Raw genomic sequence first — 57,031 nt, forward strand, 5'->3', positions numbered from 1 at the left:
AGGAGCACTAACGAACCAAGTGGTACCAATGACCTTGATAATGACTCCACACAGGTTAAATACCTGGGACTCCCCACCAGCCAGTTAGAACTGAAGAAGCCCCTTGGATGAGAGGCAAAACATCTTCAAGTATCTTCAACCAAGTCCATTTGTCCTCGATTCAACCCTCCTTGAAAACCATGATGACTGAGAATCTTCACAGACAAAGGAGAGAACAATTTGAAGTGTATCACAATATTTACCGAGGTTAGAAACAGACTTTGGTGATTACACACCATGGATGTGAAGCATCTTCATTAAGTGTAGACACTGGTGGACAACCTGGTGGTGATGGGGAGCTGGTGGGTTGTGCAATAATAGGTGTGAAACTAAGAATGACAGAATTGCAATAATATTTAAAGAACAGCATCCAGGGGCTGACTGGCTCACTGAACACAGGCAGATTTTGGATCAGATTTCAGTTCGAACATGTATACACATGTATCTGAGAAGTTGACATTTTGAGTAAAGAATGAAACAAATAGACTACTACTACTATAGTTTGTTTCATGGTTTGTTAACTTAGCCTCCGCAGCTGGTGGAAGTCTGCCGAGTGGCAGCTTCTGTGAGCTGCTGGCCAATCAGAACAGATTGGGGTCATTGGGAAGGGGGCCTTAAGGAGACAGGACCTAAAACGGCAGACAGAGGCTGAACTGAGGGGCTGCAAAAAGGGTCAGTATGAGTTAAAGTTTTCTGAAAAACAACCTGTATATGTGTTAGGGATGTGCAGAGAGCCCAGTATCTGTATTTGTATCTATATTTGTTTAGGCAGCAAAATTATTTGTACTTGTATTTGTATTTGAATAAAAGTGGAGAGAGGCTTAAAAATCCTGTTTTTGTTTTTATTACGCTTTTAATTTTAGAAAATTAAAGTATTACAATAAGTGTTCATGAATAAACAACCTTACGAGGGAGGTCCCTACACCGGGTCTCAAACTGGAGCCCCAGATCATAGACAACTGTGCTGACTACTGATCTAAAACTTAACTCATCACCTCATTGCAGACAGACTTCTACCTATTTATACACCCAGAACACAGAGACAGCACAGCGTTTATTGCCTATTTTTTACAACCTAACTTTGTTGAAAGGGAAGGGGAACGACAGGTTATGGAGAGTCCCTCGGGAGCACTTCTGTCAGTAGCTCAGTTTTATCTCTGGGGAACACCCCCAATTCCGGGAGTGATGTCCAAATTAGAAAATGTGCGTCATGTAGCAGGTGGATGTGACTCCCTTCATTGAGACCTGCTGATAGACGTAACAGCGGAGCAGAGGAGAGAGACTGAGATAGTGATGTAACCAACCTGCATGCTGGTATTTGACTTTTTTTTTCCTTCCCAAAAACAAATAATTTTTAAAATATTTGGATAAAACAAATATTTGTGTAAAACCCACTATTTGTGCTTTGCCGAATAATGTATTTGTATTCGGGCACATCCCTAATATGTGCATGATGTGTCCCTTTTAAACTTAAAGCTTACAGTTAAAGTTGTAATAAACCATATTTTCCTTTAAAATCCAACAGTAAACCAATGATAACAGAGGTTGTGGCAAAATCAGATTAGTTGAAGTGAATAGCAATAACCACACTGAGTCAACGATGCAGGAAACATGTATAAATAGGAAATGATTAGTGAATTGCATGGCACCTTTGGGACACCTGCCACGGCATGTCTGACATATACTCAAGGAAATATGTGCTGGTGCGCTGGTGGTGTTTCAAGAGAGCAGATACGTTACCAGCATCAGTAGAACCTTTTGGCGAAGCATTGGTATTTGGACGAACATTCCTTTGTGCTTGCAGTTTTATGCGGTGTCCACCTCCAAAATAATATATTTTTTTGTCAAAATACACATAAAAAAACAAAAACTACCCATTTTATGTGTACCGAAGAATATTTCTGTTTGAACCGTTGTGCTTCTGTGTTGGTTCAGGAGACCTTGGGAAAAAGGGTTCCAGTGGAAAAGTGCAGAGCTCTGTTGTGCAGGGCATGGAGAGTTAACTATGCATGCAGGGATAAACAAATGGTACTGGAGTCACAGCAGACCATGTCAAAAAACATCTGGGGGCAGTGTGTGTGTCTGTGTGTGTGTGTGTGTGTGTGTGTGTGTGTGTGTGTGTGTGCGTGTGTGTATATATGTATTTGTTCTGGCATATTTGTGTGTGTGTGTGCATTTGTGTGTAGGAGCCAATAGACCACATCCTCCTGATGATCACAAGATAAAGCTCAGCCGATTAATCCCGTTATATGTTTGAATATAAAACGTCATTCACCAAAGATAAAAATAAGAGCGATAAGGTTACAGTGTGGAGTTTTTAGATTTGAGGCGTGTTACCGCTGAAAGCATTCTCTGTGTTATGGCCACCGTTACTGAAACGGCAACTTGAGCTCAGTTGGATTTTAAATGCCAAAAGATACCCTGCAACAAGAAAGAGCCTAAAGTAGCCTCCCTAAATTAGCCTGTCTGTCAAAACAAGATGTAGTGCCTCTGAGGACGCAGCATCCAGAGAGAGCATGCTAGTGAGCGTGTATGAGACAGTGTTTTCCATCTGGGAACTGACATTATTAATCATTTTTTCTGCTCATTAGGATGAAAAATGTTTTGACTAGTATTTAATTAGACTACAATATTTTATGTTGAAGCTACACAGCAAAGTTATGGCAGCATATCCTCATTATATGAACCTGGAAAAACAGCATCCATCCATCCATATTTCCAACAACCTTTTCCTCTTTGACCAGCTCCTCATGATCAGATGCTCTTGAATCACCCTGATCTCATTCTTTTGGTCACTCCCAGGTCTTATTTGATTGAAGCAGATGTTCTCTCTCCAGTCACCTGTTGATGAGGTAACTCTAGCTCTCGGTTAGGATCAGATGTCATCAGATGATGCACAACTTTAATTGGGTGTTTTGACCCTCAACCATTACGGCTCCCAGCTGGTGGGTCAGCAGAGCTGGCCAATATGCCCCCTACTCTGGACTCATCTACTTCACATCCAGCTGAGATGCTCTCCCTACTTTTGCAGAGATACATCCCTCTTCCTCCTTGCAGTGATACCCAGAACAGTCACGAAGCACCGAACTGATGCTGCATCTGACCTCAACAGGGAACAACCAAGCGGGCCACTGTTTGTCTCTGCCAGTGGTGGAGGAAGTATGAGGATCCTTTAAAAGTAGCAAAGCTGCAATGAAAAAATACTCCATTACAAGTAAAAGTCCTGCATTTAAAATCCTACTTAAGTGGAAGTACTGCAGTATTATCAGCTAAATTTACTTAATGTATTACAAGTAAAAGTACTCGTTTTGTAGAAAATCTGCCCCTGTGGCTAATATATGAAATATGTTTAATAAAGTAATACTGATGAATCAATGTGTAAGCATTTGACTGATGTAGCTGGTCTAACTACTTTATATACAGTCAGCAGGTTTAGTCCAATGGTTCCCAATAGAGTTGCAATGATTAATCGATTACACAGGAAATTAATCAACAACTATTTTTATAATCAAGTAATCATTTTGAGTCATTTTTTAAGAAATATTCTCAAATTCTTCTGTTACACCATCTCAAATGTGAATATGTTTTGGTTTCTTTAGTCCACTATGATAATAAACTGAATATCTTTGGGTTGTGGGAAACAGGGATCAACACTTTTCTCAAACGGCTATTTGATAATTCAAAAAAACAACAAAAATAAGCATCAGCCGCAGCCCTAGTTCCTAAAGGGTCTTCTTGTGAATAAAGCAAAGAATTAAAAACAAAGGTCTGATACAATAATTTGGATTCATTTTCAAACTTTTCTCTAATCTTTCATTTCTTTACTGTGAAGTATTGGAGAGTTTTACTTCTTTGGGCCTTAAACAGTTATTTATTTGACAGTTTAAAGGGGAAAATGTCTTTTTGGTGGAACTGCTAAGAACTCATTGACGTCTGAAACACAAGGAGCCACAACTACACACTGATTTTTATAAGGGGTCAAAAGCCAACAAAGTTACAAGAAAAGTTACTACTATTTTATTGTAATTCACAACTGTATCATATGTTATTTTATGTAAACTATTAATCTGAACAGCAACTAGTAACTAAAGCTGTCAAATTAATGGAGTAGTAGTGGAGTAAAAAGTACAATATATCCCTCTGAATTGTAGTGGAGTGGGAGTATTAAGTAGCATAAAATGGAAATACTCAAGTAAATTGCAAATACCTCAAAATTTTCCACCACTGGTCTCAGCAATCCTGAGCTAAAGGTTCATATTTTGAGGCTTTCCTTTCATGTGCCTCTTGCTCCTGTTATTAGCGCTGTGAGTTGCACTACAGTTTTCCTTGTTTCTTCTGTGGACAAAAGCACAATTTCAGTACATGGATAACATAAAATGATGTGAAGGACAGCATGAAGGCTGTAAATTGAAAGTTTTGCTTAGGCTCCCTTTTTAAACCGATGCACCTAACCATTGGTCAGTCTCCTTCTAACCTTAATTACTCCTAAGATTATGTTCCTAAACTCTTCCAGCTGCATCTAGGGCAATTTGTACTGCATGAAACGTGACATCATCTGAAAACAGCCGGGATGCCAGCCTGCTGTCACCAACGTGGACGCAGAACTCGGCTGACATCCTGTCCATAATGAACGAGAAACAGGGACAAGGTGCATCCTTTTAGGAGTCTAAACATTTTGCCAAGAATCTGAATATACCTCTTCCTCCTCTTCCTGTTAGCATACAGGGACCAAATGAGTCATGGTATGAAGAGTACCTGTGAGGAAATACCACATCATCTGCTCATAGTATGAGGCATAGTTTGTCTCTTTTTAGTGTTGAGCAGACCTGCTAGTATATACACATCCTACACTTCTTTGTCGGTAAGATTTGATCCATTAGCAGCTGTGTATCAGCACACCCCAGATGTCCGAGGATGATGTGATAGAAGTGAATTTAGTGACACACACACACACACACACGCACATACACACACACACACAGTGATACTGCAAGTTTGAACCAAAGTGACAGACTGGGAGAGGCAGGTTACAGAGTCTGGGAGCGCACACTAACCGCAGAGATGGACTTGGATTCAGTCCAGACTGCCTGCCACGCCAACTGTCAGTCATATTACACCGCTAACAAAGTATGCAATAAGTACCAGCTAATTAAGTCAAACTGGATGCAGTCTTAGAAACCAATACCACCTCACAGCTTACATTTCTGTTTTCGTGTCACTGTCATCCAACACTGTAGAATCGATTGCTTTTATACCTGTCACTGAGACATAAACACACACACACACACAGGCGGGCAGAGACGTCAACACGAACACAGATGCCAAAACCTTCTCGGTCAGTGACCCCCGGAGGCAGCATGTTGTACTGTAATTAAAGTATATTAACACATGCACCATGACTGTTTTTTTCTTTCACAGTCCAGGAAGAGGGGTTGTAAAGTGTTTCCCTGATACAGTATTCTGTATCATTATATCCCCCCTCCCTGCGTTTGATGTGCTGATCTTCAATCAGCCTGCAGTGGAGGGGTGAGGAACATCAGAAAGCTTTATACTGCCGCCAACTCGGGTTTCAGGATGCTGTAACTTTTTGAACTTTAAGCTGTTTCCTTGGGATTTTCTACTTGTGGGAGAGAATTTTATTCCTTGTGACAGGTGACCAGAGAGCAGAGTGATGGGAAAGGGTAAACTGTGAAAGTTAAGAAGTAGGATAAAAAGTTTGGTTTAGGCCTAGCCTAATAACCAGACTGAATCAATGAAGAATTTAGGTCCATACACTGTATATTGTATATTATATAGTATATATACTGTGCATATACATCTGCTTTGCTAAGTGTTACTGCTTTAGCAGATACTTGATACTGTGAGACTTTGGTTGGACACCCAGAAACCAACCAGTACTCTCACGCTCGAAAAATATTATGTGGCCCTCGGTTTTACTGTGTGTCAAGTACTTTGAAGCAATTTCACAAAACACAGGAATGTGCACCATCTGAGCCCAACATAAAGTGAAATAATTAACGTCTAAAAACTAGATTTTGACACAGGTTCCCTCCTTAAGACCAAGATTAGGAAATGAAAGACCCCTCTTAGTTGATATTGTACTCTAATGGTGCAAATTCCACAACAAATTTGTAATTAATCAAGCTATATCCATCTGATATTGAGTAAACCTGGGGCTCTTAGGGTTCCTGGATGTCTGTGGCGGTTGCCTGCTTTGCTGGGCGGATAATCTAGCCTTGTGAGTGAATCACTTATTTATTCATTTATATAGCAAAAATGTAATTTTTTCATCATAAAATCCAAAATCTCCTGCAAAAATCCCCATCAGTCATTTCCATCTTCTGAGTCTTAAAATCTTATTTTCTTTAATCAAGTGAAAACAATCTGCTAAAGTGCTAAAGTGGTGACATAACTTTCCCTGCTTCCAACACTATTCAACTTGTTTCAAGAATTCTGTGCAAATGTGTTATTTTCTTGATCCTAATTTCCCTTCAGTTATCCATTTATAGAAAGTTCCCAAATATGGGATTTGATGGGAAGGAAGTGGGATTATTTTGCCCCACTGGCAGCATTCTTTTCTTGCTGAAAGAAAAATAAGTCTTGAAGGGTTGAATATGAGACTAAATGACATAGACAGATGATTTTTGCAGTAAAGGGACCAAAGATGGCGGGGAGATAGGACGAGAGCTGACAGTGTGGGACTGTTTACAAGTGTGTGTGTGCGTGCGTGTGTGTGTGTGTGTGTGATCAAGCTCTATCCGTGACGTTGTCCAGCCCCTGGCAGTGGAAGGGGACTGAGGTCTGGCCGCCATGGAAACTGCCCATTGGGCCTCAGTGGGGAAGAATATCACGCACACACGCACACACACACACATGCTCTGTTTCTGTTGGACCGCCCTACAGGAATTCACTTATTTGTGGAAATGTTAAGAATTCAAGCAATGAAGCTTAGAGAATTGAACGTTAACCAAAAACGAAACACTTCCTGAGCGGCAGTAGGGTCACTCTGGTGGCTCAGCACAATGAGGCTCATACCATTTGCTTCTAGGTCCTGAGCTCTCTACAGTGTAGTAAAATAAAATGCCATGAAAAACTGATTTTATACCAAAAATAAAGACGTTACTCGCATGCTGGCTATGAGTGTGAGACAGCGAGTAACGACCTACCGTCTTCTTCCTGTTCAATCTCTCTCCCACATGGCTGCCTTTCACTTTCCTTGCATAGACAATGGCCATACTGTCTCGACTGTTTTCTAACCTATCCTAAACACTCACACACACACTCTCACAGACACACCCTCACGCACACATGAGTGCACATACAGACACTGATCAGTGCGATTTTCATGTTAACATCAATGTAAATGCATGCAGACACACACGTTTGCAGGGAGCACAAATACAGGCGCACACTCACACCCAAAAAAGGAAAAAAGCAGCAATATCACGGGTGTGATACCATCCTGAGGATGCCAGGGCAGAGCTAAAGTGTGGCACATGCCTTTGATGTGAATCCAGAGCATGGGCATGTAACAAACGCAGATACCAAATTACACCCTGTCCTGCTTTGATCTCTAAAACCCCATGCCTGCTTCTACAGAGGTAATAAGATTGTGTGTGTGAGAAAGAGTGTGTATCAGAGTGTGTATATGAAAGTGTTTATTCAGAGGTTTGCCTGCATAATCAGCTGTGACACAAGCATGCAAAGATGCATATATTTGTATGCATGTGTGTGCGTGTGCATGCATGAGTGCAAATGTGCAACGATCTGTGCAGTGTGTGTGTTGCAACGTGTGTGTTTGTCTATTGGAGGGCAGCAGTAACTGTGACGGGCCGTTGGGAACTAAACCCTGGCAGAGGCTTGTAGGCGCCTGGTAAAAACATGTTCCTGGAGACCTTTTGCCGCGTTTGTCTTGTCGTCACGTTGTCCACAGTGGACTCCCCACTCTGCCTTCGTAGCCGATGATGATCAGGTTGCGTCTTGGATTTCCATCTGAACCACCCTCTAATCTCATGACAGTCGAGCGTGAATGGAACCACTTCTCAGCCCTGTAAGGTCACCCGCTCGCAGGAATTAGCACAACACATGTTTATGTGTCCCTCATTACCTAAATGCGTCTCAGATTTTGGAGTGATACACCGAGTGATGGGTGATGCACTCAGAATCAAACACTGAAGTGACACTATGTCGTAAGTATGAACGTACTGTGGTTGATATGTTTTAAAGATACAAGCGCCCTCCTGTTTTTCAAACTGATCCTTGCTGATAGATGCTGATAGATGATGCACCTGAGTTGAGCAACAAGAGGATAAACAAAATAACTGCCGGACTGTTAACCTGTAACTTTGAATGTCATCACGTAGAAGACTTCTGGGAACTGAAATCATTACACGCAGTGCAGATATGACGTAAGAGAGTTGCTTTTTTCCCCACTCAAGCCTTTTGAAAATCGGTTTTATTTTATCTTTCTTTTCTTGCTCAAACATTTATTAAAAAAGATAAGAAACATTTAAAATACATGAGCTCAATCATTACAAATCAAAATATGTCACATAAAGAATTGAAAAATAAATATTAAATTACAAAATTACATTTAAATATTACAAAATTTGATTGGCACGGACATGCTTTGAGTACATTGTTATTTAAGGCTGGACACGGGTAAAATCAGTCATCTGAGTCAGAAAAAAAGACACCTGGGTGGCCCGGAGATCTAAGATGTTGATCATTTCATTGCAACGCCTCTGGTTCAAGTCCAGACAAGGATCTTTGTTGCTCGCTATCAAATCAAGGCAAAAATGTTTGAAAAAACACCTGAAAATGAAGAAGTTCCTCAAGTAAAAGCTGTAGTAGTGTTTGTTTTGACTGTAATCACTGTTGTCCATCAGGGGCTGAAAAATCCAAGATTATGCAATACTTACAATATTTATTAACAGCAATTGGAGATAAATGTTCTGCTATCATGCAGCAGTATCCATATATGGATACAAGAAGTAACCTTCTGTGAAGGCTGTATAGATTAGGTTTTCAGAAACAAGCGATGTTGTTTGTTGTTGCTATGCTGTAAGTAGTTCACATCTTTTAATTATGTTATGTATTGCCTGTAAACACAAGATGATTTGGGGAGCAATAAAGGGGGTTGGCAATGCCTCGTTAAAGCTGTTAATATCTTTTTTTTTAGCGGGAAAGTAGGACAGTTTGTCTCCCTGCATCCCCTTGGTAAAGCTGAACGAGTCATCCAGTGCTTGTAAATACCTGAGCAGCACAGCCAGGCTAATGGGGGATGGTGATGATGAACAGTGCTGCGGGAGGTTGAATGCACTTCACGGGTGTCTGGCGGCACTTAGTGGTGAATGTCTGCTACTGAGAGACATCAGTCTGTGGCACTGAGGTCACATGCGGTGGGTCCACTCACATGAGCAAAAGGCCTTCATGGCATCTTATGTGACACTTAACTCTTTCAAACCGGTGTGTCGCATCACTGCAAATACTGATCATAATTGTGCTGCTATTCAGTGACACACAGCCAGTATGCAGCTTGTTTACAAACACGTGTAAACACTTAAGCCTGCCAAAATGGCCGAATGATGTAATGGAAACTATGAACGCACTGGGATCTGCTGTCTCACCAGGAATAGAGGGCAAAGTATGAAGCAGCGGCACAATGTCAGCATGTGTTACCATCCGGGCATGATTCTGAAAGCAGCAATGGTTTTATTTTACCACCGAGACAGATGTCCCATCATGTTTGACTCTAACTTCCAAGATGATTCTTCTTAGAAAGATTAAGGCAAAAGGCTTAAGGCAAAAGGCAAAGCTGTTGGTACTTAAGGTGCTTAGTGTATAGCGTTATAGCGGGCACTTCATATCTGTAAGACGAATTAAATCAAAGGACATTTGCATGTTTTCAAGTGTTCAAAAGGAGTGTTGTTTTTCCCATATTGGTGAGTAGTTGAGTTGCTTACAAAATGATGCACGTCCTGGATCTCCATACAGCTTCACGATCATGGCTGCTCAGTTTGGGGTCATTCAGTTCATCGAACAACCCGCAGTCAATCATCTCCTTCTGCCACTGGATGGAGACTGCGCCTGTGCTGAACTCCCTGAAGAATTTCTCATCCTTGGCATCGAGCTTAACGTCATTGACCTCAGAGGTGACCTTGAACTCGTCTGTGTCCTTGGCGTAGACCACGTTGGACTTTGGCACCCAGGGGGGCTCCACCAGCCCTGCGTCCAGACGATGGAAATCGATGCTCTTGAAAAACACGTGGTTTCGTGGGTCACCACTTGTCCAAAAAAGACACATAACAGGTAATGATTTTACTATTGAAAAATTGGACAGTTTTACTTGATAGGGGGCAGGTGAAACAGTGCAATTGGGCAATAAAAAGAGTTCATTAGGGGGTGTTAAAGGTTGGATCAAAAATCCATTTGATGATGATATATTGTGATATATTAAATTCTCACAAGGTTACATTATTCGTTAATTAATTTAACAGAGTAATACAACTGATCGCTTCATTACTCTGTATGCTTTTCTTAACACAGTTGCAAGACGGAAAAAACAGGGAATAAGACATCCACTATCAGTGAAATAAGAGAAATAATAGTGAAATAAAATAACAAAATCAACAAATATATATGAAATACAAGTAGAAAAGAGGTCAAACTAGTTAAAGTACCCTACACACCCATGGTACATCCCACAGGTTTTTCAATTATTTAGCCTGGTTAGAGCTCTTCTCAGAACTCTGTGAGCATGTACAGACTTTGCTTAATAGGACTTTTTTCACAGCAAACATTTTTTAATGTCATTCTAGTAAAAGTGTGTGACTAAGGACATTAACTATGGTTCTGGGTAAAACCTGAAAGTGATGCAGCTAAATAGAAGTGAGCCATCGTTAATGTGATAATTTACACCTGTGCTTTTCCTACTGTGACATGTGAAAAATGGTTATTGACATCTCGCTCACTCTCCTGCTACCTTTACTGTAGCTGCACATTAAGGTGGGATAGCTTTATTATTCTTATTAGTGCATAAAATAAGGTGACTTCATGTAAATCCCACCCAATTCCATCTAAGAAGAAAGATGTCCCATCCTTAATTTATTGGTAAGATCAGTTCCCTCATACAAGTGAGCTCTCCGATACACCCAAGTGGCTGCAATTGGAGTCACAGGCAGTAAGAAACTTCTCTTTCAGCTCTTCTGTTTTCCAGTGAGGATTATTCAACTGCATCTGGTGGAAGATAGTTTTGTCCTGCAAAACTCACTTAAAATTTGAAAACAAATTAAAAGGGTGGTTCAAGCACCTGAATTTTCTGTATATTCTCCTGTTTGTTTCAATCTTGTTTCAATTTAATTTAATTTAATCCCAATTTGATCAAGCCTTTACTTACTGGAAGGATAAAAGTCTGACAACCATCACAGACTTGTATATAAATAATCACTTTGCATCTTATATGGGGCTGAGAGAAACTTTCGCCCTTCCTCAAGCCCACTTTTTAAATTATTGAAATTTTGTTGAAAATAATTTTTGAAAACCCACTCAAGAAACAGTCTTTTTATGCTTTAATGAAACAACATCCTGACTCTAAACATCTTGTCTCAAAATTTGTGCTGTTGTTTTCTAATATGACTGTTGTATCATCAATCCATGTCAAACATGCCTGGGAGGCAGATGTTGGTGTAGAGTTGACTGATGAGGTGTGGAGGGAGGGGTTGGTTCGATTAATGCAGCTGATTCATTTCAAAGTCACGCGTAGATTACTTTATTCTAAAGAAAAGATTAACAAGCAACACACAAGGTTTTCATGAAAAAGTCGAGAGTACCTGGTTCCCAGTTATTACACACCTTAACTCTCCTGCTTGTTAGCAGAGTACCCTTCTGTCTGATATCAAGTTTTGCCATTCTCAGCCATACGCTTTTTTAAATGTTTTTCTTTTTTTAATGATATAGGCTGAAACATTGTTGTATTTTTCTCTGTCTAGTCTGGCTTTATGTGGTTGTTGTCTTTTTTTAATTTTGGTTCTGTTTTGCATCAACCAGAATGTGGCTGCAAAATGAGGAGGAAGTATGTAGTACATTAAAGTATATAAAATCACTTAAAAGGGGCAGTTCAGAAGAGATTTAGAATTACACCAAATTGGGGAACTTACGAACGATAGATTTAATTTAATTGTATTTAATGGGAATCCAGCTGAGAAAAAACAGAATATGTTGTGATCTCATTTCCTTGTTTAAGTGCCTGATCTGGCTGGTGTGTTTTCAACAAATGTCAGAGTATGTTTTCATAAATTCAGCACCCCCTTGTGCTGGCAGGAATCTGTTGCTTCTGCAATATAATTTCTCTGATCTCTGAACATCTGAACATTGTTGTGTAGACTTTTAATTTAGGATGGTACTTGTATAATAGCAGGATAACAGCATGTTTTCATTGGTTTGTGGGAGAGTTAAACATTGGACATTAGACATCTAATTGGATCAAAAGTGCTGCTGCCAGGTAATGAACTGTGTTACTCATTACACCTACACCAACAAACCTCATGTAAGGAACTTAAGTTTGAGGGTTTTTTTTACTTACCGGCACCCAAGGCGTTGGTGCACTCTCTTCTTCAAAAGCCGGCTGATGATATCTTTGGTGGGAGAATCAAAGCATTTGTGGTCAAACTTGCACTCATCCTCCAGAGTGCGGCGGGTCACCTCGTCATTCTGCACCTTTTCTCTGAAGTCTTTAAAAGGCAAACGGGCAGCCACCATCTCATAGATGCTGCAGCCCAGAGCCCACCAGTCCACAGACATGCGGTAATTCTCTTGCCTCAGTATCTCAGGAGCCATGTAACCTGACGTACCGGCCTGACGACACACAGAGAGAGGAGAAAAAAGAAGAATAAGGGAGGATTCAAATCTTTCTCCATAATTGAGGGTATACAAAGGTTTTGCAATCTTACAGTCTGTTGAGGTTTTTAGGTCTATTAAAATTCTGGTGGCCAGGGACAACTGTGTTTTTGTGATAGCGCTGCCTTCTGTTTCTATAAACCAATGGTTCTCAAGCTGGGGGTCAGGACCCCCACAAGATAAATCTTTGCTTTTTTCTTGTGAATTACTTGAACACGTTACCTGGATAGGCCTCTAAAAATGATAGACAGGCATATACAACTGGTGACAAAGGGTTATAGAGTATACATTGCTTCATTTTGAGGGGCCACAAGCTAAAAAGGTTGGGAACCACTGCTATAAACAGCAGTGTAGATAAACAGTATAAACACTGAAAGACAAAGATTCAACACAAAAGACAAATATGTATGCTATAGTGAGTTTAAAATGCTTAAAACTCATCTACAAGGAGATTTTAAAAGATACTATTGTAGGTCCCGCGGTGAGGTCAATATGATGTACGCTTTTCTCAAAGGTGGAAGAAAGTTTGTGAGACCAGACAGACTTATCTAGTTTAGAAATAATTTCAGTCTGTTAGAGAGCATCTTGACCTGCATCCACATGATGGAAAACTAAATTAAATAATGAAACATGGAGACACAAATACAGACACAAGAATGCAATGTGAAAAAATCTAAATGGGGGCCTGACAATCAAACATTGTTAAAGCAGATAATGTTTGCATTAGGTACACTTCATCAGGTCTGTCAGCTGACAGTTGAGGCTTCATTGTCCCGCTTATATCCCATCTCTAGTGAATGGAGACTCGCTGTGAATCTCCTGACTCATCTCCTTGTACAGACATGTGGAAGCCATCGTTGGTATCAGTGATACAAAGATTAGCCAGATAATGCTAACAGGCTCTGGTCAGTGTTCCATACATTTCCCGGCCGATGCAGCGTCCAAGTGGGGATGGGGTCAGGCACCTTTTAATAAGATTAATTTGTGCCAAACAGGGTTATGATCTTGTATGTTGTTGGTCAGAGCAGGATTAAGACCCATCATATCTATTCCTGGTAAGCTACTTGTAGTAGTGTGTGAACAAATATACTATATTAAGAGGGAGGGAAGATGAGCGGAAGAACAGTGCAGTGAACTTCAGGGAGCAAAGGTCACAGAAAGGTAGGTTCAGCCAAAGGACAGGTCATTACACTAACCTTCTGGCAAATCATTTTGCCCTTTGGCAGTTCAACAGCCAATCCGAGGTCTGACAGCCGACACTGGCCTTTACCGTCCAGCAGCACATTCTCAGGCTTCAGGTCACGGTACACAATGTCCATCGAGTGCAGGTGGAGGATCCCGGTGGTTATCTGGGCCGTATAATAAACAACACGATCCATACGGATGCCCCGCTTCCCAAGGTCGTAGATATGGAACCTGAGGTCTCCTCCATTCATGAGGTCCATGACCAGGCACAGGTGGGTACTGTTGTCGTAAGCGTAGGCCAGGTTTACGATGAAAAGGCTGTTGACCTTCTCCAGGATCTCCTTCTCCACAAGGGCCAGCCTCTCGCCACCTTTCTTCTTCAAGCGCCTCTTATCCAGCTTCTTGCAGGCGTACATCTGGCCTGTGTGTTTCACCTGCACCGCACACACCTGCGAGACAGTTTTATTCATTAGCTGCTCTTCTTTTATTGTTTGTTGTTTCTATGCCATCCTAAAATATATTTCTGCACTGTCTTTCACTCAGTTGTGAGTTCATCAAGGTGTTTCCTAAATAGCAATTTGAGATTGTCATAAGATGCTGGACACCTACCTCACCAAAGCCACCTTTTCCCAATATCCGAAACTCATAAAAGTATTTGTCAGTGATCGTCTGTTTCTCATACTCCTTCCACTGCAGAAACCTATAAAAGTAGATGCTTTCCAGGTATTCAGAGAAAGGTTTGCCTTTCAGGAAGTCCCGTGTGGCTTCTCTTATCTTGCTCACGACCGCATCGTCAAAGTTCTCGTCTGATAACTTCTTGCATCCCTCAGCAGCCTCTCCTGTAAGGTAAGAGAGAAAACTCCTGGACTCAGGTTGACAGTACTTGGCAAGGACTCTCCATTTGGCCGTCTCTTTGGTTTCCGCTTCGGCAAAGGTCATGTCACTCAGCTCCTCCAAGAACTCAGCAGCAGCCACATACTGTGAATTCGAGGCAAGGAGAAACTGCTGAAACAACTTCCTTCCAATAGGCTGCTGCTCACACAGTGACTCGTACTGTTCCTCTGCTGCTGCCCGCAGAGCAGAGGACTTATTTGGTTTGGGCAGCGTCAGGGAGGCTCTCTTCTTTTTCAGCTCATTGCGATCTATCTGCTGAGCCTTTAGGTAGGCCGTGTTTGCCACCAGGTTGTCTAGTCCCACCAGGTCACCCATATTGGATGTGTCCTGTGGCCTGCCTGTAGGCAGCTGGGCCAGATAAACTAAAACACTCAAGCTCACTCATCTGCAGGTTCCAGTCAGAGAGTGAGCACCTCAAGCACCTGCACCCTGAACATCCTCTGCCTCTTGTACTTTTAATGGTCGTAAAGAGGCGTGGCACAACTGTCCTTGGGGATTTGTTGGTAGCTAAGTGTCTATGCAGGCTTATTTGTAGACGGCACACAGGGAAAGTAACTTATGTGGTTTGAACTTAAGAGGATTTAGGCTTGTCTATTTTTAGAAGATGTTAAGTGCCTGTGCACAGTAATTGGGCTGCCAGCATGACATGATGAGGTGGCACATCCTGACCTAAACAAGTTATGGTTGATTATGGCTTGTTAAGAGATAAAGAAGCCACTGAGAGAGCAATTTGTGTGTGTTGTGTGTCGTATGCAATGAAGTAGGTACACTTCATACTTACTAGAGGGGAAAGAATGAGGACTTCACTGACTTAACAGTAATTAAGCAGCCTAAGAAATTAATGTTCATAACAGATCAGTGATGCAGCTGTAGGCGCAGTCATTGCTGAACATTCATCAGTGTTCAACAATGATTTTAAAAGCCCCTGAGATACATACTGATCATCAATATTCCTCTGCACAACAGTGGACTATTGCCACACTTCTGCTTATACATCGTGTGGACAAAATAACATGAACACCTGCGTAAACTAATGCAATTAAACAGCCTTGCTATAGATATTACACTTCCAAAGCTGAAAAGGTTCAATATTTTCTGAAAGTGTCAGAGAAATGTTGTATGAACTCTGTTATCTTTTGAGAACACAGTTGGTATGAAGTGTTGCTGTATAAAGATGCATCACATGGTAATGGTTGTATTGATAATTTGATGGTTAAGCTTGTCAGATATTTCTCAAATAAAATTTTCTGCTTCCTCCTGTCTGACATTATAGTAAATTGAATATCTTTGGGATTCAGACGTACTCAGGACAAAACAGGATATTTGCTGACATCCCCTTGAGCTCTAGCAATTGTGTTTCGTATTTGTCACAGTTTTCCTAATTAAATCAATTTCATAGATGATTAGAATATTATTGGCAGAATTAACTGATAATGTAAATAATTGTTAGCTGCAGCCGTAATATCAATTAAACATCACATTCAGGGTCCTACTCGTGTGAAATTTGCTGGATGAGACGTCAGGCAGTGCCTCATGTTCACTTCCCCCACATGGTCAACGGGTTTGAAGCTACGATCTTCCAGTCATTAGTTGCACGTCTAAGTGAATTAACCCAATCAGTCTTCCCCTCTTACAATATTCCCCCAACAAAGAAACTGTGTTCAACAAGGAACACGAACTGTCCTACACAACAGCAGCTGCAGAAAATCCACAAAAACATTTTTAACATGTTGATGCACTCTTTATGTTTGAAAAATTCTAACTATCGTCAAATCCCATGTAATTATTCCACAGTGTGCACATTTATCACATTAAATTTCATTGATCTTGGCTGGGTTTCGCCTTGCATTGAAAGCAATGAGAAGGTTAAGCTTTGAATTGGAAGTAGCCCAGCCTTACCATCCATGTATAACATAAACGCTAGTGGTGGTATGGTGGTTAACATGGCTGCCTTCCAGATAGTTCACTTTGACTGCCAAAGTACTTATGGTGGTGTGTAAAGGTTTTAGAGTCTGTTGCACATATAGGAATTGTTTGGTGTTTAGAGGCGTTGTTTAGTAGCTTATTCTGACACATCTTGTCTATCAGGATCTCATGTACAGTATGGGCACCTAAACTGGATTAATCTAGACCTCCGGTTACTGTGCAGAGAAAGTTGCCCATTTTTTGAGTGTGTGTATCAGTGGAGATAAATAGTTGATCATAAGATCAAGGTGGTTATGAGGTTAAAGGTGCCAAGTCAGAGATGATGCCCTTTCCCAGTGACTATTTCAAATGCGAAAAAACATGTATTTAACAGATAACTTCATCCTTCAAGCTCTATACTGCAGACATGATACCTGTTTTAGTACCAAAACTAAAATTTAAGAAGAAATTAAGAAATTATCTTATAAAAACTGAACTTTTACTTAACTATTATTAAGCATTTTCCACAAAAGCAGTTGTACAATAGTCTAAAACTTGCATAATTATGCTTTGATTCAGAAACTGTCTGATGAAAGAAAAAGAAAAGCTGCATAGCAATTTTAGCAGGAATTTGGTGCCAAATTTTAGTACTTGACAGCTTTTAATTCTTGGTCCAACAGAGACGTTTCTATTGATAACAAAAAAAATGAGGTTTACTACTCAGTATTTAGCAGGCCAATGTGCACTTTTTCAAATCTGGTATTGAATATCTGTTGTAGAGCTGCATCAATTTATATTGCTTATATTAATTATTTGCCAAGCTTATCCACACAAGTAATACATACACAAACTGGACACAATGTTTACAGCTATACACAATGTTTTTTATTCTTAAAAAAACAGTCACATATTCAAGATGTGCCAAACACCACCACCAACAATAATGTAACGCTAACAAATGACCAAACACTGCAACAAGTTTCATCCATCTCTTCACGACTCTTCATCCTTCCAGGTCATATCAACCAATCGGTGACCAAGGAGTCTGCGCTGCTTTATTTTGGCCATACTCCTCCTTCGCCACTTGGGGTACTGGAACATGCAATCATATGTAGGAGGGGAGCTGTAGACAGTGGCTCTGTAATGATCATTGTCAAGTCTGACACCACTTTTGGGTGCATTCAGGTGTAGTCTGAGAATCAGACTGCCTGGAGGTGGAGCTTATTTGCCGATTCTCTGAACCACCCAGTCCTGCTGGCAGAGGGGACAGCGATTGTTCTGCTTCACCCACAGAGACATGCAGCAGTTATGGAAGGAGTGGTTGCACTCTCCCCACACGACTGAAAGACAGAGACGGACAGAGCATGATGAGTGACATGGTGAGAGATAATGAACGAGCACCAACAGGGAATAAAACTGATTATCTTTTAACTGGTACTTTTATGTACACTATGATTTCAGTTCAGTATCACCCTTTTGCAAAAATCACATCTCTTGGTGTTGTGCTTCAGTGCAGTGAAACAAGGTAGTGGGGAAGTTTACAGAGACTACTAAAAAGGAGAAATTATAATATAGTGAGCTGGTTATGATACATTTTCAGAAAAAAAGAAACTTACAAATATGGTATTTGTTATATCTTTCTTCATATAAATAATGCTTACAATATTTACTCTAAGATGGCTATAATAAAGCTGGAATAATCCCATGTACAGAATAAATGACAGTAGGTAATCCAAATTGAGTGAAGCTTTTTACATTTAAAAACTATCCTAAAGCATGTTTTTGTTACAGTCTAAAACTTTCAGTGACAACAATACAGCACCAGAACAGAATACTATCAGTAAAGCCGCAACTTACCATTTATTTCAATATCATTTAATCCCTAAATGATTTTTCATATTCACAATTAAATATTTAGACTATAAAATGTCAGAAAATAGAGAAAAAGGCCTTTCACAATTCCCCAGAGGCTACTGCGTCATCTTTTTCTTGTTATGTTCAGCCAGTGCTCAAAATCAAGACAAATTTAAACTGATGTAAGAGAAAAGCAGCGTCTGCTCACACTTGAGAAGCTGAAACTGGAAAATGTTTTTGCTATATTGTTCATCTTATCAATTTATCGAAATTGTTCCATTATATTCTGATGATCAATTAATCATCTGAGCACTAACTGTCAGTTATATTAATTTAGATTATGTCAGTGGTTTATAGTGTAGGTATCCAGTAATCCACTGGTATATTGTACTGTTAACTGGTTCATGATATATGTCTTTATGCATTGCACTGCTTTACTCACATTAGTTATATAACAGTTACTTTGCATGTAGCTCTTATCAAATGTTGACTTATGTCATTATCACATTCATTTCAAACGTTATATAACTAAATAATGTGTTTCACTGTCTCTCTGTGCAGATTCTGGCTGATTTAAGTACATTTGATTGACATTAAAACGGTAAAAAGAGGAATTTAAAGCTCCTTCCTCTGTGATTATCTGGCTTGGTGGATTTCCGTGACAGCTAGCTGAGGTTAGCTGGTTGGATTAACCTGCTGAGTAGCTTTAGTCGTGTGATGACTAAACACTAAACACTACTAACAAGTTTTTAAATGCTGACATGATCTTACCAACACAATCCTCCTGTTTGTTTTCCGCCTGGCATCGGAGACAAGCGTCTGCAAATGAAAAAAGACACGTTACAGTTGCACGACGCCTGGGACTGCAGATAACTGTTAGTTAACGCCGGGTAACATTAGCCATGTTAGCTTCACTGACTGAGCTAGTAGCCGACTAAACGCCGTCAGCTCCCCAGACTCACCCATCACCTGCACCCGACAAATGGCACAAGTGTCACATTCAACGTCCCAGCTCCACATGGCTACAGCATTCCACTTCTTTAAGGAAAACATCTTGTCCCCGCCCGACTTAGAGCCCGAAGAAGTGTTGTGAGAGAGGACTATACCCGGCTCGTCACCGTCATCCATCTCTGCTACACAGCTAGCTAGGCTAAACAAAATGGACGGAACTGAGGCGATGCTAGCCCCGATGCTAGCTGGGTTAGCAAGCGTCTTGTTGTCATAGCGACAGGAGAGGGCGCTGTTTTCTAGGATATAAAGTAACTGCTCCTAATATTATGTCCACCCCAGTAAGGGGGGCAAAATATTAGGAACACTTTTCAATATAATGCACTCCAGTACACCACCACCCACTACGACCTCAGTAATAAACATAAAGCAGAATTATCACATTTCTGACAATGTCAACAAAAACTGAACATGTATAAACTTTGTAAATGTAGAATTTTCTGTTGTATTGGATTGTATTAGATTGCATAGGTGTACCTAATGAAGTGGCCGGTGAGTGTATGTACTATAATTACTTATATATGCATGTGTAGGGGTATGTAAAGATGTATATTTGATTGTTTAAAGACATTTGGTTTTTATTTATATACTAAAACAGTGTTTTTGTTCGTCACCTCAGGGCAACATTGTGCAGTTAGACCACTCTTGTTAGGGCATCATGCATGGAGATGTGCTGGGAGGCATAGTTATAAGACTGCAAACACACACTCGAGCATATATGTAAAGAGAGAAGCTAAGGCTACACACACACATATTTTTTTTGGGGGGGGGGGGGGGTGTTGTCCTCTCAGTGTAGATAATATCAATCATATATATGATTAATATATTATCATTAATATATTACCCCCAAAAAACAAATACAAGGATGTACACTTACAGTTTTGGTCTTCTATAATGGGTGATTAACAGTGGGAAAAGGCTTGTTGTATTCAAAATAAATACTACATTAATAATAGATTCAAGATTCCTTTATTGTCATTTCTCGGTACTAGAGTACATTGAATTGAAATTCTGTTTCTCCCACATCAAAAACACTTGCAGAATAAGTTATTACTAAAAAATATACTTATCAAATATATTAAGAAAGTTTCTGAAACATAAAGTAATGGAATTATATAAATACACACAAGTACACAAAAGTATAAAAGCCTTCAAACTGGAGCAATGGTAAACATGAGTATCCTTCAAGATTTTTCAATTCGATTTTTACAACAAATTTGTCCCGTAAAAGAAGTGTGGGAAAGATTTAGGCTAAATATAGACTATGCCTGTGTTTTTTGCAAGTCAGATAGGGAAACAATATTTCATTTGTTTTTTCACTGTGCTCATTCAAATTTATTTTGATTAGATATGCAAAACTTTATATATAGTAAAATGTGTACTAATGTACAGATGGATGTATTTGATGTTATATTTTGTGTTCAGTGGGATGGATAGCAACATTACCTACCTCTACCTCCTACCTAACTTGGTAGATTCCACATCTGCAAGAAATAGTCTGACTCCAAAACTGCTTTCATTGGTTTGTTGTTGAACTCAAGCATTATGGCACCTTAATTGAAGACGTGAAGAAAAAAAAGCCAAGAAGACTTTCAATATTTTAAAGGAAGTTTAAAACATTTTATTTGAACTCTAAAAGGACTCACAGTGAATGGACTTTGGACTCCTCCGGTTTTTATGTTTTTTTTTACTGTTTTTGTATGACAATTGTTATTATACCAAATGTACATTTAAAATATAAAATATAAAGTCAAAAATATACTCACAAAATACACACACACACACTCACGCACACACACACACACTATTAACTATCAATAATGTGTAACACAAAAACGTTTGTAGTCATAAAACTCAGGCACTTGCTTCTTTATATGAATACATATATTTATACATAATTTAATAATGATACTGCCATCTGTTGGCCCAAAGGTAAAATGTCCAATTCTGTGGACAATAAATTATATTCTAAACCATGTGTGTCTGTTTCTTTATGTGTAGTGGAGGCTCTTTGTCTAAACGTGTCTTTTCTTCTGACAAATAGTAGCAGATGTAACACTAGGCTGAGCGTTTATTAACTTAAACTTTATTTGTATTGCAGGAAAGAAATGAAAAAAAGGCACTAAATACCTCTGCTCACTAGGTTTTGTACCAATCAGGTAACACCTGTCTTCAATCAGGTTTAACGACTGCTTCTCTCATGCTGTAAAGTTTATGCACACTGACGAAAGGCCTAATAAATAACTTTTGTAAATTTTGTCCTTCCTCTGAATGTTTCAAAGATGTTTCAGTCCCTTGTTTTGACTCGAAGATTTTTTTCAGATTCTCTTAAATTATTGCATCTTCCCCAAATCTTATTGATTCAAGGTTGTTCTTGCTGTGCTTGACCTTGATTTATGCAATATCCTTTAGCCAGACTCTCAGTGTGGAAGCTTTTGTTCATTGTAGAATCTAAGAATAAATTATTTTAATATGTTAAAATAAGCCAAATTAATACCAGACTCTCATTAAATATTGAGGGGAGTTGTTCAGTTAAGCGTGAAGTGACTGAAGCCAACTTCTCTTTTTGAGACAATAAATACTCTTGAGTTTCATTGTAAACTTAACCATGAACTCATGGACAAGATGCTATTGAAACAAATGTCTGTCTGCAAGTGATGATGAAGTACTCCCTTCAAATGTGAAAGAGACATCCCGCATTAAACTTCACAGTGTGACATTCAATGTCAATGTTAAACTATTCTTATGCTGCCCCTGCAATCAGAAATAAGAATCCCTGCATTAGGTTCTTCTTGAATAACCTCCCATCAAATGTCAAAATAAGTCCATCTACTCATTATTATGGGAAAATGTATAATTTAATGCACCTGTATATAGTATCAAACCCTCATTCACCCTGCATATGAAAAGGCATGAATGAAAAATCTAAAATTTAAGAACAAAAGATAATTGAGATTAAGGAGTTGCTTCATATACAATTCTGGTGAAAACAAATGGTTTTCAGCTCCTTTATTTGATGTCTTTTCATTTAATTTCACTAGGCATGATTTTTAATGGCACAAATGTTCAGTAATGCCTTCTTACACTTGTTCAATTACATACAAACATTATGAATACATTGTGGGTTTCAATGTCAGCTCATAAACTACTAAAACCTAGTCTGACAATGTGATTTTATCTAGCATCACCAGATTTACAGAAGTTAATCTGTAAATCAGTGATGCTCCTATAACGTTTACACATCTCTATCTATCAGCTTTGTAGTGCCGCCTTATTCTAACAGTTGTTAATTCAAAAATATAGACTTTTTTCTCTCTTTCAGCAATCAACAATTCTGCACAAACAGATCAGAAGCTGTGAAACCACTAGCATTCACCTTTTACAATAGACAATATAGACAGCAAACACTAATGGTGTGTTTAGTTAAAATACCAGCTAACTAGTCAGAGTGTAAGTCCTAAAGCACTATGGGAGTGTCTCATCCATCTCTGCTGTCTGTCTTGCACCACTTCTGCCCTCACAGAGTCTATTTTCTCAAGAGCAAGCTGAACAGGCATCATGGCAAGCAACATCTGTTTTTCTTGAGAATTCCTCAAACAAACCTGATGGCAGAAAAAAAGTTCAGGGGCCAGCTGAGATGGGAGTGCACTGTCAAGTCATCCTTGATGTAGTGTGTGTGGATACTCATTATCTCCACCAGGTTTAAGCCTGGAAGGAGATCATGTGTTTGGTCATGTGTGTGTGTGTGTGTGTGTGTGTGTGTGTGTGTGTGTGTGTGTGTGTGTGTGTGTGTGTGTCCCTGTGTGTATCTGTCTGCAGCTAATCTTGCATACTACTGGACTTATCAGTAGTGCACATTTATCACTGTATGCTCAAGGATCTCTTGTGAGAGGTTTGAAAAACCTATTGTATAATGCCAAAAGCTTACACTTTCATCTTGTTAGCAGTCCTCGCCATTTTACGATATCCGTTACGACATAGCAAAAGGCATGTCCGGTAATCGGCTAGGCTAAAAACAAAGCTTACTTAGTCTGTTGCAGGCCACATTTTGGCCTTTGTCGTGACTCAAAAACTGACATCCATAGAAAACTTTGGTCTAATCTTGAACTGCAGCATCTGCAGATTAATTCCATCTCCGATATGTTATGATCCACTAAAGTTAGGAACAATACAGGATGAATACATCCCCATTTTTGTTATCTTCGCCCCTATCTTGACTGTACACACCTGGTGGAGATCTGAACTCTATCGAGTGCACTCTTCTCGTTCCTCACTGAATTTACTCCCATCCTAAAACACAACCAGTAACACAGAAATCTGTTTTACATCATGTATACTGTATGCAGGCATGGTGCCACGAGGCCCTCTAAATTTAGGTTTTAAATAAAATCATGTTGTCTCAAACCCACCTCACAGCAGATAATATTACCATTTCTTTCAATATGATAAATGAGACAAATCCCTTCTGTGTGTTTCTGAGTAAGGCACAGCCTGGAGATAGCCTACACAGTATGCATGTGTTATCTTTAATTTATATCTTCATATTTTAAATGCCAGGTGTGACCTGGTATAGATTTGCCTCAATCAATCAATGTGCAGCCCTCCCAAAGTATCCCAGCAGGTCAGACCAATAACTCCACCTATGACTTCCAGGATCACAGTAAGTGCACTGGGAGATGAAAATAGTGTAAAAAGCTTTGAGGGTCATGCTCTTTTAGGATTAAATGTGTTCTAAATTCATGTTTTAAACAAGGCTGTATGTTGTGCAGATCATTTACACCAAAACAAGGAGAAACCAGATTTAAACAAGACAAAGTAAAAACCTCATATATGGCTGGACTGACTGTGTATGGTCAATGTGTGAAATTGTGGCCAATTTGTTACAGGGATAGTCAGTGGTAGTGTCTATAATGTGAATTCCTGGATATTAAGTGTGCATCTGCAATTTTCTGTAGTGGTCCCAGTAAAATTTGTTGTTAAAATGTACAAGAACAATTGCCTACTTTCCACTCATATCTTGAGATGTTTGAATTGAAATATAACTTATTTTAATTATAACTATTCTAATTATCTTTTAACTCCCCCTGCTTTTTCATCTGTTTCTATTTGTCTGTAAACATATAGTCTCATCCATTAGCATGCTACGCTAACAGTCTGTCACCACCGTGACATCTTTCAGAGCACACAAACACCGTAAACACACCTGTGACCTGCCCAGCACAGGGCTGTTAAACCAGAAACACCACGGCTACACCTTATTTTTATACAGTTTATGGGCTACTCATAGCACAGCACACCTATGCTAATGATGCTAGCCATGCTAACTAACTGCTAGCCACCGTGCAGGCGGGTAAATTGGATCCATTGCGTCTCTTTATATCTGTGGGTTGGTGCTCCTGTCAGCGTCGCAGCCTTCGTGTGAGACACTTCAATCAGTAAATGTGTGTTTTTAAAACTTATTTTGGGACGAGACAGTTTCTGTTACGCCCCCTAAGGACGTAATATAAACTGTGCCATTTCATTTTCAAAGAGCAACAGCCAGTGGGGAAACTCCAACATTGAGCCGGCCAACCAATGGTGTAACCTCATCAGTCATTGAGTCATTGACGGACATTCGGGGTTATAGGGCTGATCCAGCAAAAAATGATAGTATTATATATAAGAGTTTCATACACTAGCCAGAAAACCACACAACATGAGATTAAGTGTTGAATTTAAAGATTGAATTCACTGTCTCCAATAACAATTAACCATCCCTGAGTTTAGAAGAGAATCTGGTGCTTTGCCTGCCGCTCAGACTGAAGGGCCATGTTGTTAACTCAAATTTGATTCTGGCCATTAAATCACTGGACAGAGTGTGAGATCTGAGGGGCACTTTAGATGTTTGGAACTGGGCTAAGTAGAGCTGACTCCTCTTATCTCGGTATCTCCACCTATCTGTCTGCTCCATAAAAATGATTTATCACGCAATAGATTTCCCTGGCTCTAAATACTGTATGTAGAGTTTCTTGTAACTATGTCCAGCTGGCTGTTGGGATTTGATTGATTACCGTGACGATTGGGTGGTCACAGAAAGAAGGATAAACTCTTAACAAACTTGTCACTAATATGGATGAATTAGAGTTATTACTCTCCAAAGGCCATGATGATTATAATCATTAATGATTTATGAAGTGTTTTTCCAACTAAAACAGCCTATAAAAGCAGGAATTTCCTTGTAATTGTGTAATTGGTCTGGATATAGATGTCATTTTACATAAAATTTTATTATCTTCAGTATGTTTCTTCACATGTTTGCTGGAATAATGAGGCAGTGTCCAAGCCATCATGGCTGCAAGTTTAGTGCTAAAAATTTGAGTGAGAAAATGTGACATGCCTAAAGACGAACTCCAAAGCTTGCAGCAGAATTTCACCATTTACTATTAATATAATTGTAGCCTACATATGTGCAGTCTTTACAGTGAAACATCAGTTTCATCGTAACAATATAGTGTTGAATAGCTTGACATAATGTTTCTGTTCTTGCTCATTGTTAACTAGTCAGTGCATCATGCCAAACATTTGGCCCAATCCACATGGTATGACAAGACACCATTATATGTTAAAATAACAAAATAAAGCCAATTCTAGTACTACATACAAAACAAAGAGAAAAATAATATTAATAATACATATTCTGGATTACCAACCAGCCAAAGTGGGCACTTGCCTGGGCACTTCAGTGCTATGTGCTAATTTAATTGAAAATTTGATTGGGAATATGTACCAAAAAGAAAAACTCATGATAATGGCTTTTTAACATTGCTGCTGCTTTAGTGCTAAATTAGATGGTTTCTTGAAAAAAAATCTGTCAAAATCAAGTTTTAGGATCTTTATTGTTACAGCTTATAGTAATAACATAGAAAAGTGTGCACATTTCATGGAGAGTGGGAGGAATTGGGGGTTAAAAGAGGCCCAGCAGCAAATTTTTGTCTCCCCAGATGTTTAATCTGTCCAGGCATAGAGGTAAATTCCCACTGATGAAGATCTGCTTTAGGAGATGTGTTCACATGATATGCACATGTTCTCAGCAGCACATAAAATAAAATAATATGGTGTTGCTTGATTTATAAGAGTAATATTCTTTTATTATTGGCACCACTACTTACTATTGCTTTGGCTTCCAGTAATTGTTAGAAGTAGCTTATGTGAGGACAGCAGTGCACACACACAGGTTTCCGACTGTCCTTGAATGCAGCAAAGGCCGGAGCAGATGCACCCTGCACACACAGCTGCACAGAAGTAGACTCACACACATACACACAGCAGACTCTTGCAACTGCTCAGGGTTCAGCAAGCATTCAGGTGGGAGAAGAGGGACTTCTTTCTTTCAGATAAGTGGAGCTATCATGACTGCGAGAATCCAGGGAGTGGCGGGCCAGGACAAACCAGTGCCAAAGAGCCGTGCAACAGGTAATTTACACATGCATTTTTATTAATGTCATATTGAAACTGAGTTAAACAGCTTTAAAAGTTCAGGTTTTAGACCATTTTTGCCAAAATGATCCTTTTCCTAATATATGTTAATCAAATTTGTATCAGTGAGACAGGTAAATGTTGCCTTTTTTATTTTTCAATATATACAAACAGGTGTGCTTCCTGATATGAGTCTATACTTTTAGTGTAGTTCATTGCAAAAGTTCAGCGATATAGTTTTTCTGTCACTAATGGTGTTCCATTTTTGTGTGTCTACTTTTTAGTAGAAGCCTCAGGGTGCCGACTAATTTCACAAAAGCACATTTAGCTGTGGTGGTTTTATACTCTAATGATCATGGTCATGACTGAAGTTTATGGCCAAGAGGATACGCTGTTGAAATGTAATTCAGTCGCTTTTTACCATAGAAACTCAATAATAAGAGGACTGCAGGGCAAGAAGGTTTGGGTTTATCCTTTAATTTAGAAAGTCTGTGATGTTGTTGTACAATTCAGATTACTGTACTAGTTTTGAGGTTGCGTGCACTTCCTAAGAAGAAGAGAGGAGAGGAATTGAAATAATATGTGAACTCTCATTTAGCATTTTACTAGCTATAATCTTGTCCTGTGTGTGATGTTTGTCTAACAACGACACACAAAATTAAGAAGGAATTGGAGCCATTTTTCTTCAGTTTACACAGAGGCTTTATAACAAATGTGTTAAAGTTTTGTTTGTTTGTTTGTTTGTTTTAGCAATGTTGGCAAAGGAAGAAACAAAAAAAAACAAACAATGTAGGTGGCTCAGTGATCATCAGACTTTAGCACAGAGTTGGTTGAGTTTGCTTGTTCACTGTATTTGTGGGTTTTTCTTCAGTTCTGCTGGATTGATGAGCATATAATTTGCTGACATATTTGAGTAAATACAAGGAAATGAAGGAAAAGAAAAAGAAACACTTCATTTTTAGGATAAATTGGATAAATATGTTTTAATGTGTGGCAACAGTTGCCTCCATGTAATGAATACAACAAATTGTATCTAATAACAGACTAAGTAATGTCAGCTGTGGGACATGTCTTTAATGAATGTGGTATGTACTCTTCAGTGGGATTATCTCTGATCTTTTATTTTTTTTATTAATAGGAAACCTGCTTGTTGGTATAATATAGCCTGAGGATTACAAGCTGAATTTTGCTTGTTAAACTCAGATAGTTTGTTTGTTGACCATATTTACACTGAATATACAGGAGCAATGGAGAATAATGACACCACTTTGTTTCAATTAGGGCTGCAACTAGCGATTTTTTTCTCTATTAAGCGATTAGTCGTTTGGTCTATAAAATGTCAAAAAATGGTGAAAAATGTCAATCAGTGTTTCCAAAAGCGCAAGGTGACATCTTCAAATGTCTTGTTTTGTCCTGACCAACAGTCCTCCACCCAAAGATATTCAATTTATTATCATACAGGACTAAAGAAACCAGAAAATATTCACATTTGAGAAGCTGGGATAAGATAATTTGGACATTTTCTTCTTAAAAAATGACTCAAAACGATTAATTTATTATCAAAATAGTTGGTGATTAATTTACTAGTTGCCAACTAATCAATTAATCGTTGCAGCTCTAGTTTCAATAGGCTGAATTGTAATCATTCATGGCATTTAAGTTGAACAAGATGGAGACATGGGGATTGAATCATTGTTTTTAAAATTAAATCGAGTTTAATTAAATTAAATCAAATTGAGTTTGTTTTATCGACCTTGAAATTAAATTAGAAATATACAGGTAGGCAGCTGCCAGGAGGCTCACAGCTGGCAAACATGTACTTATATGTTTCAGTCTTAATGTACTTTGCCATGTAACACGACTTTGGGTTTTCTTCCTCCTCTGTGGGTGGCAGAGACGATGATGAGGGTCAGGAGAGCTCTGTGGCTGGTACTGGGCATGCTCAGTCTGTCCCTGCTGCTGGTGGTGCTGGGAGTCTACATATCGACCCGCACAGAGAGCCTGACTGTCTCTGGCTACACTTCTGGAGTTATTGTAAGCAATATTTTTTTATCCCTTGAGAAATTCCTGTCATGATTTATTCAGTGAGAAACAGTGAGATGACACATTGATATGATTTTTTTTTAAAAAGATGTAAAAATTGGGTTTTCAGTTTGTAGCTACCAGGAAATCAGCTGGAAGTTTTAAAACACAACAAAATATCCTCCAGCATGTGATATCCATTATGAAATTAAAGCTGCAATCCTTTAGTCTTGCAGCGCCGGCCAATAGTTTTGTTTCACTCATTGTGGTCTGAGGGGCGTTTTTTTGAGACAGACACAGTTTTAAGTAGGCTGCGAAATTGATGATTGACATTGCTTTGTGCTTTAGTCAGACATCAACGTGAACACTTCCTACAGTGATTGGTGCTTGGCTGGCATTCAAGTTTTCTTCTTTTTTCCTGGAAAAGCATGATCTTGAAATTCCTCCTGAACTGTATCCACCATAATCAGTTTCACTGGCAAGATTCAGCCACGCAGTTGCTGAATTATGCTTTATTTTATATGTTAAAACACCCTTTGAAACAGTATGTCCACAAAATTGTACCAAATGAGATTTATTTATATACATATAACTGTGAAATGTTAATATTGCCTTGTCATTCTTCATTTTACAGATTGATTTCCATGGTAGAAAACTAAATCATAACAAAGTGTCACAGTTCTTATGAAAAAAATGAACAGTATTTCTTTATTTTGCACAACACTTACTGTGTTCATTATACTATGTTCTCTACAGCTGACCCTTGGATCATTCCTGGGACTTCTGGGACTCCGCCTGGAAGAAAACCGCAAGCAGCTGGTATATTCTTATGCTGTACTTGAATCACTTCATCTGACACACACACACTCACGCACAGTCACACACATACATCCTCTGTCATAATTTTTCCTCATCTTTTCCCTGTGCACAAGGGGTGGCAAACACAGATGAATTCACAATATGATACTGTCACAATATTCTTCTCACGATAACGATATATCACAACAAAGGCGATTCTGCGATACACGATATATCACAAAGAAACACTCTAAAATATATCACGATATCTGTAACTGAAGAAGAAAGAAAAAAATTATTTCAAAGAGCAGGAAATAGTCAGATAATTTACAATGTTTCTTGACAGTACATTAGTTTCACTGAGCTGCTCGTCCTGTTAGCAAGTCTGATAAGAAACAACAGACAGGTGATGTCATGCTAATACCCTGAGATATTTATTCCTTTTCTGTGGCAGTAAACACAACACACAACCTGCTGATAACTAACTATGCTATATTTAAAACTTTAAGAGACATTCAGGGCTATCGACGGCAACGTTAACATGATAAACAGCAGGGCTACAGCTACATACTGACCCTCCCCCACAGACACACTGGAGAGCCTCTCGTAGTAGAGCTGCTAGCTCAGCTACAACACAGGTACCGCACAGAAACTTTTACAAAGAGCCATGTATGTACTTCTAGTGACTGTCAAAGCTCCGGCGGACTGTCTGTGCTTCCAACGTGTTCATGGAGAGTCTGACAGCAGCTGATCATAGCTGGTTATTTTACTTGCATTTCTTCTTCGTTGTCACATATAATTGCCTGACCACCACCAGTTTGTTCAATGTCTACATAAGGAGACGGAGTGTAGTGGTGCTCTTGTAGTGGTAAGCCAAAGTAGCTGAATCAATTCTGAGCGGTCCTATGTTTAAAAAAAACATATTGATACTTGGTAGCAGTGTATCAATAATTTATCACAAGTGGAAATATCACGATATGTTGCAATATTGATTTTTTGTCCCACCCCTACTGTGTACACCTAGCCCCAACCTGCCAAAAGGGAGTGAACTTTGTTGCACTATAAGCTGCAATCGCAGTTGGCATGTCTGGCTGACTAGCTTATTGGCTAGCTAGCTTTCTTCTGCTCTTCAAACTGGAAAAAACATGATGGGTCTCATGGAATTGTTGTCAAATTTCTACTAAACTGTATCAATTATTAACACAAATTCAAGAAATCTCTGCAATATTTTCGAGAGCTTGCAATTTTGCTAAATTACCACAACTTTTCTGCATGAAATGGCCAAATCAACAGACGGCTTGTGATTTGGACCAATTGTCGCATTTTGTGTCGTCGTAACTTACGTCAGCACAGCGCGCATTCAGGTGGAAGATGAACAAATCCCACCTGCCAACAAAAATTACTGCAAAAATTTACTACAAAAAGTTTGTTAGTGGAGCTTGGAGCTGAGATTATTTTGTCACAGTACAGTCAGGTAGGCGTGTTGAGGACTTGGCATAAAATAAAACAAAATTTAATATAGACTGATCTGCTCATTTTAATACATTTATATTTATTGAAATGTGGTGATATCTGTACATATAGAGCCCCAGAGGCAGTGCTGTTGTTCTGTCCAGTAAAAACATGAAGCTTCACTTAACATTCAGACAAACTAATGTGGCAACTACAATTGTTAGATTGTGCAGAAACATTACAACCAGTGGTATATCACCAAAGAGCTGCAGATTAGTTCACTGGATCATTTTCTCTCTGGGATGATGACAGAGGACTTTGGCTGCTGCTGCCAGATGACCAGCTGGCCTCACCCGGCCAGCGGCTCCTCAGATCTCTGAAAACATCGTAACAGATTTACGAACAGGTGTTATTTGGATAAACTGACCACATATTGGGAATCTACATGGTTTCTTTATCGCTTAAAAAATATTAAAACTTAATAAAGTGACATATTAATAGTCCAAGAGCAAAAATTACAACACTGTCACTCAAAATCTCCGCCAAGATACCATCGCCCTCGGATATCTTTGTCGGACTGCAAGGCATACTAATGTAGGCCCAGCAAAAACCCTCCTGTCTACACCAAAACGCTGACAGAGTTGAAACCAGTGACACTGAAAAAAGCTGACAGCATAAAAAAAAACCCTGTCACTGACAAATGACAGGGAAAACACATCATAATGCAAAAAATACCAAAATAAAGTAAGATAATAATATCGTAATCTTTTTAATGCCCGTGTTTTATTTTTCAGTGGAGTTTTTTCAGTGCCAGTACAACTTTTTCCAATACAAGTGTTGCAACGCCAATTCTTTTTCAATTCAGGTTTTGTTTTCATTGCCAAAATTTAACTGCCACTATTCTGGCCCCATAAAACCGCAGCTAGTGTTACCCAAGATAGCGTTATGTTTGCAAAACACTTTGGCTTGTCATTTTCTTTTGTAATACAAAAACTGAAAATATAGTTTTGAAAATAGAAAACACGAACATTTGCCAGGGTTGCTGTGGTGTAAACATCCCAAAGTCCAATAAAGACCAGTACAGAGCTGCTATTTTACCCTAAATGCTGATAGCACCCTGTTACACAAATTTTTCCCTCCTGCTTTAGCCTCAGTCTTTGGCATGATATCATATGTATAGCTATCATGTGCGTATTTAAGACCACTTTTTTAGAGCCTCTTTTAAACCTTTTTTTAAAATCTGTTCTTGATTAATGAGTGTACAGTTTCTCAAATATAAAACACTGGCAGCTATCACACAAATGAGCTAATTCATGAGAATCTTTCTGGTATTCATCATCTGAATGTACTGTAGTGCGTATTTGTGTCTTTGTGTCATTTTATTTAACTAGCCTAACTACATGTTCAATGTTTTGAACAATGCTAGCGGCATATGGCTGGATAGCAATGTCTATCTGCCAGTTGATCACTCGGTCCACCGTTTATCTCAACAACTATGAGATGGATTGCTATAAAGTTTTGTACACACATTCATTATCTCCAGAGGATGAATTTCAAAGCATTTTCAAACCTGCTTTGTTTAGCCCAGTTGAATTGGACTCGTTTGTTTTTTTCCCTTGGTATGATTTGTTTGGACAGGTTTGAAAACAGAAAAAATACTGTGCTGACCAAAAAAAAAAAAAAACATTGCGATCCTTTGAGGATGTGGTCTTGGTCCAGTCCCAAATGAACACTGGAGCAGTTAATTTGTGGTGAGAATGTGATCCAACCTAATGTAGATCCGACCCAACTATAGTGCACTTCGCAGACTAGGATGCGGATTTGTGAAATCAACAGTTGCTAGCAGCTAGCCGGAGATTGAATTGAGGTCTGGCCTGGACTAGCCCAACGAAGAACATTGCCTTCTTGATATTTGGACTAATAGCACCTTCTTCTGGACCCTCTTCCTGTTTTTATATTCTTGCTCCCGCTCCAGATAGCCTACACCTCAGGGCTTTTAGTGATGCATTTTGGTTCGCTTGAATTCCGAAAAGAAACCAAACCAACTCATTCACTGAATTGGACCGGAGCAAATAAACTCTAGATTTTAAAACTCTTTTACTGACCTTGGTGAATCCCTGACTTTTCCTCTTGCACCACCACAAGGATGACACTTGTGCTCCAAAGAGAAATATCTTGACAACTAATAGATGGATTTCCAGAAATTTACAAATGATTCAAGGTCCCTAGAGGATACTTCTAACAACTTTGGTGATTCTCTGACTTTCCCTCCAGCACCTTGAAATGTCTCAAACAAATATTGGATGGCTTACTGTGAAATTTGGTATACACTTTCATGGTCCCCAAAGGCCAAATTGCAATAACTTTGATCTCTTGACTTTCCATCTAACAACATCTGGTCAAAATTTAATTTTGTCTAATACTTCGGTTTATGACCAAATATCTGCAAAACACATGACAATCCCATTAGCCACAGCTGCACTTTATGTTCAGCGCAAATTAGTAAATACTTGCATGCTAAACCAACAGAATGAACATGGTTAACATTATTCTTAGCATCAACATGCTACCATTATTATTCTGAGCATGTTAGCATGCTGATGTGAACATTTAGCCTCACAGAGCCACTAACATGGCTGTAGACTCTTAATCTTGTTTAGATGTATATCCTGTTCTGTATATGAAGCTTACAGTAAATCATTGCAGTAGAAATAAGGGGAAAAACAGACTTAGATGCTAATCTGCGCTTCAGTCCTTCAACATACATTGCTTTCACTAAAATACAGCTCTAGATTAGGCAACTAGTCCCAGTGTTATTTCTACATTTGTGACACATACCTCTATCTGCTCATCACTGACTGAGTTTTATTTTTTCACTGGTGACATTTTACTGAGTCAAAACAATTTAAGAGCTAATAACAGTACATTAGATAGAAGTAACAAAAGTATGTCTGGTCACAGTATGAGAATGGGAAATGAGGTAATTTGATTATTTCTAAGAAAAGAGCTGTGTATGTTGTTGCTTACGTAAATGGACTGGCCTGCTGTAATCATGTTATTCTAAAATGTTCTCTAAACAAACTTTCCAAAAGTTAATTATCTCCTCACCCATGTATCAGTGTCATGTCTGGGCCATATATTTATGGTCTGATATACTCAGATAAGTGTTATACCTTTTTTCTCAAGAAATGCTCAAGAAATATATAATTGAAGATGAATTTACAATTAAAAGAATTTACAATTAAAATTTACAATTAAAACAACAACTCTGTCCTTTTTAGACAGCATGTGCTTTTCTTCTTCCTCATCCACAGGCTTCAGAAGTCAACTTTGCATGCATGGTAAATGCATAATCGCGTTGTCAGATTGGCCTTAAATTCACTGACCACATTCATGCTTTTAATTTAAATCACCCTGTTGTCTTAAAGGGGACATATGCTTTTTGTGATTTTCTTTCTTATTAAATTGTTATGATGTTGGATATCTATGTTAAATTTGGTTCCAAAACTTGAGGTTAACATATGTAGAAATGCTCCCTGCAAGTCAAAAGCCAGGGCTTCAGCCTGTTCTGCACGATCCGTTTGTGAAGTTTTTTTCTACTTTGACGATGAGCTGACGTCGGCTTGTTGCATATGCCCGTAAATGGCTGTCCACTTCTTAGCCTTTGGTGCTAAGGTTGTTGCCAAGGTTTTATGTGTTGTCTACGTTGTCCACTCTCATATTTCGGATCATAGTTTGGCTCAAACATGTATGGATGTATTTAGGAAGTCTCCATGTTGAGTAAAGAATGAGTAAAAGAAGTGAAATTCTTACTGCAACTGTTTGTTTACCTCCCGAGCCAACGGAAGTCCGCTGAGACGCAACCTCCATATGCTAATAAATCAGAACATCGGGAGGGGGGCCTTAAAGAGACAAGAGCTAAAACGGCCTGTTTCAGACAGAGGCTGAACTGAGTGACTGCATAAAAGGCCAGTACAGGATTAATATGGAGTTTTTTTTAACTGTAGATCATGCAAAGATATTCCAGTAGAGCCCCAGAATAAAAATATAGACCTGGAAAAGTGCATAGTATGCCCTCTTGAATTCAGGACAAACCTGCTGCTGGTCAAGGCTGGGGTATGAGTGAAACAAACCCGTTTTGCCATCCAAACATGTCTAAAAGTTTGGCAAGTTGTGAGAGTGTAATTTATTTTAAGTGGAGTTTAACAAGCAGTGTATTCAACACATGTCTGTCCTGGCTGCACATCACCTCCATGGCTTCCAACATAAACACAGTTTATATCATACACACACTACATATAATGGAATATGAGTTGATACAGTAAAACACTACATGATATAACACAAAAAAAACACTTGTATATGTTTTGAATACTTATCCAGGCAATGTGGAACTCGTGAAACAAACAAAACAAACAAATGTAAAAAAAAAAAAAAACACTCAAGGAGCAATGTGCCAGAATGAACAAAACAGAGATTTAAAACAGACGGTAGATACATTTTTTTATGATTGTTCATTGCAAACTGAAGGCACACTCAAAGAACCAGACGTGATCTGAGGATAGTACTCATGGTCATTACTTTATCCTTACCTGATACGATATCAAAAGATGCTGTCAAAACAATCCCAGTTTATGTCAAAAAGGTTAAAAACACCGGATCATCATGTCCATGAGGGACGTGAGGGCATTTGTGGACAAGACTTCCATTGGTGGAGTTTTTGGATAGAGCTGGTTGTGCTTGGTCACGCTTTTAATCCATTTCAGTGGTGAGATAAATTTCCCTGATAACAACTTGAAAGAGATGAAACTAATTCAGTGCAGAATAACATTCTGTTTTCACATTCAATTTATTCAGCTGTCGCCATTTTTCCAAGATGTGGTAAACCGAGATTGTGATTAATGAAGAGCAGGAATAGAAGAAAGATACTCTGTCTGTTCTGAGTGCTGCACAGTGAGTGGATATAGCTTACACTATGTTAACACAATTGTCTTGCTTTGTTAGCTGTCAAATAGGCAGAAATAATGTTAAGATTTTGAACAGTCACTGTTCAAACAAAGAGGACTATCACGTTTCTGATATCAGGCCTTCAGAGAAAGGCTTTAGAGATCTCACCCACAGCAGCCACGTGTTTCCTTCTGCCCTGGTTGACCTGCAGTTTACTGTAGTGGATACAATTAATCTGCAGTAGCAATTAAAAATTAAACAAATACAGTATCAGCACAAAATATGTAACAAATGCCGAGATTGTTATAAGAGGCTGTTTAATGGAAAACAGTATTACCCAATGTTTAAACAAAGTCTGTGTTCACATCCTGTAGTTTTCACAAGGGAGTAATAAGACATCGTTCACAGCTATTAACTACTTAAAGCTATGTTTTCTTCCAAATAACTTTCTTTTTTTAAACTGCCCCACGAAGAAACCAAATAGCTTCACATGTATCAGATAAATAAATAAAATCGTGGTTTGTATGTGTGTGTTTTGGAGGGATACAAAAGTATACATACATGTATGTGTGAGCATGTATGTGTACATTTTTATGTGTATGTGTATTTTACTCAACCATTTGCACCTTTTTAACTATCTCAGGTCACTTTTACTGCACATATGTATATGTATTTAAGTATATTTATGTTTTTATTGTTATTACCTGGTCCTGTGAGGAACAATATCTCATTCTGCTGTATGTATATTCTTATGGATATCGTTAAATAAACTTGAACTTTGTTAGAAAAAATCAAGTTATTTAACTCAAAGTTTTCAGTCATAATCAGCGTTCTTGCATTCAAACTGTGCTCTCATGCAAACCAAGTCATTTCAAAAATTCAACATGTAAATTCCCTCCTTTGTGCTTTATCCTTCTCCAGCTGACTGCTGCGATAGTTTTCCTCAGCTTTGGGATCATCTCCTCTTTTCTGTGCCTGGTGATTGATGGTGTCTGTATTGTCTTAAACCTGGTGAGTTGCATGCCCTCGTATGTGTATATTGTGACAGTAGATAGGTATCAGATGATGAAACTAAGCAGTAATAGGAGACTGTGAAACAATAATAAACCACTGCGTCGGTTGACTTGGATCCACCTGGACAGCCTCTCGGCCCGCAGTGTGTGCCAATATTATTCTGTTGGCAATATTGACACTTGACTCAATTTTTCCCACAAATTATAGCTCAGTCTTTATAACATTCGCCAGCTTTGTTTTTTGTTTTTTTTGTTTTGTTTGACCACATAAATTACCAGTTGTGAAAGCACATGTGAGAAAAAAAACTGGACTTGACTGGACTGGATTTGGTTTTAAAGATGTTTTGACCAAGAGGCTCCATCACTGCAGAAGTATTGAAGGAAGTCTAGTTGCTTTTGGCCTAAAACACACAGACATGAAGACCTGGATGACTGAGAATTTTCAGACACAGTCACTGAGTTTGATTGATGTTAATGTTATAGAGAGCAAGCAGCCTCCCTAAAAGAACAACTGGTTTAAAAAAGCAAAGAAGCATATATACATTTGTTGCAACTCTTAAAAACATCACCAAGCAGTGCATGACTTACATGTCTGTCTGATTTTTTATCTTTTTGGACCAAACAGTCAAATTATTCAACAAGGATGGGATGACTGCTGATTTTAAATACTGTTTGACACCATAATGTTCTTAAAAGTTTAAATTACATGCAGCATAGAATAGAAACATGACAAAAGGGAAATAGTGCTTTGATTTATTGTAACTATAAACAGCAATTTCCTTTAAAAAAAATTAGATGATGTAATCATGCTTAATCACAGCACTGCTGTGCTTTCAGAAGAGTTACGAGAAGGGACCTCCCTTTCTAAGTGTTTCAGTGTGTTGAAGAGTCTATTTGCTGTGTAGTGTTTAATTTTAATTTAATTTAATTTCTTAACTTAATTAGTTTATATTCATGGTATTGGTTTTAATGCTACATCAGGAAATAGTTGGAAACGTGTAATATTAAAATAACCACTTTAAGATGTAGCCCTTTTTGTTTTTGTTTTTGTACTACAACATCATTGACTGGTCAACATTATTCCCTCGAAAGACGAACAATCATTAATCAGAACAAAAAAGAGCAAATTACCGGTTGTGTTGAGTTTTGTTTAACCACACAATTGTTGGAACAGAGTTTCCAAAACTTCATAGTTCCAGTCAACATCAGTGTAGGTCCAAGTCAAACCACACACTTAGAGGCCATGATGGACAAAGCAACTTCTGACAAAGTGTTATATGATATATTCCATAATATATATCTCAAAATGTTGCCAATATAGCGATCAGGAGAAACAATTTCCACCTTTGTTTTACCAATTCTAAAGAGCCATAAAACAATATTCAATCAAAGTGGACTGAGTGTGTTTTGGAAAAGCTTGTGTTGTTGTCATATTGTACGCATGGCCATCTGGATTATCTTGTATAATAAATGTCAGTTCATTTTTTATTTTTTTCTCACTTTGTTCTCACTAAAATTGGATCTGTCTTGTTTTGAAATGGAACTTGTGGCTGACATTTCTTCGTAAATCTTTGCCAGGACATGCGTCCACTGAAAGCAGGAAGATGCCAGTATTACAGCAGTGGCAGCAGCTACATTTATGAAAATTTCTACACCTCTGTGAGTACTGCTGTGTTACTATGTGAATGATGAGTAGTATTTTATACTATACTACTAGAGGCAACTGACAATCCTCCAGGCACTAATGGGGAAAAAGGATCGACCAATCCAGCAGAGTATGAATTTATGTAAAATACAATGCCACTTTACTCAAAAATAACTGTGACATCTTCCTTTGGGAGGTACTGACATACCTGAGAGCACTGCATCTTTACCAAAAAAGGCCCACATTTGATTTGGGATATTGGGGCCATATTTGCTATTTAACATGTGGGCCATTTCAGGTTCACATTCATTTTGTCTCGGCCAGAAGAAGGCCAGCAGTGCCACATCATTGCCTGAAGTAGTTCACTTCCATATGCTATATGGGCTTCCTCTTCAGCTTCAGGTTTATTGTACTGGACTATAAAGAGAGAATTCAGTCTCAATATGTCATCAGTACTGAGACTAATTTCTCTTCATAGACTTATCTGAAGTGCACTGTGGTACAGTTGAACTTGTCTCTTCTTGCAGGTGTCGTGTTGGAATGTAAAGGAGTCTTGCAGCATGACGGTACGAAGTGGCACCTGCTACTGCTGCGACCTGTACGACTGTGCCAAGTGAGACAATGCATCATCATGCATGTATTATTACCACTGTCGTACCATTGTTTTTTAAATAAGCACACATTATCACACCAGCGCACCATCTCAGAGGGTCACAGGCTTTTGTTATTTCTACCTGTCATCCTCCAATTTTTGTCCAATAAATCAAAGCTGTTGTTTTGTTCTCCAGCGGAGGCTATCTCAGCAACTACTACGAGTTTGTTGGAGTGCGCAGCTGTGAGGAAGTTTTCACTCTGTACATTTTGATCTGGACCCTCACTGGACTGAACCTCGTGGCCTTTTTCACAGGCATACTGACCACAGCAGTACTTGGCAGCATCAAGGACTTGGTAAGACACACAAACAAACACACACACACACATGCACATTTCTAAAGTGCATTTTGTGTGTGCACATGGTTACATGATTTTATTTTACATTGCAGTTAAGAGCAAGTAAGTATATTACTGTTATATCCACACATACAGACATAAATCAGACCTGCCCAGAAGGCTAAATGGGATTTTTTTCTGGATATATGTAAGGGTTTCTCTTTCTTTTCAATAATGAAACATTTTTGTCTGCACAATGGGAAGAGTTATGTAACTTTAGATGGATTTAAAGCAGCATTCATTGATTTTTAGCTACCAGGAGGCAGAAGCACTCCAAAACAAGCTGGAGCACTTTGTCTTTACCTTAATTTACACCACCGAGAACGAGAATTGGTCTCTTCACATATGCGTACAACTTTCACTGACTGTTTTTATTTTTACTTTTTAAGTTGACAGCAACTTTGTGGTGTTGTCACACAATCACCATAGTTTCTTACACTGTGGCAAAAAACATCAAATCTGGATGAACCTGAAATAACGTAGGCAGGGATTTTGGCAGAGGTTGAAGCTGATCCAAGTATTTATCAAACACTCACTGCCTGCTATGCAGCATCCTTCATATTCTGGTGCTTGCTGTTTTCACCTTGCAGTTTTACAAACAAGGAAAGGCAACAATCAATACCTTCTGAGAGAGAAATCTGTCCCATGACCTCTCTAAAGTTGGCTGGATGCTGGTTGCTCTCAGTATTTCACAGACCAAAGTTCAGTTGGACTGAAACTCTGCACAAAAGCAAAGGAGGCGGGAAGCACATCATGAATGTGAAGCATTAAACCTGAGTCACCAGGATGCTGCACTGTTTTCTATTTCAATAATCAATGAGAAAACTGTTTTATTTAGGAAAATCACTTTCACTGCCAGCGTTACATGCGGATCAAATTTAAATGACAGCCAAAAGGGCTATGGTAGGCCATATCCAACAGATGCACCACAAAGGTGACCTGCAGAACAACGCCTGCCTGGAAAGTCAAAATTGATAGCATTCAGCCACACGATGAAGCCTTAACCCTCCTGGCGTGAAGCATTTCTCACTGATTGTTTTTCATGCACAAGATGTCCACTTGTAAATTTATAAGAAAACAATGGATAAGTGTGGGGATGTGGCTCACAAAGTACAGGAAATTTTGACTATGTGCTGTCCACAATGTTCTACCGTGCAAGCCCAATATGGGACTCATTGTGAAGAGATTATGTCTGGCTCAAGGCACGATGTAAACGCAGTCTCCAGACCTGTCAGTGAGAATCATCCCACCATGATCGGCTGATGAACATTACACTGAAAAGACAAGTGGGTTTAGAAGAGGCCTGGAGTTCATTATGAAAATTTTAGAGATGGTTACACAGCAACTGAACCTTCATTTTCTGTGCAGCTTTTAAAGTCGTAACTTCATGCCTGAGCTATTACTTTTAATATTGAAGTTTATGGGATATCCGCTAACAGAAAGCTAACTTTATTCTTGGCTTTATATCTTAGCATGGTCAACTATTTAATGGGCTTATAAAATGCTTATTTTGTTCCAGGCTGTTTCATTGTGTATTTAACAAGTGTCAGCCAAGAGCTTTAATCTCTTTCACAGAGGGGTTATAACATTGGGTGGTGTTTTAAAACACCAAATGATGGATACTTTGCAAGTTTGTGGTCTTGACATTCTTTGGTTGCATGCTTGCATGTTATCTACTAAATTCAATCTCATTTCAAGGAAAGACAAAGTAAGTACTCCATACAGTATATACTTGGGACTGATGTCAGGTGTAAAGAATATAAAATGGCTAAAATTGAGTGCAGGATTTTTAGGATTTGTGGAACAAAACCTGGTGGGAATGCAATGTGTTCCTAATCCATGACAAGCATTTTTAATCGTAGTTACATCTAATTTGGTAAATGTGGTGCTGCTTCAATAGCATACCAACAAACAGCCTGAACAGATGATCTCAAGACCACATTATGCATTTGAGGGAAAGAAAATCAGTCTGGTTTACTTAACCATGAGAGTATGACTGTTAAGAGTCTCGCATGCTGTAGTGAGATGGCTGGAGAACAGTCACTACCAAATCAGAAACACTAAACTGGTAACAGGTTCACATAATTGTTCAAGTCCACATCTGTCCGAATGCTGTTGTGTTGCAACAACACTCTGGTGTACTGGGGCAGCAGCTTGCCTGCATAATAAACTCTCCCTTATCTCTCTGTCGATCCCAGCATGTTTTTATGGTCTCTTAGAGAAAAGTAAACACACAAGGTCATAAATGTCATTTGCAATATTCTGAAGCCTGTGTGGCTTTAAATCAATCCACAACTATGTCCAGTTCTGTTCAGATCAGAGATTTTTTGTGCAGCAAGACAAACATAAAACAGTAAGAATAAAAAAATCACTACTAAACATGACTGCGATAGCGCCTGCACTCACACATCGATTGCAGATGAGTAATGCTTGTTGAGATCAGTTCATGTGGCTGTAGTGCTTGTGGTCAGTTCACCTCTGACCTTTGTGACTCTCCTCCTCTGCCATTAGTGGAAGTAAGAGCTCAGGAGACAGGATGTGAAGTTAAAGACCACGAGAGCTAATAAAACATGAAAAACACTGATAGGTGTGATAAGTTAAGCAGAACCATCTCTGGATGCTAAACCCCTCTTCATTAGGGAGGAGACACAGAGTCCAAGACATTTTTCCAACCAGCCGGAAGCTGAGAAAAAAAGATTTTCTATAATTTTCTACATTTGAGAACTTGTTGAAATGTTTTGCATGTTCATCTTATTACAGCGATTTTCAGTTTGAAAGGAGATTACAGCATTATTACAGGAGCAAAAACTAGTGTCAGTAAAAGTTTTGGTTTCCATTGTTCTACATGTGCTGTGTTTGATGTCAAGTGATAGCAACTTTGGGGGGGGAAATTGCTCTCAGAATGATATATGGTAATATATACCAGCTATGTCCAAATTTAATAATACAGTAAGTGATGTATCCTTAGGCTTTGCACCAAGATAAGGGCCACTGCTCCTGGTCGCTGCTCCTTCCAACTGAAATCTATAACTGGTCTGGACATCTTATTGTCCAGAGAACAGACAGAAGAGGAAGGAAGAACAAGAACTTTGTTCTTTAATGATGGATTAATTGTTTTAAGCTGTTTTTTTTATAAACAAAAATGCTACAAATTCACATTTTCCAGCTTCTCAAATATTCATATTTGAATATTTACAGCCCTCTATGTTGGTAAGTCAAATATCTTTGTGTTTTGGACTGTTTGTCAGACAAAACATGCAATTTGAAGACATTAACTCAAATGTTTGATCTAATTTATTATATTTTGAAGACCAAAAGATTTATTGAGAAAAAAAAATATAATAGTTAGTTCCAGCTCTGCTTGATTTGTCTGTCCAAGGAACCAGCCTGGTCGACACCAAGCTGATATCAATCTCAGCCCTGACCCCAATTGTCATGGTTTAGCTGCCTGGATAGCACTGAACCAAAACAAAAACCTCAGTCTGACTGGTTTTGGATCTCAGAATCAGTTTCAACTGTCCCACTAAAATCTGCATTGAAAACTGCTAACCTAGCCTCATTAAACAGCAAAGATTCAGCGTGTTTGTGGTCTTTTGAGAGCTCAGTGGGTCCTCTGCTGCCAGAGATTGAGCTGATCTGCACCGAGTGACCCCAAATACTGCCCACAGACCACACAGACTCTGTCCTGCCATCATCCTTCACCGAATGCTGCCAAAGCTACCATCTCTCTATTATACCATGCAAAAAGTATTTCTGTAAATAATTTAGGGAGTAGACTTCCTGAACGGTCATAGTTTTCTCTCAGTTATCTGTAGATCAGCAGTTGGAATGTATTCAGATTTTCCTCCTCATGGTCTGGAATTTAATATGATTAAATACTTAAATCATTGATCAGTCAACCACTCTCCCACATTCCACGTCCTGTATGATGTGTGTGTGGTGTGAAAATACTCTAAGTAAACTTCCATGTAGGAGTGGAAATGTTATTACTCCTCAGCGTGAAATGAATCTAGTATCAGAGTCCCTGAGGTTTCCATTATTGGAGTGGTGACTTATTGTCCAGTATTGTCCATCCCATACTTGCTTCATACCTATGAGAAGATTGATCATGTTATAATATTTACATTAATTGTTTTGCAGATGTTTAACTTTTTTTTTTCCTATCTGGCTGCAGCAGATTATATAAAAAGGCAGGGAAAGTAACAGTTTGTAAAATTTATAGATTCCCAACAGTTTGGGGTTTAACCTCAAGTGTGCTACAGACAGACCACCCAAATGGAGACCAAAACAACACTGAGGCGCAGATTCATCAAAAATTATTTTGCAGGGAAGAATGCATGTATGCATCACCAAAATGACCATGAAAGACCACTCGTCACTAACTGTGTACACCAAGTGTCAGATGTGCCACAAAGCAGCTCGAAAAAATTTAGCTTTTTGAACCACAACCTGACCTAAAGCAACTGGGATGCAGAATAACATGTAGAAAACAACGTGGTGAAATGACTCAGCATCAGACAGTTAATATTATAACATCATTATTATTATTATAGATTAAACTTAGTGTTAGTTCAGGCGGAGCATCAAAATCGCGCTTGCGATTATTTTCTTGATTAATCAATGAGTCATATGATCTATAAAGTGTCAGAGGATGGTGGAAAATGTCAATAAGTGACGTCCTCAGATGTCTTGTTTTGTCCTGACAGTTCACAGTTCACAAAACAGACAGTTTACTATCATAGAAGAATAAAGAATTCAGATATTTGGATATTTGGGATATTTTTAATCAAACTAGTTGATTGATTGATTGATTGATGTATTGATTGATTAATTGACAGTGTCTCTGACTGAACTGATTTTGAAGCTTTCAGTTCAATCTCCAAGTCCAAACTACAGGGTCACATTCACATTTGCACAGATTTCAGTCATGTAAATAAGATGTTTGAATTGTGATGGTTCCAACTGAATTTCTCATTTGGGAGGAGAGACATGAGTCTGTCCGTGGTGACCCACCCTATAAGTGCTGACCTTTCCATAATTGTGCACAGAGTGTTCAGATCATCTTAATCTTTTCATTTCGAAAGTCTGAGCACGACAGTTTTCATTTATGTTTATGCATTGAGCTGTATATGTAAGAAACTTAACAGATCGTTACAGGTTGTTAATATAAATTTATGGCTCTTGAAGGGATTTAAATCAAACTGTGTCTCTGTGGGTTTCTGTTTCTTCGAATGTATGATAATATTTTGTGTGTGTGTGTGTGTTTCTCTTTATTTGTCTCAGAGGAGTAGCAGCCAAGCGTCCAAGCCCTCTGAGAGTGCAGCATCCTCCCCCACAGCTCCTCTGCTGATGGACGCCAACACACACAGAGCACACCAGCTCCACACAGTCAGTGTGCACTGCAACACACAAACACACACACACACACACACACACACACACACACACACACACACTAGCAGAAAACTGCATCAGTCTCTTCTTTATGTTTCTCTTTTGATCGCTCTCTCTGTCTTTATCTGTGTTCGTGAGACTAACTCAGTCATGCAAACAACACAAACCTCAACCCACATCCTTTGACTCACAGTCAATTGAAAATCATTTATATCCAGGAAGTACCATCCTATTTCTCTGTAGAACAGGGTTTGAATGAGCTCCATCAGTCTGATTCTGTACGTAAAAACTGAACAGACAAAGCAATAAGTTGCAACAAATGTAATTGACACTAGTGAGTAGGACTTGTTAAATGCATATAAAGTGAAAACAATACTACATGGAAAACAAGTTACTATTAATTGAAGAAACAAACAACAATGGTTTGTACCATTTAAATTTTTCTTGTTTTTTATGGTACTTCTTGCATTTTTTAGGGTTCAAGGTTCATTTTAATTGTCAGCAAACTTTTGCACAATGAAATGCTGTTGTAGCCCCCTTCATGCTACACACACAAACAATATATTAACAAATATTAAATATTTTAAATTAGAATAAAATAGAACAATCACTTTGGAAATAAGATATAACAAAGAATATAAAAGTAACAGTAAACAATATTTAATTGTGAGAATATGTATCACCAACAAATTTACAAATATTTTCATTTTTTCAATAGGTGTCCCCTTCTTCCCACCCCTTCTACCCCTACCCCACATACATACATATAAACATACATACAAAGTACACAACATCAAAAACTGAGGACCCTGACTGAGATAACTGAGATATGAACTAGCATTAGGGTTTCCAGCCTACATTATTCTGTGTGTCTATTTGGGATGTCAGTGACATAGTGTCATAGGATGAGTCAGTCAAATGAGTCAAGTCAGTATATTAATCTGAATGATCAGGGGATATATTCTGTGAATTATTGAAATAAGAGATCAGGGGTTGTATGAAAAAAACAGACCCTCTGGTTGTAAATTAGATTTTTTTTTCCAGTTGTAAAAAAGACAGGATGTAGTTGGTGAGGGAGTGTCTGATTTCCAATGTAGGAGTATTTTTCAGCAGGCAATTAAAGAGGAAAAACCAATGACACTAGTCTGTTTAGCAGATAGACCCGCATCCTCCCAAGGAACCCCAAAGATAGAAATTTGAGGAGATGGATATAGTGTCAAAGAAGGATTACCAAAACCCAGCCAGCCTTAGACATGACCAAAACATATGGGATAAGTCCCCTGGTGCTTGAGAGCACCTGCTGCAGACATCTGCTATTTCAGGTTATATTTAAGATAATTTAGTTTTATTGGAGTGAATTTTATGGAGCACTTTATGACCTGGCTTATGATGAAGAGGCATTTACACGTTCCAGTGCCTCCTCCCACCACTGATCAGAGAATGGAAACCCTAACTCTGCCTCCCAGCCTGTTCTGATCTTAAGTATGGATGAAGCCAGAGTCAAGTTTGGCAGGCAAAAAAAGGTGGTTGTTACAAATGGCTGCTGAAACAGAGGGTGAAGTCCATTCAAATCTCTGTCTAATTTGGCCTCAGATTTTCAGTGTGGAAATGACAGTTGGGTTATTACAGTACTTAGAGGGCAATAATGTTAAATTACTACAGGCTCCAAGAGAGGATGTACAACAAGATTTAGCCTCCAATTGGCACCAGTTTCTCTCTGGCTTATTCAACCAAAGCAAAACGTTTTGTAGGTTGGCCCAATAATAACAGAAGAGGTTTGGTGAGCCAAGATGTCTCTGCAATAGGGATATGCGAGCCCTTGGGTTTTTGCCACCCCAAATGAATGATGAAAGAATGCTATTAATCTTGTGAAAGAATACTTTAAGGAGAAAAATTGGAAGGCATTGAACTAGATATAGATAGCCTGGCAATACATCAGTTTTACAGATTGTACCCTACCAGCTAGGAGGCATAAGCCACTCCATCTCTGCAAATCAGGCTTCATTTTAGTTGTCAGGGCAGTGAAGTTATGTTCCTGAAATGCATGAACAGACCTGTTGATATTAACAGCCAGGTATGTAAAGCCTGGCTTGGAAAGAAGAAAAGGTATGTGGGACTGACATATGTTCTGAACCAAGTTGTTAATAGAACATTCACATTTCTGTATATTTAGTTTATAACCTGAAAAACGTCCAAATACACTGAGAATAGATAAAATATGCAGAATGCTGGATACCTGGTCAGATATGTAAAGAAGCAGATCTTCAGCATATAGGGAAACTTTATGCTCAGTATCCCATCTCCTGACCCCAGAGAACATGGTACTAGCCCTAATTGCTATAGACAGGGGTTCATTGGCAAGGGTTAAAACAAAAAAATGGGAAATGTATAAGGTAAAGACATCCAGGAGGATATTTTGTCTCCAAATACAAACTGTTTCACAGTGAAAAAGAGGTAAAAAAAAAAAAAAAGAAGAAAGCTTTTTCAGCATCAAGAGAGACTACTATCTAAGGACTAGTAGGAGCGGGAGAATGAATGACACTTAAGAGTCTATGAATGTTTGTAAAGCAATGACGGTTCCTCATGAATCCTGTCTGATCCTCAGAATTTACAGTAGGTGAAATCTTTGCTGCTACCTTTGCTAGTATCCTTATGTCCACATTAAGGAGTGAAACTGGACGCAATGAAGAGCAGTTTGTGAGATCCTTGTCTTTCAGAGGTGTCATCTGGAGCCTTACATGTATGTAATTGGGAGTAGAATATTCTGAAAGCACCGTTAGGGGTCATGGGTCCATTGTAAGGGTGTCCAAGCTGTTGCAAATTTGTTGAATTAATCGTGATGCAGTTCTGCTCTTCAACTGTTGGGTCAATAGACAACCTGCCCAATCCCCATGTTCATACAAAGCACCCCGTGTCTTAAAGCAAGACTATGTAACATCTGCTGAACAGCAGCAACAGCAGCCTCTGCTGCAACATCTGGTAATTAAAGGACGCTGGTGTATTTAATTCTGTTGATAACAGGGCAGCCAAAAATCTGTCAAGTGTGAATAAATGTTTTCATTGATCGCACAGGTGCGCCTGAAATTTTTCTCCTGTGTTCCTGTTTGTATTTTCAGATATCAGCCTTATTTTACTGTTTCCCGATCACTTTCAGCCATATCTGAGCCAGAGCTAAGATACATACTAGCAGCCACTGGACTGTGTGATGATGATGTGGATGGTAATGTAAGTCAGTCAGTATAATAATAGCTGTTAGCAACTACATTTTAGCACACAGCTGCTGTGGGTTCAGATGTTGATGATCACAGAAATAAGATCAGCCAGAAGCACATTAAGGGATGTCACAACAGTAAGTGTTGAAGTCTGTTCCCCTTCAAATAGTGTTCCCTCATGTTACAATACTGTGGTACCCTCACTGCAAGGTAAAATAAGTTGTTTAGGCTACCTGATGGAGATGTGCTGTTTGCCGAAAATGCACTAAGAGCCTGTCATCCACAGCTCCTCATCAAACCTCTCACTGTGGCTGTTTCTGCTTTTACTGTTCCTCTCTGCAGTATTTCTAAGTGATCTGCTGAACAAATAGCTCCAAATAACTCCAAATTTTATTGTGTCAACTTGTTTTTATTAAAGAATAAAACCACTAACGAAGCCCCCCTAACAAAGCTCCGCTAACTCAGCGATAAACACTTTTCACTTCCTATAAGCTCTTCGCAATAAAATCCTTTCATTAGTTTGTAAGTGGAAAGCTTTTAATATGAAGCAGCAGCAGGAAATGGAGTTACATCCAGGTGACTACTATTTCTTGCAGGTGATGGTACCCACTCAACCCAAGTTACAAAGTGCAAGAACATGTGTTCAGGGCACAGAGTTGGAATGAAAGAGGCGCCATTCTCTCTATTACATGTCAGTGTACCATCAAAATGATTTTGAAGCTGTTATTTTAAGGTAAAATAGTTGCATAATGTTGGTTTAAGTAAAAGGTGTTCAGCATCTTTGGTGGTTAACAGGTTTAACTCTGTTTGGACACTGACTTTTTCTTTATAAATTTCGGGTAAAGGGGCTGCAGAGTAACGGTGATACAGGTCTGTTAACTCCTATTGCCATTTTCACACTGTCTATTGCCATACGCAGTATATGAGATAATGTTACCCCTAATACTTGCCTTCAGGGTTTCCCATAGTAAGGAGGGGGAAGTTCCATCACTTCTGTCATTCTCCAGAAAAAAGGTCTATATGACCTGGGAAATCTGCTAACATCTGCTAACAAAGTGGGATCTAGTTTCCAGACGAGAATTTTAAAATTTAAAAGTAAAATGATGCAACTGGAAATGTGTGGCTAAACACAGGCAGCTGGTTGTGATGTGAACATGACCTGCGGTAAACCGCTAACTACTTAGTTCTCATTGAAGATCACATTACTGTTTACATCACTGTTCCCAGTATCACGCTCTAAAGAGGGATATTTTCTCTGTGAGCTTGATCTGCATAATTCCAGGCAGTAATTCATCCAAATCCAGATGCAAACCACATCCTGTTTGTCTACAATTTACCTCAAAACAGAGCACAATACTGCTCATTTCAATTCTGGAGTTTTGCTCGTTAGTGGTGCTGCAGGGTGATGTTTGATGAGCAGGTTCTGGTTTTGTTTACCAGCTGGTTGATGAGCACGTGGGGTGACATGACACACACTTCTGTTTGATGTGCCTCCCTTACTTTCATACAAATGCACATTTCAAAATTTGGCGATGGTAATGTGCCTGAAAAGGTAGCTGTGCACCAATAAAAATGGAAAAAATAAACAATGGAGGTTTTAGAACATTAAAACTATGCTTTATAAGTGTTTTGTGAAGTATAAAGTAAGTGCACACACAATGTTTTTTTGGTGAAAAACCTTTAATTCTGAAAAAAAAAATCAGCACTATCCCACAAACAGAAGTTGTATAAATCTACCGCTGCAGTCTCCACACTTAACCACCCACATTTGACCAACTTGTTTGGTTGTAGTAATTATGTCTCAACCTATGTATTAAACCCATGTGTTTAGTACCAGGAATGCTGTATTTATAATCAGAGTAGTAAACCAGTCTCATAATAATCCTCAATAAAGCTGTTTACTGGAATTTATATCAACAGAAACTAATCAAAGATTGACTGTGAAAGTTCAGCCTTGACCGTGGAAACAGCAAAAACATTGATATGTTTTGAAAGGTTTGGAAAAAGCTTATAAGTGGATGTTTTTTGTCAAACTGATCAATGGAAGATTTTACTAATAATACCAGATACCGTAGATTAGACCATTCAGCTTTTTTTCTTCTTAATTTCGTCATTGGAAAGGCAATGACTCATTACATTTATTGTGAGTCATTATGAAATGTCTTTAGTACACATATGTGGGACAGTGGGCAGATGAATTATTTCCCCTACATTAAACTCTACTTTTCTTCTTCTCTCATTCTTTCTCATCCTGTCCTGCTCATCCAGGGAGCCTCTGTGTATTTCCCCCCAGCAGAAGGGACAGTCGCCTCACAGAGTTTTCCCTCATCGTCGACTCCTCATACAGAATCCAACCCTCCTCCCTTCGCCCCGCCGTCCAGCCTGCTGCCTTACAGAATCCACAGCATCTCAGCCTGAGCTCCACCGGCACCCCCCGATCTGCAGCGCTTCACCAGAAACTGACTAGAGAGGACAGACAAAGGGACAAACAGATGCTTTATTATTATTGTTCAGTGGAAAGGAAGGGAAGCAGGTACTGATAAAAGCAAAGATATGCTGGTTTGAATATTATGCCGCAATATAAAGATTTTGTTTCCCAAGTTCTTCCTGTTTTTCACTTTAATTTGTATGCAAATATTATTATTCACTGTATTGTTCAAAAATATAAAGGTTTGAAGTTGTAAAATGTTTGTAAATGAAATGTTATGTAATATAAATGTGGTACATAAGTCGACTGCATGTGTACGAGGGGGCGTGTAGGCTGTAAGTCAAACCATCCCAAACATCAGTGAAACCTGAAACACACAAACACAAAACATGAACCTCATCCTGACACAGTAGAAATGCACCACAGACAGTTTTAAAAAGATAAAGGTTCTCATACAAACTGATACACACACAAAATTGCTTGTTTCATGCAATATTGTAAATTTAAATAGTGATCATTTAATTTGTCCTTTCAGGCTCCTCTTACATGTCGCATACATACATGTTATGTTTCCTTTTTTTACTAACTGTGGTCCTGTAGAAGATATTTTGCATGACTTCATGTTAAAGTGTTCATTATGTGTCAGGTTAAACTGCATACCGTCAGTGTTTTTTTACTGTTAGTGTCACAGATAACAGTATTAGTCTGGTGACTTGTGCCTGATGTTTCTGTCATCAGAGGATAAACTGACTGTGCCGCCAACAAACTGAAATGAGGACAGTGTAACTTGAATCTGATCTTAGTGACACATGTGAACATTTTTATATAGAATAAGAGATTAATCACTGAACCAACTGATCAAATAAATGAAATATATCAAAAAAGATTGGTCTGGATTCTGTAATCCTTCATATATGTTATAAAAAAATAAACAATTTATGTGATAAAAACATTAAATGTCCCTTGTCCCTTGACCTGAGTTTGTCTGTGCTGTTTGTTTCTTTTTCTGAGAGTATGTTCACTGCATTTGTAGTCAATGAGAATTTAGTTTTGTTGAACTCAAATGTACCTTTCAGGTTTAAAATCTATAAATCTATTTTTAATACACTGTATGAGCCAATTTGTAACTTAATTTTCAGCTAAATTTCAACACAGTGCTGTACTAAAACAAATCTAGAAAAAATATACACACTATATAATATACACACCAGAACTTCTTTTTACAACTCTAAACTAAAAGAATTGCTTTATTACACTGTTAATATAAGATATTTTTAGTAGTAGAAAAGATATCCACATTTTCTGCAGCACAATCGTATTTATTTGCAAGCATATGCAACAAAACAGAGTGCGTGGCAAGGCCTGAGGAGTGTGAGGTAGGTCTGGCAACAAGATGTTGGGGGAAAACCAGAAGGACTGTCAGCACACCAGCTCTGTGGGAATTACAGGGAACTTTTCCTCTGTTAAACAATCCTCAAGACTTCCAGTCAAAAAATAAAAAAGGGTGAGGAATTTCAGATAAAAATGTCACAATGTATGTATACTGTTGTGTTTGCCAGATTAAGACAGACACGTGCAAACATTCAAACAACATAAATGATTAAATAGAGTACATGCAGGCTTCCTAATCTTCCAACCACAACATGACACATGACAGAATAGAAGAGACAGTTCCCAGTAACGAGTGTAATTGCACCGAAATCAACCTAAATAACATGAAACACCTGACCCCCTCAGCAAAAATAGTCCACACCGGTGTTGAAAATGAATGAGCATCATTAATGAAGACACAGTTGTGGTTTAAACCAAGTTGTGCTAAAAGACTTATATTTAAGAACTCTTGCTTACTTGCTTAAGATGTGATACTTTTAAAACATAAAAAACACCTTCAGTAAAGTAGTTAAATACCAAACCGTTTAGAAAGCCAGCACCATGAGGATATGTCAGAGTCACCAAATAAAGTCATAACAATATATACAGTAATTGTATATCATGTGTAAATCTCAAGGACATGATGATCCCACAGTGGAAAGAGGCTGAGATGAAGAGCAGAGATCCAGACACATAGAGGGAACAATAACAATGCAACAAGTTTAAAATCTTCGACATCTGACAGTAAAATATGGTTTGGGGGTGATAAACGACCACAGAAAAAGGAGGCTACATAGTTTTCAATATAAGCTCAACCAGTTGGCTTTATTAACCTCGTCTCAAATGACTTCCAGGAAAACATAAAAGAGGAAATTGTAAAGCATGGGTCAAATTTCAACAGAGAAATCCAGTGACCTCAGATTAAGAACAGCCAGGCTGTCACTCATACGCTCCCCAAACATTCCTCTGCGGAGGGAGTTGTGTGACACCGCTGAGCCTCTGTGGACTGACACAGCAGTCCTGTAAAGTAAAAAACGGGTCAGACAGCCTCACAGTTGGGTATAGGATGAAAGTCAAAACATGCTCATGGTTTCGCTGTGAATGTGGAGAGTGTGACGTTCCCAGACCACTGTGAGAATGCCCAAAGATGATTCGGTCACATTGCAGCAGCAGGGCACCGCTGAGGTTCAGAGAAATGCCGTCCCCGCTAGTAATTGCACATATGTAATGTAAATAACCAGAAAGAGAAGGGAAAATTGCCAGACCCAGTGACCATAAATGGCACTTTTCACATACTGTGGGTTTGTCTCTGTCAAAGTCAGTGAGACATTGGGTAATAATTGCATGGCTTTGGGAAATGCTTCACCCACTAAAACAGGTGATGTGGAATAAATAAAATGTTGCTTGGAATATGAATTGGACAGCTTTGAGTTGACTATTCGTCTTTTCTGTTTTACTTGACACTACAGGTGGAATATTTATAGGTGGAATACACATAATTGATAATACTTCAGGCCAAAGCGAACTTAGTGTCAACTCAGAATCAGACTAAAAAGTCCAAGCCAAACAACCAAGAAATGCAATCCACATTGCAATTTCCTACAAAAAAACTGATTCTTTGAAACAGACAGAGGCAACAATGGCAATGGCCTGATGACCACATTGGTCAGGCATGTAAGGCTGCTTTTCCAGATTCCAGTGCAGCCAAAAAATTTTTGGATGCACCATACAAAGTGTGCTGAAATGATCAGTGTTGGCACTGTATTTTCTTAAAAGACTGCTGGCTGATATTGGCGACAGCAAATACAGTCTCCTTCTTGATGAAAGCACCGATGTAAGTATCTCAAAGTATCTTGGGATCATAATTCGGTATTTTAGTGAGAACAAGGGAAATGTGGTGGGATGTTAGATCAATAGCCAGAACAGTTGTAGCTTTTCTCGGGAAATGTGGCCTCAAGAGGGAGAACCTGCTCGGCACTGGCACAGATAACGCATCTGTGATGACAGGAGTGTACAATGGTGTGCAGGAGAGTGACTTAAAACATCTGGTCCTCATCCGCTGTATGTGTCACTCACTACAGGTAGCCGTAAGATCTGCCTCCAAAAACACATTTCCACGTAGTGTTGAATTCCTTGTTAGAGAAACCTATAATTGGTTCTCTATTTCACCAAAGCGCAGAGAGGCATAAAAGGCTGTCTATGAGACAATAAACTGTGAGGAGAAGCCTGATAATTACGGTCTGTGTCACACGCTGGCTTTCCATGGAGCCTGCAGTGTCCAGACTCCTGGATCAGAGTGAGGAATTAAAATTGCATTTCAGCCTCATCATGGCAAGTGAACATTGCTACATGGCAGATGTTTTACATCCCATGTACAGTGACCCACAGATCCTCCTGTACCTCTCTTTTTTAAAATCTATAATTAGTGAGGTGCAGTCTGCTGTGAAGGATTTAGAGGGGATCAGCTCAAGCTGCTTGACTGTTTAATGAGGCTTATTAAGTCTGTCTGCAGCACAGTCATTAACCTAATGGCAAATTTTGACATGCTCCAAGAGCCAATAGACAGACACATCTCTCCCAAGCCGTACTTTGGCTATACATTTGACTCCAAGGCAGCACAGCTGAATCTCTCTCTTGAGGAGGAGGATTGTGTGCGAAGAGTGTGAGTGACACCATCTCCGTAGCAAATGAGCTAAGAGCGACGCTCCCAGATAACGTGGAAATATTGCAGCACATGTCTTTGTTCAATGTGGGAGAGACAATAAAGCACGACAAAGAGCCTGGATGACATCACAAAACTTAAAAGCCTTCTAGGATATTGCCCGGCCACAAATGACATCATTAATCAGCAGTGGTCCATTCACCTTCAGAAATGAGAGGAAACAACAAACATCATGGCATTCTAGGATGAGGTGAAGAAACACAGAGCACAGCAGGGATAAACCCATATGAAGACTTGGTTTCTGCTGCAGTTTCTGTCCTTTCTCTCCCACACTCAAATGCTGAGGTAGAGAGACTGTTCAGGCAGATGGGTGTCATTAAAAACCCTCAGCTCTATTCTATATATTAGATACGGTTTGAGGAGGCTGGAAATGCACGCTATGAGCACAAACTGCCAGATAAGGTGCTGCAGCTCTTTGGCACTTCAATTGCCTATTCGTTGAAGTCATGTCCTGCAGCAGGTTCTAGCTCTTCCTCTGTACCCAACATCGCCCCACAGGGGGAGAGCACTGAGGGTGATGATGATGAGTTCTGACTCAACACCCTCATGGAGTGATCTGGAATCAGATCAGAATCACAAACAGCTTTACAGTATTGTTAAATAGCTTTTTTTCACATACAAAGAATTTGCTTTGCTTTTCCATTTGCTCTGAACATATTTGTCTGACAAACAACCACATATACATGTAGGTCCTACAGTTCTCTATACATTTACACTCAACACTGATTGGACCTCCCCATAAAAAGTGCCAAAAATTTCCCTTTAAGTTTTTTTTTTTACTTTTACCCAGGGAGTTGTCTGATGTTCCTCATTTCAATTCATTTTTTTAAATCAACAATCCTGCCAAGATAAAATGTTGTTTTTAATAGCCTAAGCCTAACTCTTAAGCTAAATATTTACGTATTAGCTTAATAATTGTATTACTTCGTAGCATGGAGACACCTTCAGATCACTTCTAGTGAATCAAGATGAATATGGGGAGCAATGTTTGCTCAATGCAAGCATCAGACTAGACTTCTCTACCTGTTGGCATGATGTCTACATACATAACTCCTTATTTTATTTCATTATTTTGTCATTACTGTCTCTCTGTTCTATTCATAACCCATCAGAAAAAATGCTATAAAATAATCACAGAAGAAACACTGCAAATCTTTTTTCTTTTATTTTTTTGCAAACGACTCTAGTAGCAACTCTCCCTCTCCCCGCTTTCTCGCCGATCCTCCCTTAGCTCTGCTTTCCATCCACTCTCTCCACTCTCTGTCCCTCCTCTCGTTGTGCCTTCTGTTTTCCCCTCTCCTTTCTCTCTCCCTCTTCTCTCCTCTCTCTACTGCCACTCTCTCTTTCTTCTCCTCCCTTTCTTCCGCTCATCATTCTTTCTTCTCCTCCTCCTGGAACTCTCTAAGAAACGTGAGCCACTCCAACTCATATTTCCTCTTAGAGCTACTTGGAGTGCTTAATTCCTGCTCTGGAGGACAGACCACTGTTGCAGGGGTTGGTGCCATGGCTGAAGAGATGAGGTTTGGTGGGGTTATAGATGGTCTTTTGCTCCATTGCCTCATCCACGGTATCAAACAACTTCCAGTTTACTGCAGTGGCCTCTCCTCCCTCAGCGCTCACAGCTGTGCCAGGTCCCTTCAGTTCCTACAAAACAACATATACAAAAGTCATCTGATTCAGCTGGATCAGCTAAATAACACGCTTGCCTCCCGTTGTTGTGGCTGCTGTTACCGTTTGGCCTCGGGACAGCACACACAACGCATTTCCCCGATTTTGAGTAAGGCATCAGGGTGTATTATC

At 39.0% G+C, this 57,031-nt stretch overlaps 3 protein-coding genes across 4 annotated transcripts; 1 reads left to right on the forward strand and 2 right to left on the reverse strand.

The window, feature by feature from the left end:
- Positions 1–8,566: 8,566 nt before the first annotated feature.
- grk7b (G protein-coupled receptor kinase 7b) lies at positions 8,567–15,397 on the reverse strand. Its single transcript, XM_044354205.1, has 4 exons — positions 14,731–15,397; positions 14,133–14,570; positions 12,623–12,894; positions 8,567–10,325 (listed from the first exon to the last, which is right to left on the reverse strand). Exons 1-4 carry the CDS (start codon positions 15,328–15,330, stop codon positions 10,001–10,003), a joined length of 1,635 nt encoding a protein of 544 aa, XP_044210140.1. The 5' UTR covers positions 15,331–15,397; the 3' UTR covers positions 8,567–10,000.
- Positions 15,398–17,782: 2,385 nt separating this feature from the next.
- On the reverse strand, positions 17,783–19,974 carry rnf7 (ring finger protein 7). The gene is made up of 3 exons (XM_044354110.1): positions 19,737–19,974; positions 19,546–19,593; positions 17,783–18,260 (listed from the first exon to the last, which is right to left on the reverse strand). Exons 1-3 carry the CDS (start codon positions 19,900–19,902, stop codon positions 18,142–18,144), a joined length of 333 nt encoding a protein of 110 aa, XP_044210045.1. The 5' UTR covers positions 19,903–19,974; the 3' UTR covers positions 17,783–18,141.
- A 4,417-nt stretch (positions 19,975–24,391) lies between these two features.
- LOC122983428 (transmembrane protein 255B) lies at positions 24,392–52,072 on the forward strand. Of its 2 annotated transcripts, XM_044353142.1 has the most exons (10): positions 24,392–24,597; positions 24,907–27,234; positions 29,132–29,271; positions 30,016–30,078; positions 37,378–37,467; positions 39,048–39,128; positions 39,642–39,727; positions 39,903–40,062; positions 45,388–45,492; positions 50,979–52,072. In XM_044353142.1, exons 2-10 carry the CDS (start codon positions 27,171–27,173, stop codon positions 51,126–51,128), a joined length of 939 nt encoding a protein of 312 aa, XP_044209077.1. In that variant the 5' UTR covers positions 24,392–24,597; positions 24,907–27,170; the 3' UTR covers positions 51,129–52,072. The 2 variants fall into 2 exon arrangements, with proteins under 2 accessions (XP_044209077.1, XP_044209078.1); XM_044353143.1 differs by lacking the exon at positions 24,392–24,597 and having other exon boundaries at positions 24,860–27,234.
- Positions 52,073–57,031: the final 4,959 nt, after the last annotated feature.

The sequence above is a fragment of the Thunnus albacares genome, chromosome 6 (assembly GCF_914725855.1).
Source record: "Thunnus albacares chromosome 6, fThuAlb1.1, whole genome shotgun sequence".
Lineage (NCBI taxonomy): Eukaryota > Metazoa > Chordata > Actinopteri > Scombriformes > Scombridae > Thunnus > Thunnus albacares.

Coding starts and splice junctions, on each gene's coding strand:
- grk7b (XM_044354205.1), bottom strand. CDS start 15,330: ATGGGTGACCTGGTGGGACTAGACAACCTGGTGGCAAACACGGCCTAC. Junction 12,895..14,132: donor GCAAAATGATTTGCCAGAAG/GTTAGTGTAATG, acceptor GTGTGTCGTCAG/GCCGGTACGTCAGGTTACAT. Junction 10,326..12,622: donor CACCAACGCCTTGGGTGCCG/GTAAGTAAAAAA, acceptor TTTTTGGACAAG/TGGTGACCCACGAAACCACG.
- rnf7 (XM_044354110.1), bottom strand. CDS start 19,902: ATGGATGACGGTGACGAGCCGGGTATAGTCCTCTCTCACAACACTTCT. Junction 19,594..19,736: donor TTGTCGGGTGCAGGTGATGG/GTGAGTCTGGGG, acceptor TTTCATTTGCAG/ACGCTTGTCTCCGATGCCAG. Junction 18,261..19,545: donor CAAACAGGAGGATTGTGTTG/GTAAGATCATGT, acceptor TCTGTCTTTCAG/TCGTGTGGGGAGAGTGCAAC.
- LOC122983428 (XM_044353142.1), top strand. CDS start 27,171: ATGACTGCGAGAATCCAGGGAGTGGCGGGCCAGGACAAACCAGTGCCA. Junction 30,079..37,377: donor AAGAAAACCGCAAGCAGCTG/GTATATTCTTAT, acceptor ATCCTTCTCCAG/CTGACTGCTGCGATAGTTTT. Junction 39,728..39,902: donor GACCTGTACGACTGTGCCAA/GTGAGACAATGC, acceptor TTTGTTCTCCAG/CGGAGGCTATCTCAGCAACT.